Source organism: Haliotis rufescens, unplaced genomic scaffold (genome assembly GCF_023055435.1).
Source record: "Haliotis rufescens isolate VD_foot unplaced genomic scaffold, xgHalRufe1.0.p SCAF_4, whole genome shotgun sequence".
Taxonomy (NCBI): Eukaryota; Metazoa; Mollusca; class Gastropoda; order Lepetellida; family Haliotidae; genus Haliotis; species Haliotis rufescens.
In genome coordinates, this window is record NW_025964112.1 from 50,656,214 (window position 1) to 50,728,302 (window position 72,089).

The following is a 72,089-nucleotide window of genomic DNA, read 5'->3' on the forward strand; positions in this document are numbered from 1 at the left end:
GAGTGGTTTTAAGCTGCTTTAAACAGTATTACAGTGAGAAATTGTTGATAAAAACAACGGTTCATAATTTGGGCGAATCAGCGGATTCTTGCACGACTATTAAATAAACACACGTCGAATTACGATACCTTATGATGTAATTACACCACTCTACCATAACCTTCACTCCCCGCACTACACACCCTTGCACGGTAAACATAATGACAGGCAGTGATCACACCAATATGTTATACAAATTTATTGTAACTTTATAAAAAGCTGATGTGAAAAATTATTTATTCTAGCAATTTTCAACCAGAGAACTTTAATTTTGGCCTGCCTTGTATTGAAGTCAGGTGACTATATCGCAAATCGTAATTAGTTTTGTAAACACGGATCCACTCTTCTCCTAGATTCAAACTTTGATAAAGAAATACGCTTTTCCTCAAGATGTCTATATTAGGAATTAACAAATGTGCAAATATGCTTAGCGAAATATAAAGAAGATCTCATAAAACTTGGTTTTACTTACCAACTGAAAAGACAAGCCTGAGCCGAAGAGTTCAGCGTTTGGCAATGTATTGAGATTGAACAGAGAAAAGTCCAACTATGATTGCGGCGTGTATGATAATATCTATATGGTGTTGATGCAGACAAGAACACAGGGAGGAGACATGTAGCATTTGGAATATTCATCATATGATCGATGCTGTCTGTCTTGCACGCGATCTACGGCATCGACGGAGGGAGTTAGCTGCTGTCGGCGACCGACCACGCCCTGTGTCAATCGAAGAGGAGTCACATTATACGTAACGTGTCCTTCTGTCCAGCAGTTCAACGGGACATGCGAAACTATCGGGCATAAGAAAATATACACCCATGTTTATTGGTGTTTAAAATGAAACGAACATGGTTATTCGATGGTGATGTCTTTGATACGGGTATCACAGTTGTGTTTGGACCTTAAGTTTGCAGTGTTTCGGCGAATGTTTTCAGCGAAGTAACGTTTTGGAACCGTTTGTAATGTTTTGGTCCAATCTCATTCAAATCAGATCTTAGTTCTCGCTATCGCTAAACAAAGATCTGAGGACACGCCATTACGGGTTACGTCAGAACGACCTTTCACCCGACCAATCAAAGCGTCGCTTACCAGATCATGAAAGTGAAAGTCGGAATGTGTTGTCTAATCATGCAACATCGAAAACGTTAACACGGGGTATTCCGAACGACAGTTACGACCCGTACGACTGATTCCGTCAAAATTATCGTCTAACTGTCGCTTCCGTGGGATAAACATTTGAACGGAGGAGGCGTTGCACAGTACGTGGGAAGCACTGCCATAAAATCTCAACCATATATTAGACATTCCGGAATGTTCGTTTGTTTAGTTTTCAATTTTTTTATCGAGAACTGTGTCAACATATTTTTCAAGCGTAGTCTGAAATGGAAGTCGCCTGGTTGAAACGAGTGCCGTAAAGCTCGAGAAAGCTGCTTTCTAATTGGTTGATGTCGATTTCTTGTTATAGTCATTTCAGTGGTCGGTCAAAGTTCGCGAAAGGTCGTTTTGACGTGACCTGTAATGGGATGTCCTCAGATCTTTGTTTAGCGGCAGCGAGAGCTCAGATCAGTTTTTAATGAAATACAATTGTGTTTTGGTCAAATCCAATTATTAAATGTATACTTTCTTTTGCCCGGCAGTGCAGTATGATGATACGCACGCAGTTATTTCATTCGGCACATAGTGTTCAACTGTTGTAGATGGGCCTGCGTATATAAAAGGATGACATCCTGAGTTTCTGAGTTTCTTTAATATTTTTGGGTCATGTACTTTGAAATACTTACATTGATACATAACTGTAATTTCTATTATACATACGAACAGGCCTGTCACTGGATTCTTTCCTACAGTCGTGTTTTAGATCAAGGAATTAAAACGCATAGTTTGATAAAAGTGCAAAATCAAATAACTATTTCTCCAATTCAATTCGGGTTCTATAGTTGCATTACATAAGCGAAAACCAATTCTAATTTTAGTTATTACCTTTATTGTACGAACTTATAGGGTCTTAATCAAAATGGAAATTACTATAGACTCTGCATGTGATGAAATGGATACACTGAAATGAACCAGGGAAATATCAGGCCTTGTTTATCTTAAAGAGTGCGCTGCACAAAGACAGCCATGGATTTGTCTGTGTGATGATGACCTCATTGCAGCGCCCGGTACACTCGTTACCTCATCGGTATAAGTAGCCGTTTGTTGTTTAACGCCGCACTCAGCAATATGACGGCGGTCTGTAAATAATCGAGTCTGGACCAGACAATCCAATGATTGACATCACGAGCATCGATCCACGCCATTGGAATATGATGACATGCATCAACCAAGTCAGCGAGGCTGACCACCCGATCCCGTTAGTCGCCTCTTACGACAAACAAAGTCTCCCTTTACGGCAAGAATGGGTTGCTGAAGACCTATTCTGTATAAGTGAGTGAGTGAGTGAGTGAGTATGGTTTTACGCCGCTTTTAGCAATATTCCAGCAATATCACGGCGGGGGACACCAGAAATGGGCTTCACACATTGTACCCATGTCGGGAATCGAACCCGGGTCTTCGGCGTGACGAGCGACCGCTTTAACCACCAGGCTACCCGACCGCTCCTCTGTATAAGTAATAAATCATTCCTCCCCTACTGTAACATAGAATTATCTCAATCGTAGCGTTTCACTTCATTTTAACAGCTTAACAATAATCCCCGATTCTCTCAGTAAATGACTTAAAACAGATCTACATCGGTTCCACCAGCAAATTAGAAATACCTGTAATATCACGTGTTTCTAATATCCATTTTACAATAATTGAATTTGAAATGAGAGGGTGAGATGGGTGTCGATTTGAAGTGTGAGGCAACCCCGAAGCTATGCAGTTCTTAGCCTTTTTGGACAACCGATCTCATCCTATACCGGGTACTTGCTGGATGAACAGAGGGATATTTCGAACAAAGTCACTTGTCCATGGAGGCACCACACGTACTACATGTTTTTCAGCGTAGGGCAGGACCGAAGCCCCAGAAACTCAAAGTAGTCAAGCTGCCGATTGCGACCACCCATCCAACTACTCTACGCCACAAACGTTGAAGTACTTCAGTATTCCAGCAGTGTGCAGTAGAACTGGAGCCTTCAGCATTACCAGCAAACGGTTAACCACGAGGTTAACCTGCCAATACACGAAACTTATGTAAAAGTCAAAATCGAGAATTGCTTCGGATATAATTTGTGTCACTGATGCGTCAAATTTGGAAATGTCCGCCACGTCTTCCATAAAACGTCTCGAAAACTTGACTAAGCCATTAATGTCTTTTTTGTAAAGACGTGTAGTGAAGTGTATAAAAAGGTTTGCGTAAGAAATATATACGTTCACGGCGACACAACCGTTTGTAGGAGGGTTTAATGTAGTACAGTAAACTACGGTTAAAACGAACACGCTTATAACGAACTAACGGATATAACCAGAGACCATATAATCTATTATAACGAACTAACTTTTAGTCCCGACTTTATGCTTTAGTTATGCTGTATATATGCTTATAACGAATTACGGTTATAACGAACTAAAATAAGTAGTCCTTTTGAGTTCGTTATAACCGTAGTTTACTGTATTAAAGGCCGTATTTCAGTTAGGTAACGGTATTTAGTTTAAATGCGAGAAGAAAAACACCGTCAGCAATATTCCAGCTATATAATACGACGGCCTGTAAATAATTATGTCTAGCTGTCGGAGTACGATGACATGCAAGTCAACAGGCCTGACCACCCGATTCATTTGTCGCCTCTTATATGATCAGCAAAGGTCACTGGTTACTAATCTAACCTGGTAGCCCCACGTGAGGAATAGGTAAAAGTCAGCCTGGTTTCCTGGGTAGGTTGCGCTTACGCTATAGCGCATGCGCAGCCTACCCAGGGAACCAGGCAGAGAAATGTGGCAGGTTAAGTGGTAGAAAGTACCAATTTGTGTGGCGACGTGTTGTGTAAAACCATAAGTTACAAAGCGTGACTAAAACTTACGTGACTAAACAACATTAACTGAACGACGTATTGACAAAACGTTTACATCCTAGTTGAAAACACTTAAAAACACTCCATTGAACCAGGAACAAGATGAAGATTAAACATAGCTCATGTCGTGACTACCTGATTGTACACACTCACAACTCAACAATGAATGACAAGTGCAAGCAAGAGCAGACACTTCCTAAACGACAAATTCGAAATACAGTGATACGCCCTTGACAAGAACAATACTGATAAAAAAAGAGAGAGAATGCACAAGGAAATAAAAACGAACAGGGATCTTTTCTCGGCTAGAAGAGTGAATGAGTGAGTAAGGTTTAACGCCACTTTTAGCAATTTTCCTGCAATATGACACCAGAAATAAGCTTCACGCATTCGAACTCGAACCAACGTCCTCAGCGTGGCGAGCGAACGCTTTAACCACTAGGCTACCCCACCGCCCCTAACACCATATAAGCTTCGTGTCTCAGTATTATACTTGTCAGGGAGGTGGGGTAGACTGGTGGTTAAAGCGCTCGCTTGTTACGTCAAAGACTCGGGTTCGATTTACCACATGGGCACTCTGGGTGATGCCCATTTCCGGTATTGCTGGAATATGGCTAAAAGCGATGTGAAACCCTAACCACCCACTGACTCAAAGTTGCATAACTTGATCCAATCCCATTTACCTTCCAATGGACACCTTCATCGCGTCCCATCCATTCTACAACACACTAGGAAATGTTTCATAAATTGTGATAACCAAGGGCGAAAACGCATCAGCCGTCAGTTTCCAAGTCTGTTCTAATGCTTTTATATGCAATGATTGAACTGTTGGGACAGCGAATCGATACCAGCTTGAGACCTACGTCCTTCAGAACTAGGTGCGTGGGTGGCCTGGTCATCGAAGGCGTAGTAGACAGTCATCCTCTCTACACAGAAAGGTGGGGTACGGGTGGCTCCAATCTCATTAAAATCAGACCTTAGTTTTCGCTACCGCGATCTGAAGACATCCCATTAGGGGTCACGTCGGAACGATCTTTCATCCGACTAATCAGAGCGTCGCTTACCAGATTATGAAAGAGACAGTCGGAATGTGATTTCTAATCATGCAACCTCGAAAACCTTTACATGGGGTATTCCGAACGATAGGGTTTCACGGGTTTAACGACTGAATCCTTACAATCTAGAACAACTATTAGCCATTCCAGAACGTCTTTTTGTTCAGGTTTCAAATTTGTAATCGAGAATTTGTCAAAATATGTTTCGAAGCGTAGTCGCCAATTTGAAATTAGTGCCGTAAAGCAGGAGAAAGCTGCCTTCTGATTGGTCATTCCATTGGTCGGTCAAAGTTCGCGCAAGGTCGGCGGACGTGACACGTAATGGGATGTCCTCAGATCTTAGTTTAGCGGTAGCGAGAACTAAGATCTGATTTTAATGAGATTGGGGTGGCTCAGTCGCCTAAGGCTCTGCAATTCGCTGTACAAAGTTGCGTCCCTTGAGCACGCCAGAAACCTATGATCGTGGGTTCGAATCCTGGTTTGGCCTGATTATGTTTCTAAAGTGGTAAACGTCTGAGACCTGCATCACTTCGGGCTTTCCTCCCAAATTAAGCTGACACGCCGTGATATAACTGGAATACTGTAAAAGCGGCGTTAAATCCAACTCACTCAATAGAAAATCAAACATATGATAGATCAACTGAAGGTATAGTTTCTTTTGCTCCTCAGTCGTTGGTACTAAAGTGTGCTGTGGATATTGGGTCGTTGATAGTATGTTTAATAGATATTACTCGGATCGTCTTAATGATATTTGTTACGTCCCCCAGCAGTAACGTCAGTAAGTCAGATTGCAACTGGTGTCAATCAATGTTATTACTGAAGTATACATGGGCGTGCTGCAAAAACAGCGTTCAATTACGGCTTAGAACACGTTAACGGACACTTACATTGATCAGCGGAGACAAACCGATTAGTGCATGGGTGTGGTGGTTATAAGAAGGGAGTGCGCTGCGTTTGGGCGAACGGTTTCACGTTGCCAGGCACATGCGTTTATAATACAAGATCGTGGAAGCAGCGTTAGATTATTTGTTGGAGTGATTTGTCATGCTGAATTAACATAATGATATAGATACGTGTAACATACATATCGAATCATGAACCTTTTCTATGAGTGAGAGAATGTAGGAGGTTACGGCACTTTTACAAGGATTTTTTTGTTTACCACTGCCGACCCTTACCCGCATTGCATTTGTATGTTTGTTTGTTGTTTAACGCCGCACTCAGCAATATTCCAGCTATATGACGGCGGTCTGTAAATAATCGAGTCAGGACCAGACAATCGAGTGATTAATATCATGAGCATCGATCCACGTAATTGGGACCGATGACATGTATCAACCAAGTCAGCGAGCCTTACCACCCGATCCCGTTAGTCGCCTTTTACGATAAGCGCAGTCGCCTTTTACGACAAGCATGGGTTGCTGAAGATCTATTCTACCCCGGATCTTCACAGGTCCGTCCGCATTGTAACCACGTCATCAAAACTCAGTGATGTTTATCGCCAGCAGAATTGATATTTTTTTTAAAGCGCCACCGACAATTTTTGCCACCAGTGTAAGTAATATTCCTTATCGGCGATATGACTTCTTTTCACTTTATAAGTTACAGTACACATGCAGCTCCCTTCATTGTATTATAATCGCGATATTACGTGATTCTATTTGATGGGGCGAGGAACATAGAGTGATATCAGTGTGCGAGTTGGGTTTAACGCCGCGTTTAACAGTATTCCAGTTATATCACAGCGTGTCAGCTTAATGTGGGAGGAAAGCCCGAAGTGATGCAGGTCTCAGACGTTTACCACTTTGGTGAAACCGACGAGAGCGGTATTGCACTGACAAACTTAGAAACATTATCAGGGCATGTCTGGGATTCGAACCCATGATCGCAGGGTTCTGGCACGCCTTAGAGACGCAACTTTGCACAGTGAATTGCGGCGCCTTAGACTGATGGGCCAACCCTGACCCTAGCATGGCGGGTGGCACTAGAATAGTACCAATTGTACCTCTATGTGGGGAATCGGACCGGACATGATGGGCGAAAGCTTCCAATTGGTACTATACTTTTTAAAATTGTAATTACTTATCAACCTACCACCTCTACCTTTAGGCCCCCTCCGTGGTCTAGTGGATTGAGCGTCTGTACGGTGATCGGAAGGTCGGTGGTTCGATCCCCGGGTGCGTCATACCAAAAGACGTTAAAAAAAGGAACTTGTTGTAACCCTGCCTGGCGATCGGCATTAAGGGGATAAAACAAGGACTGGTCTGCACAGCGTCAGTGCACAGTGTCTGTATGGGGTATTCATGTTAAACTGCGGCATGGTATTTTAAACTAGTACTATAAAACCGGCATTAGTAGAGCACACACACACACACACACACACACACACACACACACACACACACACACACGTCGCTATAAGGTGCAATAATCTTGAACGCGACGTTAAATCCCATTTGAACTCAACGTACCTTTAAACGACCCCGCCCCCTCCCTGCTCCTTCTTTTTCTATTTGTAATGGATCGGGTGATGCAGCGTTTACATCATTCGTGTCAGGTACAGGCGTACTAACACAGGAATGTTGTATTACTGTAACAAGAGAATGTTATCAACAGTGACTACAGAAACACAAATGCACGCAATAACTACACATTAACAATATTCATTTTATAACAGTGGTATCTGAAAAACTCAAATGATAAACCTAGAAATATACTGAATGCGTCAAGTATAAATGACTGCCAAGAATATACCGTATTTCCTCTAATAAGCGCCCCTCGTTTAGACCCGTGAAGATCCGGGGTAGAATAGATCTTCAGCAACCCATGCTTGCCGTAAAAGGCGACTATGCTTGTCGTTAAAGGCGACCAACGGGATCGGGTGGTCAGGCTCGCTGACTTGGTTGATGCATGTCATCGATCCCAATTGCATGGATCGATGCTCATGATATCAATCACTGGATTGTCTGGTCCAGACTCGATTATTTACAGACCGCCGTCATATAGCTGGAATATTTTTGAGTGCGGCGTTAAACATCAAACCTAACCTTAACGAACTAACCCTCGCTATAAAATCAATGGAGATTAAAGACCCGGTGTTGCATATCAGTTACTTTACTAATTGGATGCATGTCAATACACAAGGAATTCTCTTCCAAACGAAAGCACATCAAGTCAGTAGGTGAGGAGAGGTGAAATGGGGTTTAACGTCGCGTCCAAGATTATTGCACTTATACATAGCGACCTGCCCACTGACATACCATGCCGCAGTTTAACATGAATACCCCACTCAGACACAGTATACTAACTCCAGGCCGACCAGTCCTTGGTTCAGCCCCTAAATGCCGAGCGCCAGACAGGGTAGCAACAAGTACCATCTTTTAACGTCTTTTGGTATGACGCGGCCTGGGATCGAACCCCGGACCTTCCGCTCTCGGAGCGGACGCTCTACCACTAGACCACGGAGGCGGCAGTGACATTCGATTTTTGCCATTTTGTGCTAAAGACAGGAAGTGCTAAAACGGGACCCTTCGTTTCTAAATCTTTATTTATTTCAGGGAAAAGGAATTTAAATCTAACCTACCCGGCGCCAATTAGTCAGTGCTTATTGTGTTGTACACTGCTTCGTAACCGGCTCTTCTTGGAGGGCGGGGTTTATTGAGAGGAAATACGGTATATTAACATATTCAGTTTATTTGTGCACTGTTATTTGAATAAAATAACGCGTGTGTCAGGGGAGAGCAACCAGTTTCCATTTTAGCCCTGTTTTCACTTACGATACGGGTGCCACAGTTGTCTAAGCGGTGTTTCATCCCTTAGGCGTGCCAGGATCCTATGATTCGAATATTATCCAGGTTAGAATCCTTGAATAACGTTGGAAAAAAACACATGCTAAAAACACATTCCCAAAACATGACCAGAGCTCCACTATGAATGTAAGGTCACACTTATGACTCGGGTGGCGGATTTGTCAAAGTTGAGTTGCGCCCCTTAGAAGTGCCAGGATCCCATGACTCGAATACGCGGCGGTATTCGAATCTTTGATTCGCGCCGTTTTGTTTGTCAACATCATACTCATGCTCGCTGATAAACGCCCAAGATCTCTTTTATAATTAGGTGAGGTGAGGTTACCTGCTTCCTCCCCATCACTTTACGATATCGTGGTTTTCCAATGACATTATCACCCTTTTTGTCGTGTACTCTATAGTTAAACCTTAGAGTATAGTATTATTTTGTAAAGTTTTAGGGCAAGGGCTTAACGTACATTAAGGGGGCACGGGTGGCCAAATCGTCTAAGGTGCCGCAATTCGCTGTGCAGTTTGTCAGCACCATACCCGTGCTCGTGAGTTTTACCGAAGACCTGCATTACTTAGGGCTTTCCTCCCACATCAAGCTGACACGCCGTGATACATCTGGAATACTGTTAAAAGCGGCGTTGTACCCAACTCACTCACTAACGAACATTACTTCCTGAAGCGCACACATTAACAATGTGCTATGCTGAAACTCACCAACAAAGGTATGGTGCTGACAAACCTAGAAACACAATCAGGGCGAATCTGGGATTCGAACCCACGATCACAAGTTCCTGACACGCCTAGGGACACAGTGAGCTGCGACGCCTTGGACGAGTGGGCCACCCGTCACCAGTGTTCGAAATAAGCACCTGCCCGAAGGCCCGTGGCATGTAGATCTCTTGTTGGACCCGTAGTTTCAAATTTGTTTGGATCCATATTGCCTATAGTAAATTTACGTGTCGATTTATTTGTCACAATATGCTGCTGTTTATCAAATGATGGCATGATGAGTTTAGTCAGGGTCTGCAGCTTCAAAAGTCTGTGGGTCCTGATGGCAGCATGGCACATTTTATTTAAACACTGCCCGTCGTCCTTTCCTTTATAGCTTCAATACGACCTGCATGTTCTCAAGTGAAGTTGCAATGAAATTGCATGAAAAATCATTAAACGGGCTGGTCGAAATTGCTCAGATGATAACTGAAACGTAGGACTTGTTGTTATATGAAAAGGTTATCTACAGAAGTGTTGTTTGTAAAGGTTATCTACAGAAGAGTTGTTTGTAAAGGTTATCTACAGAAGTGTTGTTTGTAAAGGTTATCTACAGAAGTGATGTTTGTAAAGGTTATCTACAGAAGTGTTGTTTGTAAAGATTATCTACAGAAGTGATGTTTGTAAAGGTTATCTACAGAAGTGTTGTTTGTAAAGGTTATCTACAGAAGTGATGTTTGTAAAGGTTATCTACAGAAGTGATGTTTGTAAAGGTTATCTATAGAATTGATGTTTGAAAAGGTTATCTACAGAAGTGATGTTTGAAAAGGTTATCTACAGAAGTGTTGTTTGTGAAGGTTATCTACAGAAGTGATGTTTGTAAAGGTTATCTATAGAAGTGATGTTTGAAAAGGTTATCTACAGAAGTGATGTTTGTAAAGGTTATCTACAGAAGTGATGTTTGAAACGGTTATCTACAGAAGTGTTGTTTGTAAAGGTTATCTACAGAAGTGTTGTTTGGAAAGGTTATCTACAGAAGTGATGTTTGTAAAGGTTATCTACAGAAGTGATGTTTGTAAAGGTTATCTACAGAAGTGATGTTTGTAAAGGTTATCTACAGAAGTGTTGTTTGAAAAGGTTATCTACAGAAGTGATGTTTGTAAAGGTTATCTACAGAAGTGGTGTTTGAAAAGGGTATCAACGTAATTTTTTTAACTTCGCGGTTTCATTGTTCCTCGACTTGCGGCAATAAATTGACAAGTGTTTACCCTTGAATAATCTTGACATAGGGTTCATATTACGTCTTCGAATGGCGTTTAGAAGCGATACACATAAGAGAGAAAACTTAGGTGAAAGAGTAAGCATATACTGCTAAACGCTGTGCTCCTCATAATATAAAAGTTGACATCTAGAAATTCTCTCTCTGACAGTATATTAACTATAAAGTAGCTATATAATTTGTGTTGAATATTCGGTGAGGGGAGAACACTGGGCACCGTCATAATGTTTCACCGAGTCCACAAAGGGATAATCGTGTGATTAATGTCGACAGAGTTAAATCCCTTTGATGACTTTATCTAGAGAAGCGGACATAAAATAATTTGTAAATAATAAGATAAGATAATTTTATTGAAGGAATATTCCAATTAGAAACAGATCCAACATGGCAAAGTCATAATCACGCACGCACGCACGCACGCACGCACGCACGCACGCACGCACGCACGCACGCAAGCACGCACGCGCGCACACATAGCAAAGCAAATACACTTACCTCTGTCAGTTATAGCGATGCTGCTCAGTTAAAAAGTTACCACATAAATAAAAGGCACATATCAACCTACACCGCCAGAATGAGACACCTCGTCGCCAGCACGTATGGCAAGCCGTTTTCACATTTATTACGGAATTACAGATATCTTCAATTGTTTTAAAGATATCTTGAAATGAATTGAAGATATCTTGAATGGAATTGAAGATATCTGGAATGGAATTGAAGATATCTTAAATGCAGATAATTGTAGATATCTGCAATAAAATTTAAGATATCTTCAATTGTTTTAAAGATATCTTGAAATGAATTGAAGATATCTTGAATGGAATTGAAGATATCTTGAAAAGAATTGCTGATATCTTAAATTCGATTATTGATATCAAAATATGATTTAAAGATATCAAAATGTCATGTTCTGTTATGATGTCATTAATTCAATTCCTGATATCTTGAAACTAAATACAGATATCAATAATTAATTATTGATATCTTCAATTGTTGCCATTATTAAAGATGTTACATTAATAATGTTACTTAAATTAGATAACTGATATCAATAATTGATATAAAGATATCATCAAAAGTATTAATGATATCTTTAATTGGATGTTTGATATCAGTAACGGTCAGAATTCATGATATCTTGAATTGAATTAAAGATATCTCTAATTGAATTAAAGATATCTGTAATGCATTTGTGGATATGTATAACTTATTTCAAGATATCTTGAATTGAATTTAAGATATCTTGAATTTATTTCTAATATATTTATGTATTGTAGGATGGTAATTGTTTAATGATATCTTAAATACATTTAGAGATATCACAAACTAATTTGTTGATATCACCGTAACATTTTAAGATATCAGTAATTGTATTATGGATATCAGAAATGAATTTAAGATATCTTTAATTATTTTTTGATATCTTAAAAACATTATTGATATCTTTAAATAAAATACCGATATCTTTAAAACAATTGAAAATATCTGTAATTCCGTAATAAATGTGAAAACGGCTTGCCATAAGCACGTACGTTGTGTACCCCTCTGACAAGTGCAAATTGGCATGGCTCCCTCCCATGGCCCAAAGATATGAACACACAATGCCATTTAGAAAGTGGTCGAATGTAACAAATGTTATATTTAGGTTAACATTTTCTTAGTAAAGTACAGATTCTAGTGCTTTTGAGTGAGGCACCTAATCGCCACTTTAGGTGTAGCATTTGTAACATTTGACCACTTTCTAAATGGCATGGGTGTTCATATGTTTCATGTTAAATTACAAGCTTAACAAACATGTCCGGTAGCCCTGTTTGGAAGTGTGCACACACGTTATTCCATTCCTAACAATATTCAAAACGAAACATTACATTAAACACGCCTAAAACATCGATTTGTAACGAAAGGTTTCCGTTTTTGCCGGAAACGTACGGAAACACCCGAGCCGGCAAGCGTACATGATAGTCGGCACATCGTACAAACGGCCTTGAACTTCAACCTGATATTACAATATGATCAAGATGAGAAGGCGGAGACTCGTGTGACTGAAAAGTTCATCACGAGCTGGCGCAACTGTCGTAAATCAGTTCGCAGCGTCGCACACGGATCGGATGAATTATTCGAAATATTCACAGCAGGTAAGAATGGCAATATATTATGAATGCAACCTGAGTTTAATTTTGATGGCAGAAGTTGTATTATAATTGTATTCAATATATTATCTTTGTGTAACATTTGAAGCAGATCGTAATATATATGACCACTGAGCCGGGATCTCCAAACAAGAGCCTCGGATTTCGCTCAATGTTTACATTTATGTTATTTGATTTACTCAGTAGGCATTTCGTATATTGAATCATGATATATCGTCTGGTGCCAAGCTGGTTCCTCTAAGACATTTGCAATGACGCAATTCACTAATCAGTCAAAACGGGTGTCTTTTTATGTAGTGTTTTTGAACAAAAAAACATTCAGTATCGGTTACTATAATATACTGGTCCAGCGATAGTATTAGTAATAATATGGTTGCGTCACTTCAAAAATAAAAGGCAAGACATAAACCTATGTTCAAGAGACAATGCATGAAATACAATTAACATTTTTGAAGACCAATATTTAGAAAATGACGTGTTTATAAACAATATTCTTTAATACGTTTTTCGTTTGCTTATTGTTCAAAAGGGGAATGGAAAATTAATATGTGAAAGGCGGTCATTAATAACCCACCTGCTCACTAAACCTTGTACCCTTGGAGTGTGTTCTGACAGACGTCAGGTACGAATGTTTGTTTACGTGCGAGATTACACGCACCCATGTCTGGTTGGGTGGTTGCTTAATTTGCTGTTGATAAGGCATTGGATGAAGGGTTTGGAAAAAGACATTACCTTTCTGTTCATTGTATTATCTCACTTGTCTTTAACGAATAGAAATATCGAATTGTGCGGTGGTTTAGTGGGGTGATGAACGTTTGATGTCTTGAGAGAGCGTGTAAATATCGAAGTTAATTTAGAGTAGCCTCCCCTACACCGCATCATCGAACACTGTCATTTTTTTCTGCAGCTAACACAAGGAAAATATTTTCCCATCTGCCCCACAAAACATTTGACAACGTACTCTGACTTGTACTTTTAACATGTGCCTATTGTATATGTGCAGCGCCACTAATCACCCGTGATGGATATTAGGCGCAATATAAATTCGTTATTATTAAACATCCATAAGAAGCAAATGCGCGTGAGATTTGTGAATTGCGTGTAATAACGGATGTGTAGTTTCAGATTAGGTTCAGTTAATAGACAGTTGTTTGTTGTTATTCGACGCCGCACAGCAATATTCAAGCTATATGATGGCGGTCTGTAATAATTGAATCTGGACCAGACAATGCATACGGAACCACTGGCCGGGGAACAAATAAACCGCATTTGAGCAGATACCCACTGGTACCTGGATAAGTGCTTAATAATAATAATAATAATACTAATAATAACATATTGTGATGATTGTGATTGACACAAAGAGCATCAGTGGGATACGATGACACTTTTTTTTTATAGTAAAGTACAGATTCTCGTACTTTTTGGGGTTGAGTCCCGCCTAGGATTCGAACCCACACTGCCAGAGTGAGCACCTAATCGCTAGCACACAAATTCAGGGATATAACCCACTCAGCCACCGAGGCTTCCACAAAAATGAAAGTCCGACAACTGGTAGTCTAGATCACGTACTTGGTGTACCCCCCAGACAAGAGTAAAATGGCACCGCTTCCATTGTCGAAAGCTCTGAACTCTGAATACCTTTTACAAAGTGGTCAATCGCAGCTTGTTTGACAATGTGTGTTTTCCCTTACAGACTGCGGTCCAGATCAAGGCATAAAGGTAAATCCTCAAACTATTTCATCCGGTACCTGGGGATTGCAGGTAAGATGTTTGTCTGTTTGTGTGTTGTTTAACGCTGTACTCGGCAATATTCCAGCTATATGACAGATTGTCTGATCCAGACTCAATTATTTACAGACCGCCGTCATATACTGAAATATTGAGTGCAGCGTTAAACAAAAAACAAACAAAGTTATTGTACCGAGATACATAGGAACTTCTATTGCAGATTCGGGGCGGTCAGGTAGCCTGGTGGTTATAGCGTTAGCTCGTCACGCCGAAGACCCGGGTTCGATTCCCGACATAGGTACAATGTGTGAAGCCCATTTCTGGTGTCCGCCGCCGTGATATTGCTGGAATATTGCTAAAAGCGGCGTAAAACCATACTCACTCACTCACTCACTCTATTGCAGATTCTGATGACTGAGAACGTTGCCTTCGGGATCACCTTTAATCCTCAACACTTGGAGAACGAGGAGAACGTGACGTCATGCATACCTTACAAAGGACACTGTGCCAACTCAGGTGCGTGCCTTGTATTTAGTGGGAATAGGGATCATAACGAAGTAAAACTCCATTCATTCTCTGGCTCACTCACCTCTGTTTCAATTCTTGATTTTTGGATTGCCGAAGTAAACAGTTTCTTTAAAGCTTCTTCCAGTCTTTTTATTATATGATATTTTTACATTGTGCATATTTATGCAACAGTAATTAAAGGTACATATTCAGATACATTTGGGATTTAGTTCCGACATGAATTGATTTGGTTGTTGATAAATCCATCTATTAGGAAGATGGACAATGAAGATCCGGGGAAGAATAGGTCTTCAGCAACCCGTGCTTGCTTGTCGTAAGAGGCAACTAACCGGATCGTGTGGTCATCCTCGCTGACTTGGTTGATGCAGGTCATTGATCCCAATTGCTTGGACCAATGCTCATGATGTCAGTCACTGGATTGTCTGGTCCAGACTCGATTATTTACAGACCGCCGTCATATAGCTGGAATATTGCTGAATGCGGCGTTAAACAACAAACAAACAAAAGTATTTGGTGGGTGATTTTGACGTCTCACAAGAGTAATTGTGTTCAACTCCGTACACAGATTTGTATTCATAATTACTTGCTTTGAATCAGTAAATTATACAGTTACCATTAACTTAGATTACATTTGTTGGACGCAAGTTGCACTTTACCTATACAATCACCATCATCACTACCACTGCCTGCCTATCTGAGGTAAGGTGAAATGGGGTTTAATGTCCTGATTATTCCTCTTAAAAAGCCGCGTGCGTGCGTACATGCCTGCGTGCTTGCGTGGAACAGTCAGGATTTGTGCCGTTTTTTCTACTGCTAGCCAACTGAGATGCCATTTGAGCAGATACTTGTATCTGGATAAGTGCGGTATCTTATATGCATCGTATAATAATAATATTACTTCTGCAGGTCCCATCACTCCCCTGACGTTGTGCAGACTAATCGACGATGGAAACAGCCATTCCATGTACAACAATTTCTGTCAAGGCATGGAGCTAATGAACGAGGGGAGCAAATTCATGTCATTCTCGACGCACTACCTTTTTGACTGGTCCCAGCTTTATGAAGTCAACAGGCTGTCCTACTTCCCCTACAAGGTCCTCACTAGACTGTACCAAGTCAAACAACCATACGTGCGCACCACCCAGACGCTTATCAACATGCTGAATGGTAAATCTGTTGTCAGATGTTTCAGTGAAAACATTCTCGTTGACGTCAGGACTAGAAGACAGAAACTATTACCGTATTGGTTCGTTGACAGGTATACGAACTTTAAAGGTGTCGTGACCGACATAGTCTCGGCCAAACAAGCACTTACAGGAAGTTGGACGTGTCCGGAAGTACCAATTTCACCGTCGCCATTTTGTTTGTCTGTGACCGTGTTGGAGAATGAAACGGACTTAAACAAGTTTCTGTACAAAGACGCGTTTATGAGATATAGTTTTGAGTGTGTTGATTTTGCCTGCAGGCAGAAACGTTTCCCCTATCTTGGGGAAACGTTGTCCGAACTCAACGTTTCGGAATTATCCGTATGCCACCATGGTGATGCACGGGTAGGTGATTGTCTGACAGTGTTGTGCTGGCAAAGGGAACAGGCTGATGTTCTGTATTGTGTTATCAGGAAAAATGCTAGTATTATTTTTACATGCAAGATGACCTTCGATTTGAGTTCCTGAAGATTAAGTCTGTGTGTTAACCTGCGAAGTCATGAACTCGCATAGTAAACTTGTGAAGGCAATATCACAACAACGTGTGTTTATTAGAAGTGTTGACTTTTATAACATCATTTGTACACAACTCGATTACCACCAGACTGTAATATGTGACGTATATTGTTATTTTAAGCTTGGTATGGGAGTTTGGCTCGGTATGCTAGTCGTTCTTGTGGTATCTCATCTTCTACGTGATTTTTCTGGAACATTGAAAACATGTTCTGAAGCATATTTGTTTTGTTTTCTGAATGGCACAAGGCACATTTGTTTGATTGTTTCCAAGTTATTCAGCTGCTTGATGGGACCAACTATGTTATCTTCTGGTGAGGATTTCGACAAAAAACAGCTTGAGAAAAATAGGACTAGAAAGAATGAAAGTTGCTTAATCTTGGGCTGAAAACAATTATTTTGTAAGAGGTTAACAGGAGTTTTAGTGTATTATGCATAAAGAGTGGGCGAATGAGTATAGTTTCACGCCGCTTTTAGCAATATTCCAGCAATATCATGGCGGGGGACACCAGAAATGGGCTTCACACATTGTACCCATGTCGGGAATCGAACCCGGGTCTTCGGTGTGACGAGCTAACGCTTTAACCACTAGGCTACCCGACCGCTCCCCATGCACATAGAACAAATAAAGTGGCGAAGCACTTAAATTTGTATCGAAAGGAAATCATGCGAGTATTGACAGAGGGGAACGCATGGTTCTTTCCCAGTGTGTGTGTGTGTGTGGTCGAATGGAGGTCGAAAAAATAACCCGTCACATACTTACAAAACTCCAAGGATTATTATATGCCTTTGGCCACCTCTCAGCTACCACGAGACTGTAATATATGACATTTTCGCTTGTTTTAAGCGTGGTGTTGGAGCTAGGCTCTGTATGCTAGTCGTTCTTGTCGCATCGCGTCTTTTCGTGTATTTTCTGGAAACATTCTAAACGTGTTCCGAAGCAGATTTGCTTTGTTTTCTGTTTGAGAAGCGAGTCCAGTGTTCCAAATCATAATTGAGACTCAATCTGACCCGCTACAACAATACCCATAATGGTCCACTTTGTTAATAAGCACCATGGTATGTCATATCTGAACAACCGGTTGGTAAGTAACACTATTATACAATCAGCCTGATACTTTATTTATTGAATATTTTTGCTACATCTCAGGATATCTGTGAAATAAATACGTGCGAAATACATCCTTGGATCTTTGTGGTCTTGATTTTTGTTAAGAGTCAACTTGATCTTACGAAGTCACATTACATTGAAAATACAGTAAACAACGGTTATAACGAACTCAAAGGGACCACTACTTTTAGTTCTTTATAACCACAGTTCGTTGTAAGCATATATACAGCAAATGGACGGGCCTCCAAACCAGTTCGTTATATCTGTCAGTTCGTTGTGAGCGTGTTCGGTATAAACGTAGTTTACTGTACTTGAAATATGTGTTTTCCTCCGTGATGCTGCTGGATCATTGCTAATAGCGGGTAATACCCACCCCACCCAGATCCACTCGCATTACTATCAGACCTTAGCTCTCGCTCCCGCTGGGGGCGTCTAAGGCGCCGAGATTCGCTGTGCAGAGTTGCGTCCCTTGGGCACGCCAGAAACCTATGACTGTGGGTTCGAATCCCGGTTCGCCCCAATTATGTTTCTAGGTTTGTCAGCACCATACCCGTGCTCGTGGGTTTCACCGAAGTGGTAAACGTCCGAGACCTGCATCACTTCGGACTTTCCTCCCACATTAAGCTGACACGCCGCGATATAACTGGAATACTGTTAAAAGCGGCGTTAAACCCAACATACTCACTCTCGCTCCCGCTAAACAAAGATCTGAGGACATGCCATTACGGGTCACGCCAGACCGACCTTTCGCGAACTTTGACCGAACAATGACATTAGCAAATCAGAAAGCGGCTTTTTCGTGCTTTACGGTACTAGTTTCAAACCGACGATTAACGCTTCGAAACAAATGCTTGATTAAGATTGGAAAACTGAACAAAAAAACACGTTCTTGAATGGCTGATAGATGGCCTAGATTGTATGAATTCAGTCATCGTTCGGCTTTCAGCTTTAAGAGCCGAATTGTCAATGGCGGTTGGCCATTTTCCCCTCTGTACTAAATATCTGTCAAATCTACAGAAATAATTAACGGATTATTCCCGAAAAGGTCTTGCCCTCATTTATTTTCAGGAAACACCAAAGAAGAATTATCCAATTGACTCTGTACATGACCTTGCAGGGACATCAGAACCTTCGTTTTATACCAGTCGTAGTGTTTGGATAGGTTTTCCGAGAATTAGACACAATTTCTCTCGGTAATCTTTCAGCAAAGCATAACAGTTCTTGTTGATAGTTTTCCAGCTGTATCAGGTTTTGTTTTGCAAGATGGCGACGGTGGGTGTTTGGTCTAACTGGACTGAGCTCTGCCCTGGACGCTTCTTCAGAAGGCCTCGCAGATGAAGCCTCTTGAAGAGTTGCAGTGTTCGGACTTCCACTGATAGCTGTAGATTCGGAAGTGGAGGGCACATTTGCCAGTGTCGAGCACCTGTAACTCATCCCCCCAGTTGGGGTAAACCAGAGATGAACCATCCTCCCAGCCCTGAGCGTACGACAGCCCCATCCAGTAACCATCCTGTGTGTGGCCTGAAAGGAGAAGACGGAGTTTCAACGTAAAACCTGGACCACCCTCCCACCGCACCCCACGTGTTTCAACCGTAACCACCTTGCTACCCCCAACAAATATGGCAATCAAGCTGCTGCAATCTCTTCTTCTTTGTTGTTTTGCGCTGCACTCAGCAATATTTCAGCTATATGACGTCGGTCTGTAAATAATCGAGTCTGTACCAGACAATCCAGTGATTGGCATGATAGACATCGATCCACCCATTTGGAATACGGTGACATGCATCAACCAAGTCAGCGAGCCTGACTTACCGACCCCGTTCTCTTACGACAAGCAGTCGCCTTTTACAGCAAGCATGGGTTTCTTAAGACCTATTCTATCCCGGATTTTCACCGGTCCAATCTGCTGCAACATATGTTCCGGGTGTTTCGGTCTGACCTCGAAACATACGAGTACATACATACTCTGCCTCTCATTATAGGTGCAGTTGGGTAACCCAGTGATTAAATGGTTGGTAATTCACTGGTACAATGTATCAAGTCTATTCATGGTGCCCCATTGTTACGATATTAAGTGCGATATTGAGCTTGCGTGCTAAAGGTCGGTTGGTTGGTTGTTTGGTTGGTTGGTTTGTTGTTTAACGCCGCACTCAGCAATATTCCAGCTATATGACGGCGGTCTGTAAATAATCGAGCCTGGACCAGACAATCCAGTGATTAATATCATGAGCATCGATCCACGCAATTCTAAAGGAGAGACCGTGTCGTCAGTTTCATATGTACCATATTGTCACGTATTTGTTTCAGATGAACAAATAACTAACTTTAGCAAGTGTTTGTGACGGATGCCACCGGTGGGGCAGGTTACGTCACCTTTTCGCGAACACCTGGTATCATCACTATTTGATAGTTGTTAGTAAATACAGGCTCATGGAATAGTCGTACTCAGCTATTTGAATGGATTTTTTATGAATACTTTGTAGCTTACATTTCAATTTGTAATGTGTAAAATTCATAGCCAAAATTACCAACAACACGGACCTGATTATGGCTGTACCCGCGTCCACGTGCAGGTAACCGCGTTGCCAATAGTTACCCCACCAAAAACGCCAGTTATTTCTGGGGCTGTTACGGGAGGTGAAATGGGGTTTAACGTCGCATTCAAGATTATTGCATTTATACAGCGACGTGCGTGTGTGACTGCTTGTACTAGTTAAATAGTGCTAGACCATGGATATACCATGCCCCAGTTTATCATGGATACCCAACTCCGACACATTACACTGACTCTGAGCCAACCAGTCCATGTTTCATCACCTTTATGCCGAGTGCCAGGCAGAACATCTTCCCGAGGCAAGAGAATTAACTGACTTTAAAAGTCTAGTTTCAACCCTTGCCGCACTAGGCTAGAACTCTTGGGCTCGATCGTAGCGCCACCAGTGGCTATTAAGAGTTATGCCCCTTCTAAGCCTCTCCTATGGACCAATCAGATTCCACCTCTCGTATCACTTGCATTTGCTCCAAACATAATGGTGGCGCCCAGTCAAGACGATCTGATCGATAATCAAGATCTATATTGTCCTAAAACGGATCTTACATCGCGAAGTGCATCAAATCACATGAGCACCTTGATTAAGATTTGAAAAATATCTGTTGACACCGAGTTGGCGGTGCACATGCTTTGCAAATCCTGCAATCGACCGAAATCTGCACGACAGTTTACGAACCGGATTTCGATTTCACTGCGCGATTTTGATTGGACTATGCATTGACTCGTTAGTCGAGACAAAATCTAACTCCGTAATACCAGCCTAGTTCGGCAAGGGTGGAAACTGGACTTTTTATAGTTAGTTAACTCTCTTGCCTTGAGAAGATGCAGGCAGAATAACACGAGGTAGCATTTTGTTATCTGTTTTGTTATGACACTAACCGCACTTGGACAGAATCTCTATCTACAAGACCACGGAGGCGGTCTTCAGGAGCTGATTGATTGTTGGTCAGGACAATATTCCTTGCTTTATTTTATCAACAGAAACAACTTTGCTTTTTTACAATAATGTATTAATAGGGATCAGTATATATCAATCCCACCATATAGCTGAAATATGGCTAAGTGCGGCGTTAAACAACAAAAAAACAAAATCAAAATTGTAGCAGGGCGTGAAGTCATCACACAGCTAACATATTTACGATGTCAGCATGTGGACATGGCGTCTGACCTCGCATTAGAAGGTCCTTGGTTCGAATCTCATTAAGGGATTCGGGTCTTTTTATGGCCCCAACATGTGTCTATATATTTCCAGAACAGAGTGCGAAATCAACTCCGCCAGAAGCGCAAGTTATCTATTCAATATGAGTCAAGCCGTTGTGACTGACATTCAAGAGAAATGACCGCATGTTACACACGGATACAGATTTGTTATTTCGAGAGGGGAGTCATGTAATTTTGTTGAAAACATGTCACCAAATGCGTTATAATGTTGTATTCCGTTTACCCCATACCCGTATTAAACCCAATCACGTATAAAACTTGCGAATAAAATGGGTTTGGTATGCTTCAAAAAGGGGGTCGACGCACTGGATACGCGGATGTATAATATACTGAGTCAAATTAAAAACTTCACAATTTTAAAAGTAATCCCATATATGATATACAACGGAAAAATGTATCAGAGAAGGTAATTTTTAATCATTAATGTCCAAAGAAGGATTTTAATTAACGGTGGTAACCATAATTTGTTCCAAGCACCTACGGTATTCGGTAATAACATCAACAGTTTAAATCATAAGTCCCAAGCACGAGAATCTGTTGGCACACAAGTTCAGTAGCGTGTATGGCCACCATGTGCGTTGACAACTCTCCACACAACGCCTCCGCATGGACCTTGTGATGCTTGTGAACACATGATTGGGAAGACGACGCCATTGTTGCTGCAAAATGGTGCCAAGATCTTGCAAATTCTGTGGTTGGTTCTGGAGAGTGCGCAGACTTCTGCCAAGAGCATCCCAGACGTGTTCGATGGGATTGAGGTCGGGAGACCTTGACGGCCAGTCCATGACGTTGACTCCCGCATTCTGAAGGAAATTCCTTGTCAAAATTGCTGTGTGGGGTCTGTCATTGTCGTGTTGGAAGATCAAACCAGGTCCATGTGCTGCCATAAAAGGCAGAAGTTCTGGTGCCAGTATCTGGTCGCGGTAAGCAGCAGCGTTGAGGTTGCCACGGACGACAAGAAGCCTGGAACGTGCATTGCCACAGAAAGCACCCCACACCATGACACTTCCGCCTCGAAATCTGTCAACTTCCTGTACACAACACTGGGCGTAACGTTCATGACGGCGCCTCCACACCCTAGCCCTACCATCAGCAAATCGAAGATAAAATCGGGATTCATCACTGAAGACGACTTGATTCCAATTCCTCTGAGTCCATCGTAAGTGTCGCTGTGCCCACAATTGACGGTTTCGAACAGTTTGCGCACTCAGTCTACCCCTAAACAGTTCATTTCTGGTTGATGTAGCCGTCAAAAATCGGTTACGGAGGATACGTAAGACAATCTGACGATCCTCTGCATGTGACGTCACACGTGGTCGACCTGGCCGAGGGCGATCAGCGGTGATACCCGTTTGCTGTAGACGCGTCTGTAAATCATAAACAGTCCGTCGACTACAACCCATCGTCCTTGCGACTTCAGCTACGGACGTTCCCGTCTGCAACATGCCGATGGCACGTTCACGTTGCACATTTGAAAGGCGTGGCATGACAAATGGCCGTAGAGACTTTTGTTTTCTTGTGTTTTCCTTTTTTGTTAATGACTGCTGACATGTATGGCTGAAAACACGTGCGGTATTATGACCACGTGACCAGTTGCACGTGAAAAAACACTTTTGCCACTATAGTGCTGTGCACATGATTTTGATCGATTCACCTGCACAAAAACGGGTGTTATCTGAAGACAATACGTGGCCATTACTGTTTAAATACACAATAAGGGCCCATAATGATAACTGGTCAAAATGTTAAAATTTTAGGATTGTGAAGTTTTTAATTTGGTTCAGTATATATTTTGTAGATGTTGATAAAAAAACTCACTTGAATCTGTATTCAGTAAGTTGGCCATAAACCCTGCCTTCACTTCATTATCCAGCACAATGAGCCGATAGCCTGCACCATCACACTGAGACTTGGCTTGGTTCCAGTCCGCGGTGGTGTCGTGAATCTTGAAGCAGAGTCCACTATCTGCATCGTAGGTGAAGCCGTCGCTCTCAGCCGCAGCAGAACAGCTTCCTGAGTTAATATAACAACATGAATTAGGATATTCACAAGGGGGCACGGGAGGCCCAGTCGTCTAAGGCGCTGCGATTCGCTGTGCAGAGTTTCGTCCCTTGGGCACGCCAGAAACCTATAATTGTGGGTTCGAATCCCGGTTCTAGGTATGTTTCTAGGTTTGTCAGCACCGAAGTGGGTTTCACCGAAGTGGTACACGTCTGAGACCTGCATCACATCGGGCTTTTCTCACCCATTAAGCTGACACGCGATATAACTGGAATACTGTTATAAGCGGCGTTAAACCCAACTCACTCACTCACTCACTGAAGGACAACTCCTAGCACCTTGAATATCTTTTGTGAACACTTACCGCTGGGCGCATTGCTGGACAGATCGTTTCCTAAAACGGAAATAACCACAATTAAGGACAACATTGAAGATAAATTTCATGCATTCGAAGAAGATTTGTCAGCAACATTACGGCTATATGACGACGTTCTGTAAATAAGCTAGTCTGGACCAGACAATCCAGTGATTGACATGAGTATCGATGTACACAATTGGGATCGATGACATGCATCAATCAGTCAGCGAGCCTGACCACCCGATCCCGTTAGTTACCGTTTATGGCAAGCATGGGATGCAGAAGACCTATTATCATCCGAAACTGTCTCCCACAGGAGATATCGCTTGGATGAGATCAAGCGATATCTACGCTGCAGATATCGCTGCAATGAAATTACATCTCAATGGTTTGCAGACCATTGTGACGTCAGTGGTTACCATGACGTCACAATCAAATGACATCACTAATGGGTGCTACTGAAGCTGTTTGCAGTACTTTTTACACTGAAGACACTGCTAATTACTCTCTACAAATTGAAAAAGTTGAAAGAATGATGTTGGATGATAAATAAAATCTCACCCTCGTGTCTTTTGAAATCAAATATATCAACTCTCGTTGATAAAAGTGGCAAAAATCCTCGGCACGCCTCGGAATTTTTCCACTTTTATCAACTCGTGTTGATATATTTGATATCAAAAGCCACTCGGGTGAGATTCTCTATTTCTACCCCAACATATGTATGTTCTAATTAGCCAGTGGATTTAAAGCGCTCCCAAAGCACTATCAATACTTACAATTACTGTAAGCGCGGTCCCAACTGGATAAACATTCTTTTATACTCGTTAAGTCACTATTTGATAAATTTTAGTGATGAGGAAGTATTCAGAATCCATTTTCTATTCACTTGAAATGAGAGTAACTGAAAGGTAATGCTTCAGGCGTAGCCATCCGTGATGCATTGTTAATGTACATTACTACCATAACAAGACTTATTGACTGAAAGTCGCAATTAACATTCAACGTAATTGGCTATTCTGGAATTGGCTTCATCGAGCAGTGTTATCCACACAATGTGCCTGTGGAAATCTGTCCAGGATGACCTTACATACAAAATTCAATTAACCATTCTTGTCTGTATCCGGTTTGTTGTTAACACAGGCAACACTTATCTTGACATTCAACTATGTCAGCCATTTAATTGCCAGCACACATATTGGTGTGATGATCACATTTTGACAAAAGCATCAAAGCGTCCCAAATCATTAAATTTTATGCAAATATTTGATAATATTTTCAAGAACAATCAAGACAGTGCTGAAACAACATGCTTCAGATCTTAAAACAGCTTCAAATATAATTGATAATTGTCGACCGTCTTCCCGAGGCAAGGTAGTTAACTGACTATAAAAGTCCAGTGGAAGCAATGATTCGAGTGAGCGAGCGACTTAGATTTAACGCGCTTTTAATAGTATTTCAGTTATATCACGGCGTGTCAGCTTAATGTGGGAGGAGAGCCCGAATTGATGCAGTTCCCTGACGTTTACCACTTTGGTGAAACCCACGAGCACGGGTGTGGTGCTGACAAACCTTGAAACATAAACGGGGCGAACCTGGATTCGATCACAGGTTTCTGGCGTTCCCAAGGGGCGCAACTCTGCACAGCGATTAATTTAAGATTGAAATGAATTTATCCTTTGGACGTGGTATGGTTTTAGTGGAGAAATGAACTCCGCGATGTGTCACTGACACAATATACAATGCTGTTTTTACGCCGTAGTCCGCAACAGTTCAAAGCAACCAGTATCGTCGGGTCACAGGTTCCCGACATCATACGTTTTCGGACGGCCATGTTTATCGGGATTACTCGCGCTATAACAAGGGGTGTGGCGTCACACAGACATTGTAAATACTCAGATGATGGCCTGTTTTAAAGATGAAGTCGTCTTTTATAAGTGAGGGGGATGTTTTACAGTCGTTCTTGTGATTAACAGGAATACTACGAATGGTTATTAAGGGTCCGAAAACCCAGGGACAGGGATACAGGGATATACTAGTATAGTTGAATCTTGGGAATGGGATCGACTAACGGGATCGGATGCTCAGGTTCGCTGACTTGGTCGATGCATGTCATATACCAAGTGCGTGGATCGATGCTCATGATATTAATCACTGGATTGTCTGGTCCAGACTCGATAATGTACAGATCGCCGCCATATAGCTGGAATTTTACTGAGAGCGACAAACAAGCATATAAATGGCGCTCTGGGACACACTAGATACCCCGGGTGGGGGGTGGGGTGTGTGTGTGCGGTTGTGTGTGTGTGTGTGTGTGGGGGGGGGGGGGGGGGGGGGGGGGTGCACGGGTGGCCCAGTTGTCTAAGGCGTCGCGATTCGCTGTGCAGAGCTGCGTCCCTTGGGCACGCCAGAAACCTATGATTGCGGGTTCCAGTCCCGGTTCGCCCCGATTATGTTTCTAGGGTTGAAAGACTACCAGTTGTCAGACTTTCTTTTTTGTGGAAGTCTCGGTGGGTGAGATCGCTGACTTTGTGTGCTGGCGATCAGGTCCCCCACTCTGGCAGAGTGTGTTCGAATCCCTGTGGGACTCAACCCCCAAAAGTACTAGAATCTGTACTTAAATAAGAAAGTGTTATCCCAAATATGACATTTGTTACATTTGGCCACTTTCTAAATGGCATTGTGTCTACATCCTGCCCATAGTTCACAAAAGTACCCAACCTTGAGTGCTATAATATAATGAAAACAGCGTTTATTGTGCGTTTTGTAGTGCAGTAGTTGTTTGTTTAGTATTACATTGACCCACATAAGAGGAAGTGTTCCTTGCTAAAAATACATTAAGAGAAGGCGTTATTTAAAACTGCAAAACACGGTCAACATGAGGAAACATGGGAGGGATGTTTTTTAAAGAAAAAACTTGTTATATAACCACAATTGAAAACAATGTTTATCCTACGTTTTGAAAATATAAAAACACATTCCTCTTCCATATTGAGTCGATTGTACGATTCCGACCATATGTGTGCACGAATCACTATCAAATAGTGATCATACCAGGTGCTCGCGAAATGGGGAACGTATTCCGTCCCACCGGTGGCACCCATCACAAACACATGCAAAGTCAAGTCAATTGTTCATCTGAAAAACATACAGTACAAGTCAAAATAGAGAATTGCATTGGACATTATTTTTGCATCTTCCCGAAGCAAGAGAGTTAACTGACTTTAAAAGTCCAGTTTCCACCCTTGCCGAACTTGGCTGGAATTACTGGGCTCGATCGTAGCGCCACCAGGGGCTATTACCAGTTATGTCCCCTCTTAGCCTCTCCTTATGGACCAATGAGACTCCACCTCTCGTAATACTTGCGTTTGCTTCATCCAAAATGGTGGCGCCCAGTCAGGGCGATCTGATCGATAATCAAGATCTATATTGTGATAAAACGGGTCTTACATCGCGAAATGCATGAAATCACGTGAGCACCTTGATTAAAAACATGAAAAAAATTGGAAAATATCTGCTGACATCGAGTTGGCGATGCACATGCTTTGCAAATCCTGCAATCGACGTAAATCTGCACACGACAGTTTACGAACCGAATTTCGATTTCGGTGCGCGATTTTGATTGGACTATGCATAGACTCGTTAGTCCAGCCAAAACTCCATAATACCAGCCTAGTTCGGCAAGGGTGGAAACTGGACTTTTATAGTCAGTTAACTCACTTGCCTCGGGAAGATGTACTTTTGTCACTGATGCGTCAATTTGGAAATGTCCTCCACACGTCTACCATAACACTTTTTGAAAGCTTTACTGATGCCTTTAATGTAACCTTGATCAAACAAGTCCATAATTGATTTTGTGGTAGCACCATATCTGAAATACATTTTTCAACCTCTTTGATTGTTTTATATTAATGTTAACATACGACTTGATTAAGACAGACACACAGTTTCATACCCACCTCATTCACTGTAATGCAAGCAAACTTTATATAACATACGTACCTTCTGAAATGGTAAAATATTTAGATCCAGGGTCGCTGTTGGACCCCGCGTTGGTGGAAAACGTTTCGTTGAGTATATGACACTCGTACGTCAGATCGTTGTGGAAGAAGGAGTGGCATTGCCTGGCCAGACAGTAACTGGAACACATGGTCTTCGTGCTCGCATAGTACACAGCCAGGACACCTTCGTCTTTAAGAAGGTCATCAAAATCCCTTTTCCGGTCGTACAGCACGGCCGAAGCGCTGGAACACCGTGAACGGTTTTATTTAATGTCAACGCGAGACTTACACGCGAGGGCAAGGTCAAACCGAATCTCTACGTAGCCTGGTCATTTTCATCAAATGAAGCCAAAAGGTTATCTTAAACATCAGAAAATCGTTGACCGAGGGATCATAAGACATTTATAGTGTACTATTTTCTTCTTTTTGAGAACCTACTGGGTAGATGCTATAAAACACCTTTTAAGTTTGCATTGCTCAACAAGTTATTCGGTCTTATTCCATGACTTGCTGTTCACCGGTTACCGTAAAACATGGAACCAGAAAACTCCATCGAAGCGTTGAGCTATATTTTAAAAAGTTTTATGCCATCATCTTTTTTTTTATTATAATTAAAGATAAAATGTTTCACTATCGTCTACAAAATCAAAAGGCCTCGATAACTGAAACTTCAAATAAACTACGATTGCTTTTAGCAGTTTTTAGTTCAATGCAACCCATTTCACAATCTAATTCAGACGCAAACGTTTGCAAACAAGTTTGTTCATTTATATAACATTTTCGCCTCCACCGAAATAACCTCGCCAAAATGGGACAACATGCTTTTTGATTACCATTAAAAGTGTGTTTAATTTGCTTAAAGGGCAAGTTCACACGGAAATGAACATATTTTTCTTGTACTTTTTCCACATTAATAGTGTTAACCTAGAAGTGTCATAGACAAAAATATAAAAATATCACAATTAATTAACATATTTTTCGCATTAAAACGATTTATATTTTTCACATTTATCAAGTGTTCTATTTCCACAACAAAAACACCATGGCTTATGCCCCTTGCAATATGACGTCATTGGTGCCAATTGATAAACATTATGACGTCATCATGCTTTGTTAGAGCCGCTTCACGTGGTGTAGGTACAGGTGTGTGGTTCTAGCGTCTCAGATGCCAGCCAGCATAGTGTTATGCTGAGTCACCACTGCGTCGGAATGTGTAGAAAAAGATAGAAAGTGATTTTTGCGTGTACACTTTAAAACACTGACAGGAAAATATCATTTTAAAACCATTGGAATCTATCATTGGTGTGGTAGGTTTTGAAATAGCTCAGTCTTTTAATTGATAAAGGATTGAACCAGAAAAAAGCGTTGTATATAAGCAAATGCTATTTTATTTCCCTAATATATACATTCCTGGTTACTGAAACTAGGGATTTCGTACGTTGTACTCTTGTCATACGCACATCCTTATGCAGTTATAACTATCTTCAGGAGTAAATAACAAAATATCAATTACCACCCTAATGGTATCAGTTATTGACAATTTTAGTTCTATCAATAAATAAAGCATGTGTTTGGACATAAATTTACTTACATAAAACATGTGATTCAGCGGAAGGTTTGACCCACTAAAACTCACACAGAACATTGTGTTTTGTTTGACATGCATGACTTAGAAGTTGGTAGATGACACAGTAGACACAATTCATGGATAACAACTTCTTAAATTACTGTAAAGGCGGTTTAAGCTTGACAACGGTACAAGGATCTATACCGAAACGTCGCCTTTACAGTAATTAGAGGAGTTGTTCTCCATGAATTGTGTCTACTTTGTCACTGTTTTGGTGTATGATATTTCAATGTAAATAACAGGCACCAAATATGATGTTAAATGAATACTAGTTATCTACTTTATTTTACATCCCTGTGTCACATTCCTGGTTCCAACACCATGGAGACTTATTTTATACAAGTTATTATTGGAAAGAACAAATCATAACAGCTTTACCTGAAAATCCACGCAGCCCACAACAGCAATAGTTGTCTCATGTCCGCGGTGTTCAGACGGTGACGGGGACTCCACGAGTGTCGATCACTTAGTGATTGTATCTCTTCCGAGGCTCCTGGGCAGGCTTTCGATTTCTCCTTGTTCTCGTGTACAAAATGATCGATATTAAACCAACCCAGAACACTTTTTTCATTTACCCACTACAGCGAAGCATGTCGATTATTTATCTCTTGGCTCAACGTAGGAATGAAGTACAAAAGAGCCATTCACCATGCGGAATGTGTGTAGAAATATTAAGCGACTATGAACTTGCAGCGCAGAGTTGCGTTACTTGGTCGTGTCAGGATCGGCTAGTCGTAGGTTCGAATCTTAGTCTCCCCTCGATAGCGATCTCTGGCTTGGAAGTACTATGTTCAAAGTGGAGACTAGGTCAACCAGTACATGCATACTTTTAAGGCTTTCCAAAGCGTAACATTTAGTTTCTGTAACAGGCTCTAACGTATAACGTAGGTAAAAACACAAGGTCACACAAGGTTGCCTGTATGTTGATTCATGTTGCCTGTATGCTGCTTTATGTTGCCTGTATGCTGGTTTATGTTGCCTGTATGCTGCTTTATGTTGCCTGTATGCTGCTTTATGTTGCCTGTATGCTGCTTTATGTTGCCTGTATGCTGCTTTATGTTGCCTGTATGCTGCTTTATGTTGCCTGTATGCTGGTTTTTGTTGCCTGCATGTTGCTTTATGTTGCCTGTGTTTTGCTGCATGTTGCTTTATGTTGCCTGATTGTTGCTTCATGTTGCTTCATGTTGCTTTATGTTGCCTGAATGTTGCTTGATGTTGCCCGTATGCTGCTTTATGTTGCCTTATGCTGCTTTATGCTTTATGTTCATTATGTCGCTATATGTTGCCCGTATGTTGTTTTATGTGGCCTACATGTTGCCTGTAAGTTAATACATGTTGCCTGTATGCTGGTAAATGTTGCCTGTATACTGCAATATATTGCTATATGATGTTGCATGTTGTCTGTATGTTGCCGGTATGTTGCTGACTGTTGCCTGCATGTTACTATGTGTTGCAGTATGGTGTCGTATGCTGCTATTTGTTGTAAGATATCTTGCCTTTATGTTGCCTGTATGTTGTCTGTATGTTGTCTGTATGTTGCCTGTATGTTGTCTGTATGTTTTCTGTATCTTGCCTTTATGTTGCCTGTATGTTGTCTGTATGTTGTCTGTATGTTGTCTGTTTGTTGTCTATATGTTGTCTGTTTGTTGTCTGTATGTTGCCTGTATGTTGTCTGTATGTTGTCCGTATGTTGCCCTTATGTTGTCTGTATGTTGCCTGTATGTTGTCTGTATGTTGTCTGTTTGTTGTCTGTATGTTGCCTGTATGTTTTGTGTATGTTGTCTGTATGTTGTCTGTATGTTGCCTGTATGTTGTCTGTATGTTGTCTGTATGTTGCCTGTATGTTGCCTGTATGTTGCCTGTATGTTGCCTGCAAGTTGCCTGTTTGTTGTCTGTATGTTGCCTGTATGTTGTCTTATGTTGTCTGCATGTTGTCTGTATGTTGTCTGTATGTTGTCTGTATGTTGCCTTTATGTTGTCTGTTTGTTGTCTGTATGTTGCCTGTATGTTGCCTGTATGTTGCCTGTATGTTGCCTGCATGTTGTCTTATGTTGTCTGTATGTTGTCTGTATGTTGTCTGTATGTTGTTGTATGTTGCCTTTATGTTGTCTGTTTGTTGTCTGTTTGTTGTCTGTATGTTGTCTGTATGTTGCCAGTATGTTGCCTATATATTGCCTGTTTGCTGTCTGTATGTTGTCTGTATGTTGCCTGTATGTTGTCTGTATGTTGTCTGTATGTTGCCTGTATGTTGCGTATATAATGCCTGTTTGCTGTCTGTATGTTGCCTGTATGTTGCCTGTATGTTGTCTGTATGTTGTCTGTATGTTGCCTGTATGTTGCCTGTATGTTGCCTGTATGTTGCCTGCAAGTTGCCTGTTTGTTGTCTGTATGTTGTCTGTATGTTGTCTGTATGTTGCCTGTATGTTGTCTGTATGTTGTCTGTATTTTGTCTGTTTGTTGTCTGTATGTTGCCTGTATGTTGTCTTATGTTGCCTGTATGTTGCCTGTATGTTTCTGTATGTTGTCTGTATGTTGCCTGTTTGTTACCTGTATGTTGTCTGTATGTTGCCTGTATGTTGCCTGTATGTTGCCTGTTTGTTGTCTGTATGTTGCCTGTATGTTGTCTGTATGTTGTCTGTATGTTGTCTGTTTGTTGTCTGTATGTTGCCTGTATGTTGTCTTATGTTGCCTGTATGTTGCCTGTATGTTTTCTGTATGTTGTCTGTATATTGCCTGTATGTTTTCTGTATGTTGTCTGTATATTGCCTGTATGTTGCCTGTATGTTGTCTGTATGTTGCCTGTATGTTGCCTGTATGTTGCCTGCATGTTGCCTGCATGTTGCCTGTATGTTGTCTGTTTGTTGTTTGTATGTTGCCTGTATGTTGCCTGTATGTTGTCTGTATATTGCCTGTATGTTGCCTGTATGTTGCCCGTATGTTGTCTGTATGTTGACTGTATGTTGCCTGTTTGTTGTCTGTATGTTGTCTGTATGTTGTCTGTATGTTGCCTGTATGTTGCCTGCAAGTTGCCTGTATGTTGTCTGTATGTTGCCTGTATGTTGCCCGTTTGTTGCCTGTATGTTGCCTGTATGTTGTCTGTATGTTGCCTGTATGTTGCCCTATGTTTCCTGTATGGTGCCTGTATGTTGTCTGTATGTTGTCTGTATGTTGCGTCATAATGCCCGTATGTTGTCTGTATGTTGCCTGTATGTTGCCTGTATGTTGCCTGTATGTTGTCTGTATGTATGCCTGTATGTTGCCTGCATGTTGCATGTATGTTGTCTGTATGTTGTCTGTATGTTGACTGTATGTTGTCTGTATGTTGCCTGTATGTTGCCTATATGTTGCCTGCAAGTTACCTGTATGTTGCCTGCAAGTTGCCTGTATGTTGTCTGTATGTTGCCTGTATGTTGTTTGTATGTTGCCTGTACGTTGCCTGTATGTTGCCTGTATGTTGCCTGTATGTTGTCTGTATGTTGCCTGCATGTTGCCTGTATGTTGCCTGTACGTTGCCTGTACGTTGCCTGTATGTTGCCTGAATGTTGCCTGTATGCTGCCTGTACGTTGCCTGTATGTTGCCTGTATGTTGCCTGTATGTTGCCTGCATGTTGTCTGTACGTTGCCTGTATGTTGTCTGTATGTTGCCTGTATGTTGTCTGTATGTTGCCTGTATGTTGTCTGTATGTTGTTTCTATATTGCCTGTATGTTGTCTGTATGTTGTCTGTATATTGCCTGTATGTTGCCAGCATGTTGTCCGTATGTTGTCTGTATGTTGCCTGTATGTTGCCAGCATGTTGTCCGTATGTTGTCTCTATATTGCCTGTATGTTGCCAGCATGTTGTCCGTATGTTGTCTCTATATTGCCTGTATGTTGCCAGCATGTTGCCTGTATGTTGTCTGTATTTTGCCTGTATGTTGCCAGCATGTTGTCCGTATGTTGTCTGTATATTGTCTGTATGTTGCCAGCATGTTGTCCGTATGTTGTCTGTATATTGCCTTTATGTTGCCAGCATGTTGTCCGTATGTTGTCTGTATATTGTCTGCATGTTGTCAGCATGTTGTCCGTATGTTGTCTGTATATTGCCTGTATGTTGCCTGTATGTTGTCCGTATGTTGTCTGTATATTGCCTGTATGTTGCCAGCATGTTGTTCGTATGTTGTCTGTATATTGCCTGTATGTTGTCTTATGTTGCCCGTATGTTGTCTGTATGTTGCCTGTATGTTGCCAGCATGTTGCCTGTAAGTTGTCCCCATGTTTCATGCATGTTGCTTGTATCTTGTCACTATTCTGCTTGTATCATGGCTTTGCTTCAGAAGCCAGTACAAATCAGTAAGAGATCAATTGAATTGAAATTAATTTTCCAAATGGAAACGGAAACGATTTAAAACAAATGACTTTAGATTAATGTAAATGCCGCTTTTAACAAATTAATAATCATATAGTTGCGTTGGTTCCAAGAATTTGCCTGACGCTAGCTAGGTCGGACTCAAACCTGCGACACATATCTGGAAGACTAGACAATACACTAATATGCAATATCACCACTGCTGGTGGGAGTAAAGTTCTAAACTGAGAATTCACTATACTTATAATCATATAACGAATGTCTCACTATTACTGACCGAGTGAGTGAGTGAGGTTTTACGCGGCTTTTAGCAATATTCCAGCAATATCACGGCGGGGGACACCAGAAATGGGCTTCACACATTGTACCCATGTCGGGAATCGAACCCGGGTCTTCGGCGTGACGAGCTAACGCTTTAACCACTAGGCTTCCCGACCGCCCCCTATTACTGACCGAAGGGTGGCGACTTTAAGCTATATATGCAGTAAGGCCTGTCAGTAGAATGTAGGACGGCAGTCTGAAATAATCTGACCAAGACCAGTGGTCGATAGCATGAGGTACGTTCAACACTGTCGGGGTAGGGAGACACACTACCCACCTGGTCACATATTGTAATCAAGCGAACATTGTTTTATTCTATTCTACCCTGGATACCAACGCGTAAATATTGAACACAATCCCTATGGATACACCGAAACAAATCTGCCTGTAGCTTGCATTTTTATTTTTACGTCAAACAATGTTCTTTGATATTATATATACATGTATTTACATTTACATAATACATATTATATATACACTTTCTTGATATTGATCTAAATACAGCGCAGATTAGATTGTAGTAACTCAAATATTCATATTAAGAATTCAAACGTCGATTGTTGATGTAAAATATATTTTTTGTTAATTGTCCACATACTCTTTAAAACCCCCGATTCATTTCAGGATTATAAACATTAAAGTGGCCGAAGCCGTCAAAGGTTTCTTACGCTATCAACTACACTGACGAGAAAAAGACACTGTACAAAATCATATTTTATAGAATTTCGCTTACAACACGAATGTTCCCAAATCATGTAAAATAATTGTTGAACAGACACGGTTGTAACTTTTACAACACAATTACAACGATGGGAGAACAGGAACTGTAAGAGAGTAATGCTTTCTGATGAAAGCAGGTTCCAGCTCTTCAGAAGATATGTGTGAGAACGAGTGAGTGGGTGAGTTGGGTTTAACGCCGATTTTAACAGTATTCCAGTTACATCACGGCGTGTCAGCTTAATGTGGGAGGAAAGCCCAAAGTGATGCAGGTCTCAGACGTTTACCACTTCGGTGAAACCCACGAGCACGGGTATGGTGCTGACAAACCTAGAAAAATAATCGGGGCGAACCGGGATTCGAACCCACAATCATAGGTTTCTGGCATGCCCAAGGGACACAACTCTGCACAGCGAATCGCGGCGCCTTAGACGACTGGGCCATCCATGCCCCCTGTGTGAGTACGTGCGTATCGTTGTCGGGAAGAGCGCACGGTTCGCTGAGTACAGGAGATTGTGCCAGACGGAAGTTGCAGCGTGATGATTTGGTCGGGAACTAATCTCACAGCACAACGTTACATCGACGAAATATTGTCTTCAATTGTGCGTCCATTACTACAACAGAACCCACGGGTCCTGTTTCAACATGGTGGCGACGGGGTAGCCTAGTGGTTAAAGCGTTCGCTCGTCACTCCAAAGGCCTGGATTCGATTTTCACATGGGTACAATATGTGAAGCCCATTTCTGGTGTCCCCCACCATGATATTGCTGGAATAGTGCTAAAAGCGGTGTGAAACTATACTCATTCACCCACTCTTCATGCATAATACACTAAATCTCCTGTTAACCTCTTACAAAATAATTGTTTTCAGCCCAAGATTAAGCAACTTTCATTCTTTCTAGTTCTATTTTTCTCAAGCTGTTTTTTTTGTCGAAATCCTCACTAGAAGATAACATAGTTGGTCCCATCAAGCAGCTGAATAACTTTGAAACAATCAAACAAAGATGCCTTGTGCCATTCAGAAAACAAAACAAATATGCTTCAGAACATGTTTTCAATGTTCCAGAAAAATCACGTAGAAGATAAGATACCACAAGAACGACTACCATACCGAGCCAAACTCCCATACCAAGCTTAAAATAACAATATACGTCACATATTACAGTCTGGTGGTAATCGGGTTGTGTACAAATGATGTTATAAAAGTCAACAACACTTCTACACACGTTGTTGTGATATTGCCTTCACATGTTTACTATGCGAGTTCATGACTTCGCAGGTTAACACACACACCTTATCTTGATATTGCTGGAATATTGCTAAAAGCGGCGTAAAACTATACTCATTCACTTGTTTTAATATCACGTCAATGCTTTTCTTGGCCCGCTCACTCTTCTGATATGTCGCAAATGGAACACCCTGGGACAACCTCGATCGTCAGATGAGAACACGACCTAACCCTCCTTAAAAAAGACGTGACTTTTATACAGACGTTTGGCGTAGAATAACGTCGAACATCGAATGACGTAACCCGACGTCAAACGAACTCTGCAAACGTCGTATGCAGGCGTGTTTGAAACCAATGGGGGACACACGCGCTATAAACTGTCATCACTTCAATTCTAACCACGCAGTGACTGTGAGTGAGTATGGTTTTACGCCGCTTTTAGCAATATTCCAGCCATATCACGGCGGGGGACACCAGAAATGGGCTTCACACATTGTATCCATGTCGGGAATCGAACCCGGGTCTTCGGCGTGACGAGCGAACGCTTTAACCACTAGGCTACCCGACCGCCCCCGCAGTGACTGTGACTTTAATGTCAACCATATTGTGTTTACAGTGAGTGGATACTGACAAATACCCCGATGTCCCTGCTGTGCACGTGGGTGATGTATTGTCGCTGGCCGTGCATTATAACTAACTGTTTATATGCTTATTTCAAGAATACAGACGCAGGATAATATCTTCTAATCGTTTTTTGTCAAGTCTGATATATGATTTGGTACAGTTACTTTTGCTCGTCATTGTAGTGATATAAACATGTTTTGATGCTCCAAGAATTGTGTGTGTCAAACCGGTAGGCAATTTAAAGAGAACGATATTATAAATATTTGTCTTCATTGGTAAGCCGTCAATCTTTTTGTGATTTGATATAAAAGTCTGAAATGGATCGATCATAGCTTTTCAGGTAGGTGGATTGTGTTCAACAAAGTCAACATTCTTTGTTATAATAAATTAAGGTGACTGAGTGTGTACAGTGTTTGCATTCTCTGTCCTGCAATCGGATGTGATTCACTAATCGTTTTCTTAGTTACCATATATATATAGAATTAACCATTTAATCAGTGCGCCGCTCACTTGAATTCTTTTTTTCATGTAAGTCTACCAAGGTTACGAAATACATTTGACAGTGATTATATGAGAAATAAATCCGAGTGGTTTATTCTCCCTGCAGTGTTTTATTGTACGATATACAACGACCACGTATATTTCTTATTGAGATATGAACATTTTGTACAGCCTTTTTAAGGATGTCTATAAACTGTAAAGCTTTTAAGACATTTACCCGTATTTAAATAATGATGACTCCCTGAATACAATCCGACCTCGGCAATGTCGGACATGTCCACTTTACAGGGGGTTCAGTTTGGTATTCTCAAAATGTTCACGTCAGTTATCTGCACATTTTCTCCCAATACCGATTGTCATATCTTTCCCAATTTTGGGTGGGATCGTTCGGCCATTGCGTTCATCTGCGTTGTCCAGCTACATCATTGGGGAACAACTCACTCTAGACACTTCCCTCTCAAAAATAACGTCGTCCAATTTACGACAACATGAAGCAGCATATAGGCAACGTAGAGCAGCATATAGGCAACATAAAGCAGCATACGGGCAACATACGACAACAAACGGAAACACAAGGCAATATGCAGGCAACTTAAGGCAACATATTGCATCAAACAGGCAACATATACCAGGACGCAGGCAATACACAACACACAGGCAGCACACAGCAACAGATAGCAACGCATTCAGCATTTAGGCAACATTACAACGTGCGGGACCTACAATAACACAAGGCAACATCCGGCAACGTACAGCAACACACACGAACATACCGCAAGATATAACAATATACTGCAATATACAGCAACACACAATAACATACCGCAAGATATAACAATATACGGCAATATACAGCAGCACACACTAACATACCGCAAGATATAACAATATACGGCAATATACAGCAGCACACACTAACATACCGCAAGATATAACAATATACGGCAATATACAGCAGCACACACTAACATACCGCAAGATATAACAATATACTGCAATATACAGCAACACACACGAACATACCGCAAGATATAACAATATACTGCAATATACAGCAGCACACACTAACATACCGCAAGATATAACAATATACTGCAATATACAGCAACACACACTAACATACCGCAAGATATAACAATATACGGCAATATACAGCAGCACACACTAACATACCGCAAGATATAACAATATACTGCAATATACAGCAGCACACACTAACATACCGCAAGATATAACAATATACTGCAATATACAGCAACACACACTAACATACCGCAAGATATAACAATATACGGCAATATACAGCAGCACACACTAACATACCGCAAGATATAACAATATACTGCATTATACAGCAACACACACTAACATACCGCAAGATATAACAATATACGGCAATATACAGCAACACACACTAACATACCGCAAGATATAACAATATACGGCAATATACAGCAACACACACTAACATACCGCAAGATATAACAATATACTGCAATATACAGCAGCACACACTAACATACCGCAAGATATAACAATATACTGCAATATACAGCAACACACACTAACATACCGCAAGATATAACAATATACTGCAATATACAGCAGCACACACTAACATACCGCAAGATATAACAATATACTGCAATATACAGCAGCACACACTAACATACCGCAAGATATAACAATATACGGCAATATACAGCAACACACACTAACATACCGCAAGATATAACAATATACGGCAATATACAGCAGCACACAGGCAACACAAAGCAGCATACAGGCAACATAAAGCAGCATACGGGCAACATAAAGCAGCATATAGGTAACATAAAGCAGCATACAGGTAACATAAAGCAGCATGTAGGCAACATAAAGCAGCATACAGGCAACATAAAGCAGCATACAGGTAACATAAAGCAGCATACAGGTAACATAAAGCAGCATATAGGCAACATAAAGCAGCATACAGGCAACATAAAGCAGCCTACAGGCAACATAAAGCAGCATACAGGCAACATAAAGCAGCATATAGGTAACATAAAGCAGCCTACAGGCAACATAAAGCAGCATACAGGCAACATAAAGCAGCATATAGGTAACATAAAGGAACATACAGGCTACATAAAGCAGCATGTAGGCAACATAAAGCAGCAAACAGGCAACATAAAGCAGCATACAGGTAACATAAAGCAGCATATAGGAAACATAAAGCAGCATACAGGTAACATTAAGCAGCATGTAGGCAACATAAAGCAGCATACAGGCAACATAAAGCAGCATACAGGCAACATAAAGCAGCATACAGGTAACATAAAGCAGCATATAGGCAACATAAAGCAGCATGTAGGCAACATAAAGCAGCATACAGTCAACATAAAGCAGCATACAGGTAACATAAAGCAGCATATAGGAAACATAAAGCAGCATACAGGTAACATAAAGCAGCATGTAGGCAAAATAAAGCAGCATACGGGCAACATAAAGCAGCATGTAGGCAACATAAAGCAGCATGTAGGCAACATAAAGCAGCAAACGGGCAACATAAAGCAGCATACGGGCAACAGAAAGCAGCTCATAGGCAACATAAAGCAGCATACAGGCAACATAAAGCAGCATATAGGCAACATACAGGCGCCATTCAGCAACATAGAGGCATTATATAGCACCATATAGTAACATACAGGCAACATATAATAATATAAGGCAACAGATAGTAACGAAGGCAACATATAGTAGCATACATGTAACGTACAGGCAGCATATAGTAACATTCCTTTTACATATTGGTAACATATGGCAACATACTGGTAATATATAGTAACATTCTGGTAACATGTAGTAACATAAGGTAACATATAGTAACGTACAGGTAGCATATAGTAACATTCTTTTAACATATTGGTAACATATAGTACCATACTGGTAACATGTAGTAACATACAGGTAACATGTAGTAACATACAGGTAACATCTAGTGACGTACAGGTAGCATATAGTAACATTTTTATAACATATTAGTAACATGTTGTAACATACTGGTAACATTTAGTAACATACAGGTAGCATATAGTAACGTAGAGGCAGCATATAGTAACATTGTTTTAACATATTGGTAACATGTAGTAACATACTGGTAACATGTAGTAACATACATGTAGCATATAGTAACGTACAGGTAGCATATAGTAACATTCTTTTAACATATTGGTAACATATAGTCATATACTGGTAACATGTAGTAACATACATGTAGCATATAGTAACGTACAGGTAGCATATAGTAACATTCTTTTAACATATTGGTAACATGTAGTGACATACTGGTAACATGTAGTAACATACAGGTAGCATATAGTAACGTACAGGTAGCATATAGTAACATTCTTTAACATATTGGTAACATGTAGTAACATACTGGTAACATATAGTAACGTACATGTAGCATATAGTAACATTCTTTTAACATATTGGTAACATGTAGTGACATACTGGTAACATGTAGTAACATACAGGTAGCATATAGTAACGTACAGGTAGCATATAGTAACATTCTTTAACATATTGGTAACATGTAGTAACATACTGGTCACATATAGTAACGTACATGTAGCATATAGTAACATTCTTTAACATATTGGTAACATGTAGTAACATACTGGTAACATATAGTAACGTAGAGGTAGCATATAGTAACATTCTTTTAACATATTGGTAACATGTAGTAACATACTGGTAACATATAGTAACGTACAGGTAGCATATAGTAACATTCTTTTAACATATTGGTAACATGTAGTAACATACTGGTAACATATAGTAACGTACAGGTAGCATATAGTAACATTCTTTTAACATATTGGTAACATGTAGTAACATACTGGTAACATATAGTAACATACAGGTGACATAGTAACATACGGGTAACATGTAGTAACATACAGGAAACATGTAATTACATTCTTTTAACATATTGGTAACATATGGTAAGATACTGGTAACATATAGTTACATACAGGCTACATATGGTAACGTACAGGTATCATATAGTAACATTCTTTTAACATATTGGTAACATGTAGTAACATACTGGTAACATATAGTAACATACAGGTAGCATATAGTAACATTCTTTTAACATATTGGTAACATGTAGTAACATACTGGTAACATATAGTAACATATTGGTAACATGAAGTAACATACTGGTTACATGTAGTAACATAGAGGTAACAATTAGTAACGTACAGGTTGCATATAGCAACATTCATTTAACATATTGGTAACATATAGTAACATATAGTAACATACAGGTGACATAGTAACATACGGGTAACATGTAGTAACATACAGGAAACATGTAATTACATTCTTTTAACATATTGGTAACATATGGTAAGATACTGATAACATATAGTAACATACAAGTAACTATAGTAACATACAGGAAACATGTAATTACATTCTTTTAACATATTGGTAACATATTGTAAGATACTGGTAACATATAGTTACATACAGGCTACATATGGTAACGTACAGGTAGCATATAGTAACATTCTTTTAACATATTGGTAACATATAGTATCATACTGGTAACATATAGTAACATACAGGTAACATATAGTTACATTCTTTTAACATATTGGTAACATATAGTATCATACTGGTAACATATAGTAACATACAGGTAGCATATAGTAACATTCTTTTAACATATTGGTAACATATAGTATCATACTGGTAACATATAGTAACATACAGGTAACATATAGTTACATTCTTTTAACATATTGGTAACATATGGTAAGTTACTGATAACACCTAGCAACATACAAGTAACATATAGTAACACACGGGTAACATTCAGAACCTTATATGCTGCATTCATGTCTGAACTGTCAAAAACGCATACGCTAACTCACACGTACATGCACGCACGTGCGTCACGACGTCACTTACACACCGTGATACCGATGTGTTAAACTACGTGTTACATCTTATAATTACATAAAAAAATATCATAGGGGCCTAACGCGTTACATAGTACATTTTTAGAAACAAAAACTGTCGAAATTATTAGATGCTGATTTTCCACTCAAATTTCAGCGTTACCATACCCAAACAGTTACTGCTTGTAGGTTCTGTTTTGTTGAAATGAAGTAACGGTCAATCGAACAATGGCTCTCAGACGTCCACTAAATATTGAAGCAGTCCATGTACATACAGCCAGGATCGAGTGAGTGATTTGGGTTTAGCGCCGCTTTTAACAATTTACCTGTGTGCCAACTTAATGTGGGAGGAAAAATCACGAAGTGATGCAGGTCTCAGGCGTTTACCACTTCGGCGAAACCCACGAGCACGGGTATGGTGTTGACAAACCTAGAAACATAACCGGGGGAAAACGGGATTCGAACCCACAATCTTAGGATTCTGGCGTGTCCAAGGGACGCAACTCTGCACAGCGAGCTACGGCGCCTTAGACGACTGGGCCACCCGTGTCCCCCGCTGGCAGAAGGAATTGGACTGAACTATCAGAGATAAGAGATTCGAATAAAATGAGACATAGTTTCTGGAGTCAGAGCAGCCAGTGCCTGGCAGATTTATAGTCATCATCAACTTGAGGGCAAAATATACAAACTTGGTTTTATCAGTCTGCCACTTGGCCCGAGGAAAGTGCCCCTTTAAGTGGCATTGTAAATGGAAGGTATATGATTGGTGTGAGTAGACCACGCACATACTGCAAAGAGTGAGTGAGAGAGTGTGGTTTTACGCCGCTGTGAGGAATATTCCAGCAATATCACGGAGGGGAACACCAGAAATGGGCTTCACACATTGTACCCATGTGGAGATTCGAACCCGGGTCTTCGGTGTGACGAGCGAACGCTTTAACCACTAGGCTACCCCTCCTCCCCCCACACTACAAAGAACATGCCCGTAATAATACAGAGGTGGGATGAAACATAGTTTAACGTAGGGATCCAGATTATTGCAGCCACATAGAAAGGCGAACAATAGGAGCAAGTTTCGATATCACGATTGTCGGGTTCATGAAATGCATTAGATGTATGGTCGGAATGCATTGCATGATGTCCCATGAAATTCCCTATTTTGACTTGTACCATATGTTCCCGTGTCTTTTCGGGTGAACAATTGACATGCCTTTGCATGTGTTTGTAATGGGTAGACCGGCGGAGCAGGATACGTTGACCTCTTCGCGAAAACCTGGTATCATCACTGTTTGATAGTGATATATAAACACATGTTCTTGATGTAGTCGGTATTGTACAATGGACTTATGAACAATTTCTTATGCACATGGAAAGGGTTTTGTCATTTATTGATAATGATAATAAAAATGGCCTCTGTCGCATTTATTTACCTACTTCGTCAGTTTTTTTAATATTTTGACCGCCTCCGTGGTCTAGTGGTAGAGCGTCCGCCCGGAGAGCGGTATTTCCGGGGCTCGATCCCCGGCCGCGTCATACCAAAAGACGTTAAGATATGGTACTTGTTGTTACCTTGTCTGGCGCTCGGCATTAACAAGGACTGGTCGGCACGGAGTCAGTATACTGTGTCTGAGTGGCGTATTCATGTTAAACTGCGGCATGGTATCTCAGTGTGCTAGCACTATAAATCGGCATCAGTTGGGACTATTACAAGCAGCCACACACACACACACACACACACACACACACACACACACACGCACACACACACAATAAATTTGGACGCGACGTTAAACCCCATTTCACCTCGTGGCACCTTTTGATATTTTAGTTTTCAGCGACTTTCATGCTTGACGCCTACCCGGAAAGTTGCTTCGAAAATGAAAACACAGAGGCATGTCTAAATGACCTTCACAGTGTCGCCTTATTTCCTATGAATCATAGATTCGCGTTATGAAGCCGGCTGATATCGCAACCCGGAAGTACGTCACGAGCAATCCAAACACACCGCCATATAATATATGTTACTGACAGAGGTAAGGTTTTTGCATGTTAACACAGAGGGTCAATGAGTTATTGTTTTATAAATTAATCGTTTGAAGTAACAGCATTTCACCCTGAATCGATATTTTGATTTTTTAAAACTTGGTAACCAAACTGCGCCACGTTATCAATGCTGGCCTCTGTGTGAATGTATTGACACAGTGACCACATAAACTGCAGGGCCGACGACCCGCTGTGTATTTCAGGGCAATGTCACATGTGCTGTGTTAAATTTCACTGTCTAATTGATTCGTAGGCGATGTCTTCCCTTTACAAAGACCAACAGCAAGTTTGTAAGAAATTAGTAACGTTTATATTTGCGTGAATTTTAACAGTTGATTTACGAAGAACGGTTATTCGCTTTCCTTTTCTGCTTGTTAGTCTCGCCGGTAGGACAGGCTGGGCTTACCTTTTCTCGAACACCTGGTAACATCACTATTTGATAGTGAATCATAAACACATGTTTATGACATAGTCGGAATCGTACAACGGACTGTCTTTTTTTGCAGAGATTTCTATAATTAAGAACATGTTTTTGTGGCTTTAAATTACAGTCAGCCCGTTGTCACGAAATCCTTTATGTCGAATGTACCGATATCCCGAACCTATTTTCCAGTCCCCCCCACCTCACCAAATAAATACATATAATTTTGACCGCTTATCTCGAATTCGGTCCCAACTGTGACTTTCTGTACAATTTTGTACCTTTATCTCGAAGTTGACATTTGCTATATTAACAATTTAAATATGGTCTGTTTGTTTGGCATTTTATTATATCATGTTGATATCAAACAGGTAATCATGAACTGGCCATATAAAGTAAGTTAGTGAGTTGGGTTTGACGCCGCCTTTAACAGCATTCCAGATATGTCACAGCGTGTCAGCTTAACGTGGGAGGAAAGCCCGAAGTGATGCACTTCGGTCAAACCCAGGAGCACGGGTATGGTGCTGACGAACCTAGTAACATAATCGGGGCGAACCAGGATTCAGGGCCATTTATAGAAAGGTAATCTGTTAAGATACCCACCGTCTTGGGTGTGTGAATGGTGTTTTTCACGGCATTGAGCGACAGACATCTACGACTGGGGTTTGGATATAACCGAATCTAGGTACACAAACCATTGTTTTGTAACATCAAGTTAATATCACTGACTGAGTCATAAAACAACAATTATTCACTCGTCATTAATTAATGTCAAGAATGAACCGTTTCAATAAAGTTTGAGTGAGACTGGAAGCGGTTACCGTATCCCTTCGCCCGTACTTCGTTTCTTTTATATGTCACAACTGGCAGCAACAGATTACCCGACCGGCAAGGAATCCTAAAATATTTTAAATTTACATTTACCAGTCTCTTACTTGACCAATTAACCCCAATATCTTTAAGAATTGAAAGTTGAAGAAGGACTCTAGATCGACAACAAAAACCGGAACAGGTTTTGGAAAACAAGATGACGGTACCCTCGGATAAAACCACTGGCTTTATTTTTGATGTGCAATCCTCACAAACCATTAGTTAATGATACTCCTCATTACACAAAGACAGTGTCCCAGTTTAACACTGGGCTCTAATTACAATGTCAAGGCCTCGGCTGAAGCTGGGCACTTGATCGTAGAATGCAGTCGCTCTTTAAAAACTATACTATCTGTGCATGTCAATAATCCTTCATCTTCGCAGGTTACATCTACTTAAACAGGACGTGATTACCCTTTTCGCGAACATCTGGTGTCATATTTGATTTTCAGTAATCCATTCATATAATTTTCACCACTAGTTTACATTTATGCCAGTGTAATGTTTCGGCAGAAAACCGAGACTGATTATATTCTCCGTAGATGTTTTATAGTGATGTTTCTCTATTGTGCGTGCGGGGTTACGGTTGGAGCATTCGTCTAAGGCGCTGCGATTCGCTATGCAGAGTTGCGTCCCTTGGACACGCCTGAAACCTATAATTGTGAGTTCGAGTCCCGGTTCGCCCCGATTATGTTTCTAGGTTTGTCAGCACCATACTAGTGCTCGTGGGTTTCGCTGAAGTGTGAACGTCTGAGACCTGCATCACTTCGGGCTTTCCTCCCACATAAAGCTGACACGCCGTGATATAACTGGAATACTGTTAAAAGCGGCGTTAAACCCAACTCACTCACTCACTATTGTGCATGAATATTTCACATCTGTAGATCAAGTTCTTTTTGTGTTTATTATCATATGGCCTTCATCCTCTACCGTTATCTAATCTGATGTCTATGATTGTGCTCTGAGGTAGACAAGGCGTCATCTCACTATCGCGTAACGCGTGATTTATGTGCTCATTGTCACATACTTGGTCCTGTTACAAAAGATATCAGATGAAATACTACAGTATAGCATCCAAGGATACTTATCTAATCTGACAAGCCTTACCTGTTTGTGCAACACATCGGCACCTGTGTCATGTCGACCATTGGAAAATTATCGAGTTATTCGAAATTCGAATAAAGCAGAGCATTGTGTGGATAAAGATTGGAACATGGCGTTACTTCGTATTAAGCAATATATCGAGTAAGAGAGGTTTCAGTTTGTTCGTATATAAATTGTATCAGTTCAAAGATTATAAACTGCTGGAGAAAAAGTATATACTTGAAAATTGGCTCCTGTTTAATTGGCTTTCTGTTTATTGGCTTCGCCATCATGTGTTTACTGTCGATCATGCTGTATGTTATTATTTATTTCAATCCTCCACCTCCTATACATATTCTGTACGAAGTCTTTGATGGGCATTCAGAATTCGGGAGAACAAAGACTAAAAGAAGTTGCTATCCATAAAAAAGTGTCATGTATTTATTGTCGGTACCTTGTTCATTATTCAGCCTTGTTTGACAACAGTATGAGGATCTATACCGAAACGTCGCCATTACAGTCAGGGTTAGAAATTGGCACTAGTCCTATAGTCCTTGCCAAACTGCCCAATGGTAAAGGTATCATAAGGACTAGTAGAAAATTGCCATTTATAAGGGTTTTGCTATATGTTATCATTATAAGGACAAGTGGACGAAAACTGTTAGTTTCTAACGCTGCAGTGTTACAGTAATATAAAGAAGTTGTTATCAATAAACTGTGTCCACTGGACAAAAGCTTAAATAACTGTAAGTTTCACAATAAATATTCCGAGGATATATTATGCACGTCGCTTTCAAAGTACAACGCAACTACGAGACGTTGACGTTTGGAATATTTAATTCATACCCTCATAATTTATAATAGCACTTCAAAGTATATTATGCTTATATTTGTTTTAAAGAGAGTGATCAAAGGTCACAGAATGAAAGAGTACAGGACGGTTAAAAAATAAAATAAAATAAATTTAGAAATAAAATGAGCAGGATAACGCTTTATCGATGAAGTAGGAACCGAATTAAAAAACCCATTTAAGTGCAAATTTATTAAACCGTCATTGTGTGATAAGTGGTGTGTAGTTCACTTCCTCAGATGACAGATAATAGTTGGTTTCCTGCTTTTCTATACAACCGGGGACTGAAAACATACTGATACTTCCTTATGCAGGCCTGGGAGACATGCATGACCTGAATATCATCCTCAACACGACTGATAGGAAACTATTGGTTTACTGTCACGTTCAATTCAGCACAAGGCATGCATAGTCAGACTTTTGTACTGGTGTTTATTACTAGGGAACCTGTTCAACGTATGACGTTACAGTAAACTAAGTTTATAACGGACACGCTTATAACGAACTGACGGATATAACGAATTGTCCGTTTTTGTCCCGGTCATTTGCTGTATATTTTATAACGAACTACGGTTACAACGAACAAAAGTTAGAGCCCCTCTGAGTTCGTTATACCCGTAGTTTACAATTTGCATAATACCTTTGTCACGATACCTATTCATTTTGTGTACATCACTAGATCTATTCGTCTTTTGCTATTCATTTTACATGCAATGCTAAATTTGTTCATCTTGTTTTTGTCAGTAACCATATTCATCTTGCCTGAACCTATTCAGTTTGCGTTCATCGTTAAATATAATAATGTTCCATAACAACTGTTCAGTTTGCCATTGTCAGTTGGTCGAATTATTTTGCGCCAGTTATTGTGACTGAATCGGGTGGTGGGGTAGCCTAGTGGTTAAAGCGTTCGCACGCCACGCCGAAGAACCGGGTCCGAGTCACCACATGGGTACAATATTTGAAGCCCTTTTCTGGTGTCCCCCGCCGTGATATTGCTAAAAGCGGCGTAAAAGCACACTCACTCACTCACTCACTCACTCACTCAGTGACTGAATCTGTGAATGCCATGTGCGTCACTAGATCTAGTCATTTTAGACATGTCTCTAAATCGTTTCATTTGTTATGTTTCTTCAATTCCAAAGTCATAAACGTCAACGATCTTCATCCCTTGCCGCATCTGTTCCAAAAACTGTTCGAGGCGTTAAAGCACACACACACACACACACACACACACACACACACACACACACACACACACACACACACACACACACACACACACACACACACACACACACACACACACACACACACACTTGTATAACATCCATATTATTTCAGCTATAAAGGTAATACCGCAAGAAGATGCGGGTGACTCACGATGACACCGATACAGGACTCACTCACTAATACACCTTCCATATAATTTCAGCTGAACAGGTAATACAGCATGATGCAGGAGACTCACGATGCTCTCGCTCGCCAACGACAGGACTCACTCACTGATCTAACATCCATATTATTTCAGCTGTAAAGGTAATACCGGTAGCTAGGCCGATACAGGACGAACTCACTAATATTCCTCCCATTTTCTTTCAGCTGAAGAGGTAATACCGAAAGATGCAGGAGACTCATGATGACCTTCCTAGCCCACTACAGCAGATGGAGTCAGACATTGACAGCTACCAGACGCGGCTGGACTACCTCAGCACCAAGCGGGACAGGGTGGAGGAGGAGCTGGAGCACATCCTTGAGACGACGCAGGAGGTTTTGCAGAGAAAGAAGGAAGACCTTGTAGAGAGGCTCAATGACATCTTCTGCACCGAGAGAGAGAAGCTGCTTCTGGATATCAGGGATAAAGAGGCATCGGTTATTGAAACCAGACATGCTGCTGACCATATCCAAGAACTGACGCGGTCAGGTTCTCTGGAGGAAGCAACACAAGCCGAAAGATCGTTGACACAGAAGCGTGTACAAATTGGGGTAGCATACGATGAAGAGCAACCAAGATTGATTGACCTAAACCTCAGTGTCAACTTTGGGGAGTTAATGAGAACTGTGAATAATTTGCCGTTTGGAGATGTAGATGCTGTCTACGATGATCGAGGCGTGAGTGTGATGAAACGCTACTTGAGTTCCTCCTCCCCCGATTCTCCTACCGACTGCTGTGATGAACCCTTCGTCGGGAGGACTATCCAGACAAGCATTCTTCCTACGAAGGTAGAAGGCGACAAGACGAATCCGAAACTGAACGACATCGCTGTTGTGAACGTGGAGTTAATCTTTGTCGTTGTGGTCACAGACAGGTCCAACAAATGCGTCAAATCGTTTTACAAACGGGAAGACCTTTCGTTTTACAGTCGCGAATCCACGCCAACTCAACCAAGAGGGGTAGCTAAAGTAGGCAATGGCAAAGTCGGCGTCACCCTTCCAGATTCTAGGATAATCAGGATCTACAAAATAACCCCTACCCTAAAACGAGACAAGGATATTAAAACTTCAAAAGGCTACAGAGGTATTGGCATGCTGGATTCAGAAACCTTGGCAGTGAGTACGTACAAGATATTCCCAGGCTCAGTGGACATTGTGGACTACAAAGGGAATATTCTCCACTCTATCGATAAGGATAGACAGGGTGACCATCTTTTTGACTATCCCTTCTATTTATGTACAACACCTGAACGAAACATTATCACGTCAGACTGTGAACGGAAGATGATCACGTGCCTGACGGTGTCTGGCGATGTCATCTTCAAGTACCATGGGAAGGGCGACGTGCCCATTCAGTACCCAATGGGGGTTGCGCTGGATATGTTAGGAGATATTTTGGTTGTGGATTGTGACAATCATAAGATTGTGAAAATCTTTGAAGATGGGAATGCTGCTAAAGAGTACCTGGTAAAGGCGGACGGAATAACTGGCCCATACAGCATTGACATCGATGCCAATGGAGTTGTGTACGTAGCTCAATGGAACGGAGATATCAAGATATTCAACATTAGCTGTTCGTGAAAGTTCGAAGGAAATGTCACATATTGCAACTTAACGGACAGGTGGTACATTGGTATGTGGGCTGGTGGAATAGCCCAGGGGTCAAAGTAATCGCTCGTCAAGCCGAAGGCCCAGGTTCGATTTCCAGTATGGAACTATGTCTGTCCATTTCTGGTGTCCACTTCGTAATATTGCTGGAGTACTGCTAAATGCAGAATAAAACAAAATTCACTCACTCACTCTTTGCTTTGTCTTTGACGTAAGTTTATCATGAAATGGTGAGGTGAAATGGGGCTTCACGTCGCGTCCAAGATTATTGCACTTCTATAGTGACGTGCATACACGTGTGTGTGTGGCTGCTTGTACTAGTCCGGACTGATGCGGATTTATAGTGCTAGCCCACTGAGATACCATGCCGCAGTTTAACAAGAATACTCCACTCAGACACAGTGTACTGACTCCGCGCCGACCAGTCCTTGTTTTACGCCCTTAATATCCAGACAGGATAACAACAAGTACAATCTTTTAACGTCTTTGGGTATGACACGACCTGGGATCGAACCCCGCACCTTTCGCTCTCTGGGCGGACGCTCTACCACTAGACCACGGAGGCGGTGAAGTTGATCATAAGCGAATTAACGTTTGTGCTTCTGAACGAAGAAAGTCACTGTAACCCTTCTACTGCCTGGTGGTCAACTTAGGTTGGATATTACCCGGGGAGCTGAGAATGATATTTGAATTCCCCACCATTTGTCGTGGTGTCAAGACATGTTACTATGTGGACAAATGCACTCGATAATTAGTGCATTGATATTAATATTTTGTAGGACACTTGAAATGCATGTAAAGATGAAACATTGTTTAGGTGAGTGACTGAGTGTGGTTTTACGCCGCTTTTAGCAATATTCCAGCAATATCATGGCGGGGGACACCAGAAATGGGCTTCACACATTGTACCCATGTCGGGAATAGAACCCGTGACGATCGAACTCTTTAACCACTAGGCTACCCGACCGCCCCCTCATTGTTCAGGAATCTAACATAGCAATGATACCTTAGTAGATAAACTAGACGTAAAATATGGTGGTTTGTGTCCAAAAGTTAATATTTCCCCAGGGTATGTTGCGCATTTGATGATGCGAAGCCGATACACTGGTGCTAGTATGCCTTTGTTAAAGATCCGTGAAGATCCGGGGTAGAATAGGTCTTCAGCTACTCGTGCTTGCCGTAAAAAGGTGACTACGTTTGTCGTAAGAGGCGACTAACGGGATCGGGTGGTCAGGCTCGCTGACCTGGTCTCGCCTGCATGTCTCGTGTCCCAATTGCGTGGATCGATGCTCATGATGTTAATCACTGGATTGTCTGGCCCGGACTCGATTCGTGTACATAAGCTCTTAACAAGAGAAATGCCCAGGAGAAAATATGTGTATGTGTGAAATTAATATTAATTAACCTAACTTTACTATTTTCTTTACAGAGTTTTTTTATGAATACGGGAAGGGTTTTGTCGGTTATATTTATTGACATATGGTTTTTGATAGTGCTGAACAACTCTTTCAAACTGTAGGCACATATTGTGTAATGATCAACAGACACTGCAAATATGTTTGTTTGTTTTGTTTGTTTGTTTGTTGTTTAACGCCACACTCAGCAATATTCCAGCTATATGACGGCGGTCTCTAAATAATCGAGTCTGGACCAGAAAATCCAGTGATTGACATCATGAGCATTGATCCACGCAATTGGTATACAATGACATGCATCAACCAAGTCAGCGAGCCACCACCCGATCCCGTTAGTCGCCCTTTACGACAAGCACAGTCGCGTGTAGTGTATGGAGCGTCTACCTAGAGACCGCCCTTTGGTGTAGTGGATAGTACGGCTACACAGAGATCGAAACCGGGATGTAGTGGACAGAATGTCTCCCAGTAGACCGCCCCCGTGGTGTAGTGGATAGAGCGTCTACCTGGAGACCGCCTCCGTGGTGTAGTGGATAGAGCCTCTACCTGGAGACCCCCTCCGTGGTGGAGTGGATAGAGCGTCTACCTGGAGACCGCCTCCGTGGTGTAGTGGATAGAGCGTCTACCTGGAGACCGCCTCCGTGGTGTAGTGGATAGAGCGTCTACCTGGAGACCGCCTCCGTGGTTTAGTGGATAGAGCGTCTACCTGGAGACCGCCTCCGTGGTGTAGTGGATAGAGCGTCTACCTGGAGACCGCCTCCGTGGTGTAGTGGATAGAGCGTCTACCTGGAGACCGCCTCCGTGGTGGAGTGGATAGAGCGTCAACCTGGAGACCCCCTCCGTGGTGTAGTGGATAGAGCGTCTACCTGGAGACCGCCTCCGTGGTGGAGTGGATAGAGTGTCAACCTGGAAACCGCCTCCGTGGTGGAGTGGATAGAGCGTCTACCTGGAGACCGCCTCCGTGGTGTAGTGGAAAGATCGTCTACCTGGAGACCGCCTCCGTGGTGTAGTTGATACAGCGTCTACCTGGAAACCGCCGCCGTGGTGTAGTGGATAGACAGTCTACCCGGAGACCGCCTCCGTGGTGTAGTGGATAGAGCGTCTTCCTGGAGACCGCCTCCGTGGTGTAGTGGATAGAGCCTCTACCTAGAGACCGCCTCCGTGGTGGAGTGGATAGAGCGTCTACCTAGAGACCGCCTCCGTGGTGTAGTGGACAGAATGTCTCCCAGTAGACCGCCCTTGTGGTGTAGTGGATAGAGCGTCTACCTGGAGACCGCCTCCGTGGTGTAGTGGATAGAGCGTCTACCTGGAAACCGCCGCCGTGGTGTAGTGGATAGACAGTCTACCTGGAGACCGCCTCCGTGGTGTAGTGTACAGAGCGTCTACCTGGAGACCGCCTCCGTGGTGTAGTGGATAGAGCGTCTACCTGGAGACCGCCTCCGTGGTGTAGTGGATAGAGCGTCTACCTGGAGACCGCCTCCGTGGTGTAGTGGATAGAGCGTCTACCTGGAGACCGCCTCCGTGGTGTAGTGGATAGAGCGTCAACCTGGAAACCGCCTCCGTGGTGTAGTGTACAGAGCGTCTACCTGGAGACCGCCTCCGTGGTGTAGTGGATAGAGCGTCTACCTGGAGACCGCCTCCGTGGTGGAGTGGATAGAGCGTCTACCTGGAGACCGCCTCCGTGGTGTAGTGGATAGAGCGTCTACCTGGAGACCGCCTCCGTGGTGTAATGGATAGAGCGTCTACCTGGAGACCGCCTCCGTGGTGTAGTGGATAGAGCGTCAACCTGGAGACCGCCCCCGGGGTATAGTGGATAGAGCGTCTACCTGGAGACCGCCACCGTGGTGTAGTGGATAGAGCGTCTAGCTGGAGACCGCCACCGTGGTGTAGTGGATAGAGCGTCTAGCTGGAGACCGCCTCCGTGGTGTAGTGGATAGAGCGTCTACCTGGAGACCGCCTCCGTGGTGTAGTGGATAGAGCGTCAACCTGGAGACCGCCTCCGTGGTGTAGTGGATAGAGCGTCAACCTGGAGACCGCCTCCGTGGTGTAGTGGATAGAGCGTCTAGCTGGAGACCGCCTCCGTGGTGTAGTGGATAGAGCGTCTACCTGAAGACCGCCTCCGTGGTGTAGTGGATAGAGCCTCTACCTAGAGACCGCCTCCGTGGTGGAGTGGATAGAGCGTCTACCTAGAGACCGCCTCCGTGGTGTAGTGGACAGAATGTCTCCCAGTAGACCGCCCCCGTGGTGTAGTGGATAGAGCGTCTACCTGGAGACCGCCTCCGTGGTGTAGTGGATAGAGCGTCTACCTGGAAACCGCCGCCGTGGTGTAGTGGATAGACAGTCTACCTGGAGACCGCCTCCGTGGTGTAGTGTACAGAGCGTCTACCTGGAGACCGCCTCCGTGGTGTAGTGGATAGAGCGTCTACCTGGAGACCGCCTCCGTGGTGTAGTGGATAGAGCGTCTACCTGGAGACCGCCTCCGTGGTGTAGTGGATAGAGCGTCTACCTGGAGACCGCCTCCGTGGTGGAGTGGATAGAGCGTCAACCTGGAAACCGCCTCCGTGGTGGAGTGGATAGAGCGTCTACCTGGAGACCGCCTCCGTGGTGTAGTGGATAGAGCGTCTACCTGGAGACCGCCTCCGTGGTGGAGTGGATAGAGCGTCTACCTGGAGACCGCCTCCGTGGTGTAGTGGATAGAGCGTCTACCTGGAGACCGCCTCCGTGGTGTAATGGATAGAGCGTCTACCTGGAGACCGCCTCCGTGGTGTAGTGGATAGAGCGTCAACCTGGAGACCGCCCCCGGGGTATAGTGGATAGAGCGTCTAGCTGGAGACCGCCTCCGTGGTGTAGTGGATAGAGCGTCTACCTGAAGACCGCCTCCGTGGTGTAGTGGAAAGATCGTCTACCTGGAGACCGCCTCCGTGGTGTAGTGGATAGAGCGTCTACCTGGAGACCGCCTCCGTGGTGTAGTGGATAGAGCGTCAACCTGGAGACCGCCTCCGTGGTGTAGTGGATGGAGCGTCTACCTGGAGACCGCCTCCGTGGTGTAGTGGATAGAGCGTCTACCTGGAGACGCTCGACATTAAGAGGAACAAACAAGGACTGGTTGGTTCGGAATCAATAAAGTGTGTCTGAGTTGGGTATCAATGTTTAACTGCGTCATGGTATTTCCAGACACACGGAGACACAGACACAGACACAGACACAGACACACACACAACAGACACACAGACACACACACACAGACAGACAGACACACAGACACACACACACACACACACACACACACACACACACACACACACACACACACACACACACACACACACCGAATTCAATGATCACTGATCACTGCAGGAAGGTTACACGTGACATGAAGACACTGTGTCTCCAGACAGATGATAGTGTACATTAGTTGGAGATAACGCCAGACAGTTGTCTGCAGACATCAACAGACACTGGACGTATGTAAATTAATTAGCACACGTACTAGTTGGGTGTATTGACAATACACGATTTACCGACATTAAGCCGTAATGACTTGTTGGGCCCTGTATCAAACCTGTAAACAATAAAAATATTAATACAGCCTGATTGTTTGAGTTAGTAATGGCATGCACTTATGCGCATGAAACTATTGCGTTGAATCTATTCTATAAATATAGATTTCTTCCTAACAAAACATGTAGCGTGCAATATAATTATTTGGATGTGTGACTAAATTTAATTGTATGTTATGGATAGCTATATATTGTTTAACATGTGCCACACGCACGTGTCTCTGTACAGACATACAAACATACTTACCAACAACCAACAACCTGCCTGCCCGCCTGCCTGTCTACCAGCCTATCGACCTACCTACCTACCGACCTACCGACCTACCTACCTACCTACCCACCTACCCACCTACCCACCCCCCTGCCTACCATTCCTCGGTACCTACCAACCCAACCCTACCTACCTACCTACCTACCTACCCAACCCTACTTACCTACCTACCTACCAACCCAATATAGGTACCCGCCCAGGGCAATCGGCATGCCTCGCTGCACCCTAGTTTATGCGAAAGCATTCAGCCTGTTGTACGGGTGTGGTACAGAGTACTTACAGTAAAGAGGTCGGCCTAGTCAGTATGTCATACCTAATGTTCCAGACAGTCTGTTCTCAGTGGCGTGTCAGGCCGACTTTCCGGCTAGACTGGGTACGGGGTGACTCTCCGAATTGCGTGACACCTCCACTCAGCTCAGTTGACGGGGAATTCAATTGAATACACTGGAAACTGAGAAGTCAGGTAGGTACGTTCAGACTTGGATACAAAACTGAGTGGATTGAATACTGAACTCATTATACTGGAGTGAGTGAGTGAGCTTTTAGCAATATTCCAGCAATATCACGGCGGGGGACACCAGAAATGGGCTTCACACATTGTACCCATGTCGGATACAGGATACTCAGCTCAGTAGACAGGATACTGAGTAGACAGATACTCAGCTCAGTAGACAGGGTACTGAGTAGACAGATACTCACCTCAGTAAAAAGGATACTGAGTAGACAGATACTCACCTCAGTAGACAGTATACTCAGCCCAGTAGACAGTATACTCAGCTCAGCAGACAGGATAATCAGTAGACAGGATATTCAGTAGAGAGGATACTCGGTAGAGAGGATATTCAGTAGAAATGATATCCAGTAGACAGGATACTCAGTAGACAGGATATTCAGTAGACGGGATACTCAGTAGGCAGGATATTCAGTAGACGGGATACTCAGTAGGCAGGATATTCAGTAGACGGGATACTCAGTAGGCAGGATATTCAGTAGACGGGATACTCAGTAGGCAGGATATTCAGAAGAGAGGATATTCAGTAGAGAGGATATTCAGTAGACCAGCCCAGTAGACAGGATACTCAGCTTAGCAGACAGTATACTCAGCCCAGTAGACAGGATACTCAACTCAGTAGACATTATACTAGCCCAGTAGACATGATTCTGAGCTCAGTAGACAGGATACTCAGCCCAGTAGACAGGACACTCAGCTCAGTAGACAGGATACTCAACTCAGTAGACAGGATACTCAGGATATTCAGTAGAGAGGATATTCACTAGAGAGGATACTCAGTAGACAGGATATTCAGTAGACAGGATACTCAGTAGAGAGGCTACTCAGGAGACAGGATATCAGTAGACATGATACTCAGACGACAGGATAGTCAGAACACAGGAGACTCAGTAGACAGGATATTCAGTATACATGATATTTAGGAGACATGACACTCAGTAGATATGATATCCAGTAGACAGAATACTCAGTAGACATTATACTCGGTAGACATGATACTCAGTAGACATGATATTCAGTAGACATGATACTCAGTAGAGAGGATACTCAGAACACAGGATACTCAGTAGAGAGTATATAGCTCAGTAGACAGGATAGTCAGCTCAGTAGACAGGAAACTGAGTAGACATGATATTCAGTAGACATGATACTCAGCTAAGTAGACAGTATACTCAGCTCAGTAGACAGGATATTCAACTCAGTAGACAGGATACTAGCCCAGTAGACAGGATACTGAGCTCAGTAGACAGGATACTCATCTCAGTAGACAAGATACTCAGCTCAGTAGACAGGATACTCGGCCCAGTAGACAGGATACTCAGCTCAGTAGACAGTATACTCAGCTCAGTACACAAGATACTCAGTAGACAAGATATTCAGTAGAGAGGATACTCAGTAGACATGATATTCAGTAGACATGATACTCAGTAGAGAGGATACTCAGAACACAGGATACTCAGTAGACAGGATATTCAGTAGACATGATATTAAGGAGACATGATACTCAGCAGATATGATATCCAGTAGACAGGATACTCAGTAGACAGTATGCTCAGCTCAGTAGACAGGATAGTCAGCTCAGTAGACAGGAAACTGAGTAGACAGGATATTCAGTAGACATGATACTCAGAAGACATGATACTCACTAAGGAGGATACTCAGAACACAGGATACTCAGTAGACAGGATATTCAGTAGACATGATATTCAGGAGACATGATACTCAGTAGATATGATATCCAGTAGACAGGATACTCAGTAGACAGTATGCTCAGCTCAGTAGACAGGATAGTCAGCTCAGTAGACAGGAAACTGAGTAGACAGGATGTTCAGTAGACAGGATACCCCGAAGACATGATACTCACTAAGGAGGATACTCAATAGAGAGGATATTCAGTAGAGAGAATACTCAGTACACAGGATAGCGAAGTAGACAGGAAACTGAGGAGACTTAGCTCAGTAGACAGGACACTGATCTGAGTAAACAGGATACTCAGCTCAGTAGACAGTATACTCAGCCCAGTAGACAGGATACTCAGCTCAGTAGACAGTATACTCAGCTCAGTAGAGAGGATACTCAGTAGACAGGATACTCAATAGAGAGGATTTTCAGTAGACAGGATACTCAGTAGAGAGGATATTCAGTAGACAGGATTCTCAGTAGAGAGTATACTCAGTAGACAGGTTACTCAGTAGAGAGGATATTCAGTAGACAGGATACTCAGTAGAGAGGATATTCAGTAGACAGGATACTCAGCTCAGTAGGCGGTATACCCAGTAGACGGGATACTCTTTTCAGTTGACAAGACTATCTCTAGAGGGGCTTTAAATATCAAGACGAGTCCATTAAGGTAGCAATGAGCAGAGTGTTACTTGATGAGAATGAGGACATTTATAAGGGTCACTATAAAAAGACGTTAAAAGATGGTACTTGTTGATACCCTGCCTGGCGCTCACAATTACGCGGCAAAAACAAGGACTGGTCGGCTCGGAGTCAGTATATTGTGTCAGGTTTGAGCTATAAATGCCTCTTAAAGAAGTGAGCACTATAAACACACGTGCATGCACGTCGCTATATAATTGCAGTAATCTTGGACACGACGTTCAACGACATTTCACCTCATCTCACCCTAGCAAACACGGTATTAGAACCTGGTTATGTTCAAAATAGAAAGAAATATTAACTAGGACAACTTATTTGCCAAATCTTCCCAGTTTTTGTCTTACTGCATAATTGTTTTTGTAAGCATGCTCTGTGCAAAATATATCAGTTAAAATATCCATAAAGTTTTAAAACGACAATTGTATTTTCTTAATACTTGATACATGTATATATGTTTTGTCTGCCAATATGGCGTAATTTAAAAGAACATATGAGTTGTGCCCAAGTAGAATTGAGCATTTTGTTAATGTAAATTGTTTCGTAAAATTGTGCATTTATTAAAACATTGTTCTCCAGCGCAAAACACATCAACATGCTTGCAATCCCAATGTACATGAAGTAAGGATTCAGAATTAGTTCTCAGAATAATTAGGAGAATTGACCATAATCAAGAAGTTTCATTCTTCACAGTTTATAGTTTAACAATATTACTTTAGTTGGAATTTCATAAGACAAATGTTTTTTTTTAAAGATTTCAGATGATGAAAATAGTCTTTCCTGAACATCTTAAAAAGACCCAACTATATCCATCTGATTACCACAGCTGTGACTGGCATATGTGTCACGCATTTTGTATGAAGAAGATTTTTCAACTCCAGCTGTGTCACCAGATACAAATATCTTCTCTTTACTCCCAAGGCACTCCCACTGTAATCCCACGTTACTCCCACTTTACACCCACGTTACTCCCACTTTACTCATACGTTACACCAACGTTACTCCCACCTTCCTCGCACTGTACTCCCACGTTACACACACTTTACACCCACGTTACTCACACTTTACTCATACGTTACACCAACGTTACTCCCACTTTCCTCGCACTGTACTCCCACGTTACACACACTTTACACCCACGTTACACACACTTTACTCATACGTTACACCAACGTTACTCCCACTTTCCTCGCACTGTACTCCCACGTTACACACACTTTACACCCACGTTACACACACTTTACTCATACGTTACACCAACGTTACTCCCACTTTCCTCGCACTGTACTCCCACGTTACTCACACTTTACACCCACGTTACTCACACTTTACTCATACGTTACACCAACGTTACTCCCACTTTCCTCGCACTGTACTCCCACGTTACACACACTTTACACCCACGTTACACACACTTTACTCATACGTTACACCAACGTTACTCCCACTTTCCTCGCACTGTACTCCCACGTTACACACACTTTACACCCACGTTACTCACACTTTACTCATACGTTACACCAACGTTACTCCCACTTTCCTCGCACTGTACTCCCACGTTACACACACTGTACACCCACGTTACTCACACTTTACTCATACGTTACACCAACGTTACTCCCACTTTCCTCGCACTGTACTCCCACGTTACACACACTTTACACCCACGTTACACACACTTTACTCATACGTTACACCAACGTTACTCCCACTTTCCTCGCACTGTACTCCCACGTTACACACACTTTACACCCACGTTACTCACACTTTACTCATACGTTACACCAACGTTACTCCCACTTTCCTCGCACTGTACTCCCACGTTACACACACTTTACACCCACGTTACACACACTTTACTCATACGTTACACCAACGTTACTCCCACTTTCCTCGCACTGTACTCCCACGTTACACACACTTTACACCCACGTTACACACACTTTACTCATACGTTACACCAACGTTACTCCCACTTTCCTCGCACTGTACTCCCACGTTACACACACTTTACACCCACGTTACTCACACTTTACTCATACGTTACACCAACGTTACTCCCACTTTCCTCGCACTGTACTCCCACGTTACACACACTTTACACCCACGTTACTCACACTTTACTCATACGTTACACCAACGTTACTCCCACTTTCCTCGCACTGTACTCCCACGTTACACACACTTTACGCCCATGTTACTCACACTCTCCTCGCTCTTTACTCCAACGATACTCCCACGTTATTCCCAAGTTACTCCCCACTGAACTCCCGCTGTACTCCCACTGTACTCGTACTGTACCCCAACGATACTCCCCCATCACTCCCACTTTACTCCCAATGTACTCCCACTTTACTCCCACGTAACTCCCACTTTACGCTCACGTTACTCCCCCTTCACTCCCCCTTTCCTCCCACTGTACTCCCACTTTACTCCCACGTTACTCCCACGTTACTCCCACTTTCCTCCCACTTTCCTCGCACTGTACTCCCACTGTACTCCGAAGTTACTCCCACTTTACGCTCACGTTACTCACACTCTCATCGCTCTTTACTCCAACGATACTCCCACGTTATTCCCAAGTAACTCCTCACTGTACCCCTCCTGTACTCCCACTGTACTCCCACTGTACTCGCTCTGTACTCCAAAGTACGAGGAAAGTGGGAGTTCAGTGCGAGGAAAGTTGGAGTTCAGTGCGAGGAAAGTGGGAGTCACGTGGGTGTTAAGAGGGAGTAACGTGGGAGTTACATGGGAGTAATATGTGAGTACTCCCATTTTCCTCGCACTTAACTCCCACTGTACTCCCACGTTACTCCCTCTTAACACCCATGTAACTCCCACTTTCCTCGCACTTAACTCCTACTTTCCTCGCACTGAACTCCCACTTTCCTCGTACTTTACTCCCATTTTCCTCGCACTTAAATCCCACTGTAGTCCCACGTTACTCCCACTTAACACCCATGTGACTCCCACTTTCCTCCCACTTTACTCCCATTTTCCTCGCACTTAACTCCCACTGTCCTCCCTCGTAACTCCCTCGTTACCCCCACTTTACAACCACTGTACTACTCCCCCGTTACTCCCCCTTCACTCCCAGTGTACTAGCACGTTATTCCAACTGTACTCCCACTGTATTCCCACGTTATGCCCCTTTAACACCCATGTGACTCCCACTTTCCTCGCACTTTACTGCCACAATACTACCACGTTATTCCTACTGTACTCCCACGTTACTCCAATTTTCCTCGCACTTTACTCCCACTGTACTTCCACGTTATTCCTACATTACTCCCACGTTACTCCCAATGTACTTCCACGTTACTCCTACATTACTCCCACGTTACTCCCACTGTACTTCCACGTTACTCCTACATTACTCCCACGTTACTCCCACTGTACTTCCACGTTACTCCTACATTACTCCCACGTTACTCCCAATGTACTTCCACGTTACTCCTACATTACTCCCACGTTACTCCCACTGTATTTCCACGTTACTCCTACATTACTCCCACGTTACTCCCACTGTATTTCCACGTTACTCCTACATTACTCCCACGTTACTCCCACTGTATTTCCACGTTACTCCTACATTACTCCCACGTTACTCCCACTGTACTTCCACGTTACTCCTACATTACTCCCACGTTACTCCCACTGTATTTCCACGTTACTCCTACATTACTCCCACGTTACTCCCACTGTATTTCCACGTTACTCCTACATTACTCCCACGTTACTCCCACTGTATTTCCACGTTACTCCTACATTACTCCCACGTTACTCCCACTGTATTCCCACGTTACTCCTACATTACTCCCACGTTACTCCCACTTTACTCGGTTCTACCCAAGCTACAAGCGAGCCATTCAGCACCAGTCTATGCCACAGTACCCCGACCCAAATAGAACCAAGGAAAGTGTGTGTTTGTTTGTTTATTGTTTAACGCCGCACTAAGCAATATTCTAGCCATATGACGGCGGACTGTAAATAATCGAGTCTGGACCAGACAATCCAGTGATTGACATCATGAGCATCGATCCACGCAATTGGGATATGATGACATGCATCATTAAAGTCACAAGACTGACAACCCGATCCCGTTAGTCGCCTCTTACGACAAGCACGGGTTGCTGAAAACCCATTCTAACCCGGATCCGTTATGTGAATGAGTTTTTACGCCGCTTTCAGCAATATTCCATCCTCATCAAGTTACGGGCACCAATAATGGCGATAATAAATTGTGCCCACATTGGGATCTTTGGCGTGACGAACGACAACTTTAACCGCTATGCTACCCTGTCGTCACCGATTCCTTTGTAGAAAGTGTTCCAGGTCAATAAACAGTGTTTGTCTTTATATGAATGGTTCACAATTTCAAATCAAGATAATGAATATTTCCTGTGTATCGTTAAAGTTAGAGCCAGATACGTTTCGACATAACGTATTCGAGATACAGGGGTTCAAATATGTGCTGAACTATGTCGTACACGGTGTATTTTGATATGGTCGAAATGTATGTCAGCGTCATATCTGTCATCGTCTAGACCAATCATTGTACTACCGTGCTATATCAACATAACAGCTTGCTGTACCGACGGGCTGACTGATGACCCGCGTTCGTGCGATACACTCAAAATGTTCTCAAACCCATAAACAAATGCATGAATGATGTCGTTTTCTAGTTTACCGTCTCACTCAGCAATATTCCAGCTATATGACGGCGGTCTGTTATTATTCGAGTATGAACCAGACAATGCAGACATTGACATGATGAGCAGTGATCTACGTAATGGGGATACGATGACATGCATCAATCACGTCAGGTGGCCTAACGACCCGATCCCAAACATGGGTTGCCGAAAACCACTTGTAACCCGGATGTTCACGGGATCGTGGACGTGTACCACATTTGGGAACCTGGAATTTAAACCAAACGTAACGCATTCTGGTACTCAAGAAACAACTTTTCACATACCACTTTCGGCGCATTAGCTCACTGGACAACCCGTTTTCCACAAGAGTAGCTACCATGCATGTTCATAATGTAGGTCGATTGGGTAGCTTAGTGGTTAAGGCGTTCGCTCGTCACGCCGAGGACTGGGTTTAACTCCCCCCATGGGTACAATGTGTAAAGCCTATTGCTGGTGTTCCCCGATATATCATAGTTTATTCTCCCTGCAGTGTTTTATTGTACGATAAACCACTCTCATCGTTTATTTCTCTCTATATATATATATAGATTGGCTGTTCTATATAAGGTGGCACGGGTGGCCCTGTCGTCTAAGGCGCCGCGATTCGCTGTGCAGAGTTGCATCCCTTGGGCACGCCAGAAACCTATGATTGTGGTTTCGAATCCCGCTTCGCCCCGATTATGTTTCTAGGTTTGTCAGCACCATACCCGTGCTCGTGGGTTTCACCGGAGTGGTAAACTCCATATAGAAATAAGTTATTATCAAGGAAGTGATATCGATTGTGTGTTCATGGAATACGAAAACAGCACACCCGAATACAGGGGTTTGCGTGATTAAGCAAGCTGCGGTCGTGCTTACATAAGGAGTTGAGAGATATCACAAACTGAGGTAAGGTATTTACAGATTATTTCCAAACGTTGAATTTGTATTGGTTTCTATTGAGGTACACGAGGCACCTTAAATAGGAATATATCTGGAGAACGCAGCACGCCAATGCATAAAGTCTCAAAGAGTATGTTAAACGAGTTAAACATTGCAACCGTTACCTATATTAAAGTACATAAGGTCAGTGGAGTTGTATGTTCTCAATGGAGGTGTGCTGTGTCATAAGTTAAGAGTACATTGCGGTAGATCTCTGCTCTCAGGTTGAATAGTGACACCAAAACCCTTCCATAATCATAAAATACTGTACGATTCAATTGTAGTGAGTGAGTGAGTATGGTTTTACGCCCCTTTTACCAATATTCCAGCAATATCACGGCGGGGGACACCAGAAATGGGCTTCACACATTGTACCCATGTCGGGAATCGAACCCGGGTCTTCGGCGTGACGAGCCAACGCTTTAACCACTAGGCTACCCGACCGCCCCCCGATTCCATTGTAAGACTCCGACTAAGCATGTTTTATGAATCACTATCCAACACTGTCATGATACTACTTGTGGGTGTTCGCGAAATGGTCTGACCTTTCAGAAGGTAGTCCACCACTAGGATTCCTCTGGAACTCTGGGGGAACGGGTGGCCGAATCGTCTGATGCGCAGAGATTCGGTGTGCAGAGTTGCGTCCCTTGGGCATGCCAGAAACCTATGATTGTGGGTTCGAATCCCGGTTCGCTCCGATTATATGTCTAGGTTTGTCAGCACCATACCCGTGCTCGTGGGTTTCACAGAAGTGGTAAACGTCTATAGACCTGCATCACTTCTTGCTGTCCTCCCACATTAAGCTGACACGCCGCGATATAACTGGAATACTGTTAAAAGCGGCGTCAAACCAAACTCACTCACTCACTCACTCACTCACTCACTCTGGAACTCTAGAAAACCGAAGCCACCACATTGCCAGCTGATGGTACAGACTTTGCCTTCTTCATCGGAGGAGGAGACCTTAGATGTATCCACTGCTTTGACTTTTTAGCCTCTTGGAGATAGTGCTGAACATAAGACTCATCCATGGTTCCAAATCGCTCAGCTAGGTATGCTTCAAAACTACGAACATTTTAAGAGTTGTTGTTTCTGGAGCGTTTCTGATCAGGTGTCAATTGTCTTAGCGATAATATGTGAATCACATCACATTTTACATCAACATTTTCCTTAGCGGTAACAAGTTGACACAATGAATATTTGCCAGATCTTGAATAACCTTCGATGCTCTCCCCCTCTCTCTCTCTCTCTCTCTCTCTCTCTCTCTCTCTCTCTCTCTCTCTCTCTTGGGTCTTTGAGTTGGAGATATCTGACGATAGCGCTATGGCCATTTTTACAATAGAGAATAGCTGGTCACTTTGATGCCTGCAAAAATATGCCAAATGGTTGTGTATTTGGCTCTAATCCACTCTGCAGTCTGTTAATGGTGTACTATTTACCCTTCTTAGACTCAGGACTACTTTTCCTGTCAATCTGAAACACGAAATAGGCCATAAAAAAAACGTCAATGCGAAAAAGAACGTTGCCTCATCGGTACACGTCATACTTAATTAACGCGTCTCACCTTCGATCGCAGGGTACTTTACACCTCGCAACTGCGGACACAATGGTAAGACCGTTGTTGTATATATTGCTCAATCCGTGTGATCTAAATCAATACGAATCTCGCATGCAGGTCACGTGATCACACCAATAAGTATAACTATGACACTAGCCGTTATGTATAACTATGACGCTCGTCGTTACATATTACCATGAACCCGTGAAGACCCGGGGTAGATTAGGTCTTCAGCGACCCATGCTTGTCGTGAAAAGCGACTATGCTTGTCGTAAGAAGCGACTAACGGGATCGGGTGGTCAGGCTCGCTGACTTGGTTGATGTATGTCATCGATCCCAATTGCGTGGATCGATGCTCATAATATCAATCACTGGATTGTCTGGTCCAGACGCGATTATTTACAGACCGCCGTCATATGGTTGGAGTACGGCGTTAAACAGCAAACCAACCAACCAACCAACCAACCAATATATTACCATGACACTAGCCGTAACGTATAACTTTGGCGCTCGTGGTTACATATTACCATGACACTGTTCATTACGTATAAATATGACACTATTCTTTACGTATAAATATGACACAACACTTTACTCATGACTATGAGGCTAGCCGTGGTGTATAACTACCACTCTCGTCGTTACTTATAACTATGAGGCTAGTCAAGTATAACTATGAGACTAGTAGTTACGTATAACTATGCCGATTGTTACCAATAACTATGAGACTAGTCATAACGTATACCCATGAGACTAGTTAAGTGTAATTATGACACTAACCGTAACGTATAACTATGGCACTAGCCGTTACTGAGTCAGTAGTTCAAAGAACTACCAGCAACTGACCCTAACTCCAGCCAACAGCGGGGGCTAACATAGCCACACCACCGTATCCACTTAGCTTAGATATGTGCATCCAGTTTATGTCATCGTGTACAGAATCCTCGTACGAAAATATAAATAGATAGATAGATACCGCACGAAATGTATGTCAGTTTTGATTCAAATGAATGACAGCAGTGTCGAGAGATTTGATGTACCGTGACGCCATGTGTGCATTGTGCATGGCCAGACGTTTTGGTAGATTCAACAACACCGTCACATGTTCACGAAGAAAACGATTCACTTCCAAGTCCGAGACTTGGAATTAACACTTATTTACAACCGACGGGCACATGTAGTGTGCTGACAAACCAGAAATCATACCCAGGGCACATCTGGCATTCGAGCTTATGATCATGATCATCGGACTCCAAGGGACGTAACTCCGCCAAGTTAATTGCGGCGCCCATTTAAACAACCAAGCCACACGTTACCACAGCGAGTGTATAGATATCATGCATTTGTTGGAGCATCTCCTGAGAGAAAAGTTGGCGTGAATAGCCGCCATGTTTTGACTCCTAATGAAGGATGAGAGTGGCCAAGTAGTTTTTATCATCCAAAACTGGCTCCCACAGGAGATATCGCTTGGATGAGATCAAGCGATATCTACACTGTAGATATTGCTGCAATGAAATTACATCACAATGCTTTGCAGACCATTGTGACATCACTGGTTACCATGACGTCACAATCAAATGACATCACTAATGGCCCTGCTACTGAAGCTGTTTGCAATACTTTTTACCCTGAAGACACTGTTAATTACTGTCTACAAATTGAAAAAGTTGAAAGAATGATGTTGGATGATAAATAAAATCTCACCCTCGTGTCTTTTGATATCAAATATATCAACACTCGTTGATTAAAGTGGCAAAAATCCTCGGCAAGCCTCGGAATTTTTCCACTTTTATCAACTCGTGTTGATATATTTGATATCAAAAGACACTCGGGTGAGATTCTCTATATAGCGCCGTGGTTTGCTTTTCTTAATTTCGCCCTCGACGTACCTAAATGAAACACTCGTCGTGATGTCCGATACAATTCCAAATTTTGAATTGTACCATATGTTCGGATTTCGGTTGAAAAACTGACTTGCCTTAGGTTTAGATGTGTCAAAAGTCAAAGTCAAATTAGTTTATTTGTGTGTAGGCCTTAGGCCGATATACAAGAAATGCAGTGACATTAATACAATGTGAAGCACATTACATAGATTTTACGACTTCATTTCTTTGTTTATACGCATAATATACATAATATTGCAGACGTTTTAATAACTCATCCTGAACTGTACAAAATAAGTTTTTGAATTTATTTATCATCCAAAATTGGCTCCCACAGGAGATATCGCTTGGATTGGATCAAGCGATATCTACACTGTAGAATATCGCTGCAATGAAATTACATCACAATGCTTTGCAGACCATTGTGACGTCACTGGTTACCATGACGTCACAATCAAATGACATCACTAATGGCCCTGCTACTGAAGCTGTTAGCAGTACTTTTTACACTGAAGACACTGCTAATTACTGTCTACAAATTGAAAAAGTTGGAAGAATGATGTTGGATGATAAATAAAATCGCACCTTCGTGTCTTTAGATATCAAATATATTAACTCTCGTTGATAAAAGTGGAAAGAATCCTCGGCAAGCCTCGGAATTATTCCACTTTTATCAACTCGTGTTGATATATTTGATATTAAAAGACACTCGGGTGATATTCTCTATATATCGTTGGAAACTTCCAATACATTTCTGGCAAACAAACTTTACGCAGCTCAGTATAATGTTAACAGATCAATACGAAATGATATTCATCTTCAACAGACATATTGCAAACAGGACACATGCGTAAACATGATTCAATAGATTGCCATCTACCCTCGTCCTGTCGTAAAGGTAAAACGTTACATCTTAATTAATAAAAAACACTGCGTACATATTTGCCATTGTAGATGCTCAAATATCTTTCAGGTTCAAACAGTGTTTTATATTCTTTATACATCATATATCGGGTACTACTGTTGAGTGTTGACATCCAGTTTTGCCAATAGTGGGACCCGATACGCTCACCTTGTCTCGAACACCTGGTATCATCGCTAATTGATACTGCTCCATAAACACATGTCGTACAATCGACTCTGCTTTTGGAAGAGATTTCTTATGATTATGGAAAGGTGTTTTTTTCACTTTTATTTACGTTTTCACAGACCGGCTGTTATCACTGATTTTCAGTGATCCATTCATATAATTTTCTCCGCTATTTTTTCTTTTCCCAGTGGAGTCTGTTTTGACGAGAATGGTTCTTCTCTGGCGTTGATCTCTTGTATTCATTACAAGGTTTAGTGACCTCGTGTAAGTCTATATCTCAAGGACGCATTTCTGTTGATATAAGCTGGCCTCCATTCAAACTTATGCGTGAATGCTGAACCTTATTTATGAGAACACGTGTTCTGTGGATGCCTGGGTGCTAAGTGCGTTAAACGTTTGCACGATATCGTTTATCACTAAATCGATGCACTATCGATATTTCATTTTGCCGTGATGCGTTCGCAAAACTTTGTCTTGATTATGGATAATATGACATTTTTCATATTCGAATAGGGTCATAAAACATTAAACGAGCAACGAAAAATAACTAGTCTCGATTATCCGCCGAAACAGATTTCATTTTGCTTAATTAAGGAGTGTTTTAGTCTTGTGCATAGGATATACCTACACTCAATAGCAGGTAAGACTATTTGCTCTTCTGGGGAGTGGACTTTTTTGGAAAAAGATATTTTGTTTTTTGGGGGGGATGTTTGTTTTTATTTTATTTCTCAATAAGCGAGGCTAAATGCGTGTTTGGTGAGTCTCTAACAAAATGCCCAGCCCCCAGTAATCAACCCAATACTGAATCGAAAATATAGCTATAGGTTCTTTATCCCATATTGGGGGCGGTCGGGTAGCCTAGTGGTTAAAGCGTTCGCTCGTCACGCCGAAGACCCGGGTTCAATTCCCGACATGGGTACAATGTGTGAAGCCCATTTCTGGTGTCCCCCGCCGTGATATTGCTGGAATATTGCTAAAAGCGGCGTAAAACCCCACTCACTCACTCACTCATTATCTCATATGGGTACAATGTGCTTATTATTTCAGGGACGCAACTCTACAAAACGTATTCCAGCGCCATGGGCGACTGGCAATCCTTGCCCCCCAAAATGACGTGAACGTGAAACGGCTAACTCAGTAATGAATAAACATTCAAACTGTAACCAACAGATGATGGGGATAGTTGTGTTTGTTTGTTTGGTTGTTTTTTAAATGCCACACTACGCAATATTCCAGCTATATGACGGCGGTCTGAAAATACTCGAGTCTGGACCAGACAATCCAGTGATTGATATCATGAACATCGATCCACGCAATTTGGATATGATGACATGCATCATCCAAGTCATCGAGCCTGACCACCCGGGCCCGTTACTCGCGTCTTACGACAAGCATAGTCACCTTTTACGGCAACCATGGATTGCTGAAGACCTTTTCTACCCCGGATCTTCACGGGTCGGGGAAAGTTTGTCGGAACAAGTACAGTTCTTGTTTTGAGAATAGCTACCTCCATGTTCCCCATAAGGTTATAGATGGTCCAAGTAGTGCAGCTGGCGTATGTGTTATCCGCCAACAAGGTTGCAGCTGAAGGCTTAACAATGCCCAATTATAGTTCCACGTGTGCATCCAGCTTTAGGACACTCGGGTAGCCTAGTAGCTAAAGTGCACTCTCGTCACGAAAAAAAGCCCGGGTTCGAATCCCCACTTGGGTGCACAATGTGAAGCCTATTTCTAGTGTCGCCCGCCGCGATATTGCTGGAATATTACTAAAAGCGGCTAAAACCATATTCACTCACTCACTCACTCACTCACAGATCTGAAAGAGCTTCTATTCTTGCACCTGATCCAAAAAGACTCACCTTGGCAACGGGAGCCGTTACCCAAAAATAGCGCTCAGTGTTACAGTTGCCTGTGCACGTTCGTTGTACAAAATCATGTTTACAAAACACATCCAGCCCTGCTAAAAATAGTCAGTCGTAAAAAATAGTCTTTATTTTTTTCGATTAAATTCTTTGCATATTTTACATGTCTTTGAATATAAAATGCAAGTACGTAATTTATCTAAAAACATCCTTTATGGTACCTTCTAAGTCGGGAGAGGCTTGCGCAATGTATGTGAACCAAGCATATATTTGTCGACGCCTACGACCTGACATTCACAAAATGTAATATTAATGTTAGGTAATGTACAGGAACGCGTCCGAGCAACGACGTTGTGAGCTACACCGTGACGAATATAAATCTACATCCAACATACTGTCCGCGCTTAGCACAGCCTATTTCGAAGCTATTGTATAATCTGTGATAAGCGTTGCGATGTACTATAAACATGACTATCCGATCTACTTCTCTCACCGACTTTTGTTGAAAAGTCGGTCACATTTCGAGGTGTACACACGGCGCAAACTATACCTTCTAAATGCAGACGTGGCAAGCTGGACTCGGTCAATAGCAAGGTATTTTGTGGTGTAGTTCGTGCGAGCAATGTAAGTACAAGTTTCTGTTTGCCTTTCTAAATTGATGACGTTTGAAAATATATACTTTTCTCAAAGAGACAGTGATCACTCATATGTTCAGGGCACTACCACTACCAAGTGGTGTCTACATGTCAGGTGTAGAGTGAACGACTAGTGGGTGCGAACGATTCGAGTGATATCACGGCGGGCTGCAAATAATCGAGTCTGGACCAGGGAAACCAGTGGTTGATATCATGAGCAACTACACGTCGGGTTACGATGACATACAATCAGCCAGATCACAAAATCATCGCATTTTAGTTGACCCTCACGGAATAATAATAATAATAATAATAATAATAATAATAATGACGGAAGTAATAATATAGTCAAATAATAACAATAATTAAAAACTGAACAGCTAAAAAGTTCCATTAATGAGGATGTAAAGTACAAGACTTTGCTGATTGCCCTGATTGTTGGCAAA

At 42.2% G+C, this 72,089-nt stretch overlaps 5 protein-coding genes across 11 annotated transcripts in view; 3 read left to right on the forward strand and 2 right to left on the reverse strand.

Moving 5' to 3' along the window:
- Window positions 1–648, reverse strand: part of LOC124151005 (diacylglycerol kinase beta-like) — a 126,145-nt gene extending 125,497 nt beyond the window's left edge. For all 3 annotated transcript variants that reach the window (XM_046523283.2, XM_046523275.2, XM_046523235.2), the window contains exon 1: window positions 512–648. The gene's annotated coding sequence lies outside the window, so the exon portion shown is untranslated. The remainder of the gene's footprint in view (window positions 1–511) is intronic.
- Window positions 649–12,887: 12,239 nt separating this feature from the next.
- On the forward strand, window positions 12,888–18,183 carry LOC124150996. The gene is made up of 4 exons (XM_046523223.2): window positions 12,888–13,009; window positions 14,721–14,788; window positions 15,160–15,271; window positions 16,190–18,183. The coding sequence occupies exons 3-4, from the start codon at window positions 15,166–15,168 to the stop codon at window positions 16,954–16,956; spliced, it is 873 nt and encodes a 290-aa protein (XP_046379179.1). The 5' UTR covers window positions 12,888–13,009; window positions 14,721–14,788; window positions 15,160–15,165; the 3' UTR covers window positions 16,957–18,183.
- A 960-nt stretch (window positions 18,184–19,143) lies between these two features.
- LOC124152732 (snaclec agkisacutacin subunit A-like) lies at window positions 19,144–30,450 on the reverse strand. The gene is made up of 5 exons (XM_046525776.2): window positions 30,247–30,450; window positions 28,243–28,484; window positions 24,250–24,279; window positions 23,703–23,897; window positions 19,144–19,633 (listed from the first exon to the last, which is right to left on the reverse strand). Exons 1-5 carry the CDS (start codon window positions 30,285–30,287, stop codon window positions 19,431–19,433), a joined length of 711 nt encoding a protein of 236 aa, XP_046381732.2. The 5' UTR covers window positions 30,288–30,450; the 3' UTR covers window positions 19,144–19,430.
- Window positions 30,451–44,512: 14,062 nt separating this feature from the next.
- LOC124150984 lies at window positions 44,513–51,140 on the forward strand. 2 transcript variants are annotated; one of them, XM_046523203.2, is made up of 2 exons: window positions 44,513–44,594; window positions 49,428–51,140. In XM_046523203.2, the coding sequence occupies exon 2, from the start codon at window positions 49,449–49,451 to the stop codon at window positions 50,838–50,840; it is 1,392 nt and encodes a 463-aa protein (XP_046379159.2). In that variant the 5' UTR covers window positions 44,513–44,594; window positions 49,428–49,448; the 3' UTR covers window positions 50,841–51,140. The 2 variants fall into 2 exon arrangements, with proteins under 2 accessions (XP_046379159.2, XP_046379166.2); XM_046523210.2 differs by lacking the exon at window positions 44,513–44,594 and adding an exon at window positions 45,536–45,607.
- A 13,371-nt stretch (window positions 51,141–64,511) lies between these two features.
- LOC124150953 (UDP-glucuronosyltransferase 1A8-like) overlaps window positions 64,512–72,089 on the forward strand; it is a 23,469-nt gene continuing 15,891 nt past the window's right edge. For 2 of the 4 annotated variants that reach the window (XM_046523178.2, XM_046523170.2), the window contains exon 1: window positions 71,239–71,632. The gene's annotated coding sequence lies outside the window, so the exon portion shown is untranslated. Of the gene's footprint in view, window positions 64,583–71,238; window positions 71,633–72,089 lie in introns of those variants that run through there. The other 2 variants (XM_046523182.2, XM_046523190.2) reach the window with 2 other exon arrangements.

What these genes read in the sequence shown, in the direction of transcription:
- LOC124150996 (XM_046523223.2), top strand. Translation starts at nt 15,166, where the DNA reads ATGACTGAGAACGTTGCCTTCGGGATCACCTTTAATCCTCAACACTTG. An exon ending in AGGACACTGTGCCAACTCAG is followed by an intron (nt 15,272 to 16,189) that starts GTGCGTGCCTTG and finishes TTACTTCTGCAG; the next exon opens with GTCCCATCACTCCCCTGACG.
- LOC124152732 (XM_046525776.2), bottom strand. Translation starts at nt 30,287, where the DNA reads ATGAGACAACTATTGCTGTTGTGGGCTGCGTGGATTTTCAG. An exon ending in TGGGCTGCGTGGATTTTCAG is followed by an intron (nt 28,485 to 30,246) that starts GTAAAGCTGTTA and finishes ACGGTGTTCCAG; the next exon opens with CGCTTCGGCCGTGCTGTACG. An exon ending in GTCCAGCAATGCGCCCAGCG is followed by an intron (nt 23,898 to 24,249) that starts GTAAGTGTTCAC and finishes ATATTAACTCAG; the next exon opens with GAAGCTGTTCTGCTGCGGCT.
- LOC124150984 (XM_046523203.2), top strand. Translation starts at nt 49,449, where the DNA reads ATGCAGGAGACTCATGATGACCTTCCTAGCCCACTACAGCAGATGGAG.